At 43.8% G+C, this 70,649-nt stretch overlaps 5 protein-coding genes across 8 annotated transcripts; 2 read left to right on the top strand and 3 right to left on the bottom strand.

Moving 5' to 3' along the window:
• The first annotated feature begins 7,872 nt into the window (after positions 1-7,872).
• Positions 7,873-9,167, top strand: LOC137611910 (C-C motif chemokine 4-like). Its single transcript, XM_068340072.1, has 3 exons — positions 7,873-8,124; positions 8,238-8,352; positions 8,609-9,167. The coding sequence occupies exons 1-3, from the start codon at positions 8,064-8,066 to the stop codon at positions 8,865-8,867; spliced, it is 435 nt and encodes a 144-aa protein (XP_068196173.1). The 5' UTR covers positions 7,873-8,063; the 3' UTR covers positions 8,868-9,167.
• Positions 9,168-15,218: 6,051 nt separating this feature from the next.
• On the bottom strand, positions 15,219-17,122 carry LOC137612747 (C-C motif chemokine 20-like). The gene is made up of 4 exons (XM_068341426.1): positions 17,028-17,122; positions 16,707-16,827; positions 15,994-16,074; positions 15,219-15,901 (listed from the first exon to the last, which is right to left on the bottom strand). Exons 1-4 carry the CDS (start codon positions 17,113-17,115, stop codon positions 15,763-15,765), a joined length of 429 nt encoding a protein of 142 aa, XP_068197527.1. The 5' UTR covers positions 17,116-17,122; the 3' UTR covers positions 15,219-15,762.
• Positions 17,123-24,133: 7,011 nt separating this feature from the next.
• Positions 24,134-44,668, top strand: LOC137611985 (ephrin type-A receptor 4-A-like). Its single transcript, XM_068340248.1, has 19 exons — positions 24,134-24,277; positions 24,954-25,021; positions 27,898-28,095; positions 28,225-28,335; positions 28,737-29,091; positions 36,139-36,294; positions 36,852-37,379; positions 38,876-39,000; positions 39,128-39,287; positions 39,371-39,482; positions 40,261-40,319; positions 40,604-40,717; positions 40,797-40,982; positions 41,056-41,117; positions 41,249-41,458; positions 41,638-41,814; positions 42,206-42,393; positions 42,575-42,760; positions 43,667-44,668. Exons 1-19 carry the CDS (start codon positions 24,142-24,144, stop codon positions 43,782-43,784), a joined length of 3,249 nt encoding a protein of 1,082 aa, XP_068196349.1. The 5' UTR covers positions 24,134-24,141; the 3' UTR covers positions 43,785-44,668.
• A 7,515-nt stretch (positions 44,669-52,183) lies between these two features.
• On the bottom strand, positions 52,184-65,130 carry LOC137611998 (phosphatidylinositol 4-phosphate 5-kinase type-1 alpha-like). 4 transcript variants are annotated; one of them, XM_068340278.1, is made up of 18 exons: positions 64,866-65,130; positions 61,280-61,308; positions 61,045-61,134; positions 60,798-60,928; positions 59,732-59,849; positions 58,116-58,268; positions 57,548-57,847; positions 57,254-57,462; positions 57,091-57,174; positions 56,576-56,624; positions 56,391-56,475; positions 56,125-56,298; positions 55,888-56,044; positions 55,751-55,807; positions 55,191-55,671; positions 54,670-54,744; positions 53,554-53,628; positions 52,184-53,423 (listed from the first exon to the last, which is right to left on the bottom strand). In XM_068340278.1, exons 1-18 carry the CDS (start codon positions 64,936-64,938, stop codon positions 53,421-53,423), a joined length of 2,343 nt encoding a protein of 780 aa, XP_068196379.1. In that variant the 5' UTR covers positions 64,939-65,130; the 3' UTR covers positions 52,184-53,420. The 4 variants fall into 4 exon arrangements, 2 of the variants coding, with proteins under 2 accessions (XP_068196379.1, XP_068196380.1); XR_011038817.1 differs by lacking the exon at positions 52,184-53,423 and adding an exon at positions 54,876-55,075 and having other exon boundaries at positions 53,582-53,628; XM_068340279.1 differs by lacking the exon at positions 54,670-54,744.
• A 1,231-nt stretch (positions 65,131-66,361) lies between these two features.
• On the bottom strand, positions 66,362-69,259 carry LOC137611999 (phospholipid hydroperoxide glutathione peroxidase-like). The gene is made up of 7 exons (XM_068340280.1): positions 69,135-69,259; positions 68,293-68,387; positions 68,025-68,169; positions 67,624-67,775; positions 67,116-67,140; positions 66,943-67,002; positions 66,362-66,833 (listed from the first exon to the last, which is right to left on the bottom strand). The coding sequence occupies exons 1-7, from the start codon at positions 69,198-69,200 to the stop codon at positions 66,801-66,803; spliced, it is 576 nt and encodes a 191-aa protein (XP_068196381.1). The 5' UTR covers positions 69,201-69,259; the 3' UTR covers positions 66,362-66,800.
• Between the last annotated feature and the right edge of the window lie 1,390 nt (positions 69,260-70,649).

The raw sequence follows: 70,649 nt of genomic DNA, 5'->3' as shown, positions 1-70,649 counted from the left end.
CACTTACACGCCAAAGATTGCGTTTAGTTTATGTGCCGCATCGCCGCTGTGATCTTCTCTATTTTGTGTTATTGAAAGGAAATGGTGCTCACTAGTGGCCTGGCATACCAACTACAGCATCTATAGATGGTTTTGTGTCACTTTTAAAGTTTGAGTCCATGTAAAATTCGAGAAATATTTCCTTGACTTAAATAAACATTGGTCACACACCCATACACTAACACCATTATGCACACTGAGCAGATACGCATACTGGTGTGATTTGTCACTATCTCTCTTGGCCAGCGCAAATGGACAGACACTCTTTATGTGCTAAACAAATTAGTTCCATTACTAGGAGACAGACAGCGAGGGTGAGGGAGGCTGATGGAAAAAGAGAAAAGGTGCAAAATAAGTGATGCAGAGAGAGAGAGATAGAGGGAGAGAGAGAGAAATGTGGAAAACATTAAAATAAGGGACAGAGAGGAGATTTATGGTAAACAATCAGCAGGAGGGAGACGTTCTTATCAAACACTTCTCTACATGTCTTTACGTGCAAGCCAGGCTCCACATGGAGGCACGTCGGGCCCTCGTGAGTTTGAGTAAATGTGCATTATCACCCATCAATCACTCACTCATTAGCCACACACTTACTTACACACACAGAGGACACACATGAATGCTGATACTCTCTAATACGTGCACTTAACACCAGACTGGATGCGAGTGAGACGCATTTATCTCCATGCCGCTGTGTGGAAACAGTTGCTGAGTGCATCTGCAGACGCAGGAGCGAACGTGATCCACCAGGTTTCAGGTCGAAGCGGTTCTCTGTGCAATGATTGGTTCTTAACGCGGTTGACAGACTGACCGCCTCCTCCTTTCCGTCTTCTCCTCTTTCAATTATCGTTTATCATCCATCATCCTGGTCTGATTATCCATCCTTCCTGCTGCACCCCGTTCCTGTGTTTCCTTCACCCTCATCTCGTCTGCTGCTGCCTTCAATCCTCTTTAAGGTTATGTTTGTCCTCCTCTTTGGCTCTCTCATCCTTCCTCCATCCTGTCTCACTCCCGATGATATAAACACATCGTTCTGTCTGCGCCTTGATCACATTACCTGTGGTAAAGCCTCTCATAACCGCAGCACCTACGTTATGTGGAAGGGTGTGTGTGTGTGTGTGTGTGTGTGTGTGTGTTCAGATGAAATGGAATCGGAGGCACTGAGACTTTCCCCAGAGTGATGGAGGCTTCATAACGGCCTCTGATGCCTGTCTGAGCTAGCCTGCTGCATCAGTATGGAGACTGTCACCTTCACCCCCCACCACCACACACACACACACACACACACACACACACACACACACACACACACACACACACACACACACACACACACACACACACACACACACACACACACACACACACACACACACACACACACACACACACACACACACACACACACACACCTAACTCTAACCCTAGCCCCATCCTGGGAAAATGAAACTAAACATCGCTAAAGATGCTGACCTCTTTGCTCTTTTTACCCTTGACTTTCAAACGTCTGCACCTGTCGCCTAGCAACACTGATGAGTAGATGATCGATCATTGACGAAATCAGAGTAATAAAAGCTGTGTGGTTGTAATAGTAATAGTAATGATCTGTGATGAATGATTCACATTCCCACCTCAGCTCCTGAGAGGACTTCATGACAGTCGCTCTGTTTGGAGAAGAAAAATCTGTCACAAAGCGAAATGAATCCTGGGCCACAAAGGATCCATCGGCAAAAAAAAAACAAGTCTTCAAAAACAAGTTGTGAAATGATGCGTCCCTTGAACTGGAACACAGCTACAACTTGTAGTTTGTATGAGAAACTTAATAAGCTTCATCGTCAGAGCAGAGGAGCTCCGTTTCGCCCGTTTAAACGCTGTCTGTAGGGCAATCATCAGAAGATACGACTGTCATGTGGTTGTCATGTAAACGCCGCCTTAGATGACGCACCCATCTGAACCCTCACCCAGAAGAAGTGGAGTGATTTATTAAGGAAACTGTTTAATGGGAAAGCTTCTCTCAGAGGGAGAACTCTGAGTCTGATTGAGACTTTTTCTTGTTTATTTGTGCGAGGCTAGGGAACTGGTATGGAGTTCAAAGTGTGTGAACCTCTTAGGTCGAGGCCGCGGCACCTCAATCAGACAGAGGGCAATCGATCCGATGACCCTCCATTAAAGTGGAGGTTCCTTCCCTCTTGCTTTCCAAACCTTTTCCTCTAATCTCTGTATGTATCTATTTATAGGATAAGCATCGTGCGATGCAAAACACACAGACGTTCCTGGACGTTATCAAATAAGATGATTGGTGATAGGTCTTATTTACAGGCTGAGCAGCTGCTTGGTATCTCTTGTATAATGCCATGTCACTCAACAATCAATAGCTCTCACACACTCCTCTCTGAGGCTCGCCGGCACCTCGGGAGGAATCTCTCTAATCATCAACATCAGATCAAACCGATACACTTGAATGGCTATAGGGGCCAGATTGACTCGCGGTGAGGGATCAATGTTTGTGCTTGCAAGCCAAACGTGTGTGTGTGTGTGTGTGTGTGTGTGTGTCTGTCTGTCTGTCCAAAGAGTTTCTGCCACCAGCTGCCTACTTATTCAAAGCGTATTAATATTAAAATGTGTGAAGATCAGAGGCCCGACCTGCAGCCCCAAGAACAGGCCCACTGCATCCTGGGACTCGCCTGGTGATAGAGGCCCCCGATGGAGCTCTCCCGCTGGGCTCAAGAGGCCTGTGTTTCCAAACATGGGCCTCCCTCACCGCCCAGGGGTCAGGAACTTAGAATAATCTGGCTCAAACAGGAGGGACTGTGTTACAACACACACATGCACACACACACACACACACACACACACACACACACACACACACACACACACACACACACACACACACACACATACACACACACTGCACATTTAGGCATTAAGGCTTTGATATGACCCTGATTAACCTAACTGAAGAGCAAATGGGGTGTCATGGGGACGTCTGAAGAGGGGGGGTGGGGGAGGGCAGGAAGACAAAACCCGCTTCCATGGCGGCGATGAAAAGGGCAATCATGGGATGTGTGACAAACAGAGAGCCGTAATGCGTTCCTGCTAAAAGACAGAAGCGAGAGATGTGAAGCGAAGAGCCAATGATGATGAAAGCGGACAAATAAAGCGAGATGAAGAGCGAGAGGAGGAAGACCTCGCTGCAGTTGAGTCATGAATGAAACACATGCTCTTTGATCCTCCTGGTGTTTCTCAAGCACAGCACCATCCGGAGCCACCAAAGGCGGGGGGTATGTCAGACAAACACGCACAAAAGAACACAGACGGCGACACACACCAGGGTTTTTACACCTTCAACAATATGAAGCTCCATGTTTGCACCCAACACTGCTGTGCAGAAGGGGAAGTCGAACCCGGTCAAGGTCGACTGACTTGTTATCTCTTTAGCCTCGCCGCTCACTGTTTTGCCATGAAGCGCAGAATAATGCCAGCTGTAGCCTGGGGGTTGCTCTGTTTGTATTTTTGACACCCTAGACTTCTGGGATAAATTCGGATGACTCTTTTAGAGTCTGACAAGCTCTAAATTCCTCCCACTGCAGGGAAAGCGCGCCATCTAGTGTCCCAATTTGAATGTTCACCAGTGGAAACTGAACATGCAGCAGAATCCACTGATTTTGATTTAAGACCAGAGGGATTATCTGGATGCTGCGCCATAAGGTTGTTGCTATGGAGACAACACGGGGAGGAATAATCATGTGTTGGGAAAATAGTCTCCAACAATTCTAAAAAATTTGAACATGATGCTTAGAATAAACTTTTTTTTTAGTTGTTTTACCGTAATTTATAAGAGCGTATTGTATTAAATTGATCTGTTCACTGTGATGGCAGTGATAGTGATAAATAAAGATGTGTTTCACTCAAAATTCATTTCATATCAAGCAGAGCTGCTGCTTGAAGTCTCTGTTGGTGAAGATGAACAATTCGGTTTTAAGTTCATCTTTATCATCAGACTTTGATGATAGGTTTGCATTAGTAGACTTTTCTATGCAGTAAAAGAAAAAAGGAAAAAAAAGGTGACGGCCAGACAAGATATATAATCAGTTTATCATTCATCACTACCTGTTGATCAGCCAGCAAAATAAAAAGAATGCATTCTGTAATACAAGACCTAGAAAAAACTGAAGTTTCTAAACCGCAAAAAGCAGAAAGACAAAAAAAAACAAAAAAAACCCAGACAAAATTACTGAATCTGATGAGAGAAGTGGACAATTTGTTGCCTGTAATAGCACTGACCTAAAAAAAGAGATGGGTTACCGAGGCGTTTAAAGCCTACTCCGTCTGAGATGATCACACTGGACCAGGTGTGGCATCGCACGTCTCCCAACCGTGAAGAAGCGCGAGCCCTGAGATGCTATAATTAAAGTGCTTATTGATTAGACGTTACTCGCTCCTGCCCCCTGGACCGTGAGCCAGAGGTGCTGGGCGGGTCAGTCACACTGGCTATGCTAATGGCTATGGTAATATAGCCCGCCAGTTTAAGTCGATTATTGACGCTTTTCTAAATGGGCGGTTGATCCACGATTGAAGCTTCACATGGACGGGTCAATAGTTTAGAGATTGATACCGGGGCAGGAGGTCAGTGTCATTTCAACCCCAGTGGTTCCACAATGAATTGGGAATGACTCAGTTAATTGAAATATTAATTGGAAACCAAATGACATTTCTCAACCCTCAAGTGGGATTTCTGTTCATCCCCACATATCGAACTGAAATATATAAGATCCATCTGTAGCGGCCCCGGGGAATGAGTTGGAGACCCCCATTTGTTGAGGTTGTATATCTCACAGGCCTCATTTAGTCCTTTTTATGTTTCCATATGATGTGTGTTCTCGTGTGTGTGTGTGTGTGTGTGTGTGTGTGTGTGTGTGTGTGTGTGTGTGTGTGTGTGTGTATGTGTGTGAAAAGGCTGAGATAAAATGAAATAACACCAAAAAAAAAAAAAAAAGTCCTGAGGTGAAATAAAAGAGCAAGACCGAAGACGTGAACTCGCCCTACCTCTCCAGCTGAAACGGAGAATAACAATGCTTGATGGTTATAGACCTCTGGTGGGTGCTGGCCCTGGGGGTTTGGGGGGGGGCAAAGCATCGGATCATGCAATCAGTCTGAGAAAGGTCGTCGTATCGATCGGCGCACGCGGCTCCACTGTTACATATCAAAAACATCTCTGCTCATCCCAACACTTCTTCAGCTCCAAGACTGACCCGAGGTACGCTGCTCTTTCCAGAGGTTCTGTCCCCAGACGGCCGTCCAGCAGACACATAGCTCTTTGTTACCGCTATATCTGGCCTTTATAGAAGTTTTCTGACTTGCTTCTCTCACTGAGGTGAACTTATCAGGACGTGTGTGCAGACAGAAAGAAGACGGAGGGGAGTTAATCAGGTTGTCTGATCTGTCTGAACAAGACGAGGCGCAGCTTTATCTTCAAAAATGGAGATAAAGTGAAATCTTGATCGGTGTGGATTCTTTATTAAACAGACAGGCGAATGTAGCGCTCTGATGAGATACTGATTAGCCTCATTCACAATGCCCCACTCATGCACCTGTACCGGCCTTCATCCTCATCCTCAAACATGGAAGAGTGTTTCCGTACATGCACACATGTCTAAATTTGTTCTAAACGATACTTTAAGGACTCCTCAATGTTTTTCTCATTCCCATTCAAGTTCGATATCGGATGAGACGATGGGTCTGTATCGATCGTAACTTCCTGCGATGCTATGTTCCACTTCCTGGCTTTATATCAGGAGAGTAATTCCTCATCGCTGTGCTGTCAGAGGAGCGACAGCCCAGGCTGCTGCTGCTGGGACAGAAACTAATGAATATGAGAGGAAGGAATAATCTGACATTTCTCTGACAAACAAGTTGCCACAGGAGCGATAATGATGAGGCCGGGATGTTGTTGTTGGTGTGTGTGTGTGTGTTTGTGTGGTGTGACCGCCGAGCACTCCAGTGGGGGAAGGTCACAACGTGTGTGCTTGTTAATAAGTGTGTTTGCATGCCTTTTTTTGGGGGGGGGGGGGTTTGTTTGTTTGTATGTATGTGTTTCTTTTTTATTCTATGAAGGCACACAGCAGACAGTTTATCACTGATTTTAATGACTGGACACTTCAGACGACGGTCTTTTCTGTGCTTTGGGGTTTGCGGCTGTCAACTGGGGGAGCCAAGGAGGGGATGAAGCTTGCTTTCTGTCGTGACAGCTGGTCCACGGCCAATCAGTGGTTTATTCTTGCTGCCACAGAGCAGGTGTAATGGTACATGGTCCGGATATGTTTACATTTTTATTTATTTTCCTCTGATTTGTCTCTTCCATCCCTGTCGTCACTTCTAGTCATCCCTTTTATTCTCTCTCTTTCAGTTTCTCTTTAAATCCCTTCATCTCTTTCATTATTTTAAGACTGAACTCGGTATGAATTTACCATCAGTTTGCCTGATAGAGAAATTCTGACTTAGATCCCGAAGACAGACCCCTGAGATTTCTTCTGAAAGCATCGTAAATCTTCCTTTTAAAACTGTTTTCGAAACATTTATATTATTTCACCAACTCTCACTAGATATAGATAAACTGAGGGAGACATTTATCCAGATGCAAACTGCGAAACACATCTAAATTTCCTCAAGCAAATTTTTTTGCCATTTCTTTATTGCCATTTTAATTATTTATTGGCCAGCATATGTCATATCATAATTTAAATCACCATCCTCATTAATCCATCATAAAACTGATGGTGGAATTATGCAAATCAGTTGAAGCCGTGTGTCTGACAAATAATTTTATTGGCTAACACCAGACAAAATCTACATTCCAAGGATTTTAAAATGGACCTCAGTGTTGATTTGAAAGTGAATCAGCAGGTTGTTTTATGTGAAAATAGAACACCCCAATTTGCTCCTTAGTAACTTTTGATGATTGAATCTCAAAAACAAAGACACAGAACCACAAACACAACATTTTTCCAGCAATCAGAGTGTGTCTCATCAGTGCTGATTACAGCAGTAATGATCCCGGCTCACCCGCGACTCATTACATCCTAGTGTTCTCTTGTGTTCCCTCATTTCCCCCACTATTGAGTCCTTATATGGGCTGTGGGTGGGGCTCCACACACCTATATTCCAGCTCAGATCACTGAGGTGCAACAGAAAGATAAGTCCATCCAATTTCTGGGTGGTGAAAAATATATGTCCAGTGCCCAATCCTTATGAAGGAGATTATTCACCTACTACAAAATAATGACATCTTCTGGTCATATTGTCACAATGTGATGTCATTTTTTTGCCAGTCTTTATGTCTTTTTATCTAAGATAATTAGTTCAGTAAGGTAATGATTATTTCTCTTTATTTATATGAAGCCCTGATAAGTATTTAGGACAAGACCATGTGTAACCGAACCCTTTATATTTAGCTTGTGAGTCTAAAAGTACCTGTGGCTTTCAGAGTGTCATTTTGAGCACGCACACACACACACACACACACACACACACACACACACACACACACACACACACACACACACACACACACACACACACACACACACACACAGGTGTCGACTATAGGTCTGGACTATAGCTGTCTATCTATTGTTTGTGTTGCAGCAGACCTGTGTGGTGGACAGGAACATGATCAACACTGTTAGTCACCATAAAGATGCACTCATTCTTTCCAACCGCGCCCCCCCCCCCACTCCACCTCCACTCCCACCCCCTACCCCATTGCGCAGCCACACCGCTTATTCTGGGGGAGAGGAAGAGGGGCTTTCTTTTATAAGGGTCGGATTCAAACTATTAACAATCAGATAGAGAACTTCTCTGACGAATACGCCGCTCCTGCTGTGAGCGACTTGATGCCAAGGCTCAGGTTACTACTGATGGAAGCAGCCAACTATAATCTCTCAGCTACTCAGATCTTCTAAATTCTGTTCTTAGACATTTCATAGCACAGCATTACAGGACCAAGTCAGGGTTTAAGGAAGATGAGACTCATCCTGGTGTTTGCCACTCTCCTCTGCCTCACCAAATGGATGGTCGATGCAAGTGAGTATTGTAAAAACACGACAACTACTACTGCAGAAGTTTTGTTGAAGACTTTGTGGGAGTAAATGTAAACTGATGAATGCTTCAATGTTACTTTTTGTGATCTTATTTAGGTTATAGACCAGCAGCCAGCTGTTGTCCCCAATGGTCCAACACCGAAATCCCCTTGAGTTTGATTGTGGATTACACCATTCAGTCTGAAGGCATCTGTGCAATCAAAGCTGTAAAGTAAGTATTCATGCAAGTTCACACTGTAAAGAATTAAATCATATACCAGCGTGGAGCAAAGATACAGAAATACTTCCAAATAAATTATATTTTTAAAGCACAAATAGAAAAAAAAAGGTACAATTGAAAGTGGCTTTCAGTTAAAACAAGACATCCAGCCACTGATATTTTAATTTATTTGTCCACTTAACCAAGCGAGAAAATGCATTTTCATTTGGACATGGATGAGAATTTAAAAATGTCACATCTATCGCAGGCTCCACACAAGACGGGGAAAGACACTCTGCTCAGACCCGGACAGGCAGTGGGTTAGAGGAGCCATGGTGAAGGTGGACATGGAGAGACGCATGAAAGCATCGCAAGAGAAAGTACAAAATGAAAAGGGGACAACCAGCAACACAGCAACTCCTGCGTACACCACATCAAAAAAGGCACCACGGAAGGGAAGAAGGAAAGGATGGAGGCATAGGAAGAAGTCCCGTGGGAGGAAGAAGCTGAGAGGACGCATCAACTGAATTAAAAATGGGCCATGATATATCACTTCAGTGATGATTGAACATATTTAACTTGATATTCATCAGAACTTACGGAAAGAAAACAGAGTCAGTCAGTCAGTGTTATCTTTTAAGGGTAAATTGTCAATAAAATCTATTAACGTGTGTCTATTTCAGAGGATTAAACTTTTTACATCAAAAGCTCATGCATTGTATGTTCCACTATGACACATGCAAGACATTTGGCTGGTCCTCCGATGACGGATCGATAAAGACCAAATGTGAGGAGCCAATATTAACACACAGATACACAAAGGTGAGCCATCCAAACATGACTGTTATTTGTGGTTGTTGGCTTTACTGTGCAGGTTAGCCATGACAATGCAAATAAATGTATGACAGATAACATGCATAAGTGAGATTCTCTGTTCTTGTTGTTTGACACAAACATGCACTATGTACACTTAACTCTGACCTCGGTCGGAACAAGTTCTGTCCTTACAAATTGAAATCAAGATGAATTATTGAGGAATGTTACAGATTTAAAGCAATTTCTCTTTTTACGCCTTTGCTAATGGATTTTGCTAATGGAAACTCATAGATCATCGGCTATATAGCAAAAGTTACTCATCCATAGGCAACAGTCTTTTTTTTTCATAAACTTACCTTGAATTGAAAAATATAAGAAGAAAATACAGAATGACAGAAAAAGACCATAGGTGTGGATATTATGGCAAAACAAACACAATTCATTTTTGTCTGCTGTCACCAGGGCTAAGCAGATTAGGATTTCCTGTTAGAAAGAAAGTTACAGAAAGATCTCGATGTTATTTGGTTTATGGGTATAGTTTAGGCCATGGAATTGAGATGACAAAGAGACTTCTGAGACAAATTTGGATACTCAAGTGAATTCTGGATCACATTTTCACTGTTTTTTCAGCAGTGTAAAAATAGATGCCCTCACTGCCATCGTTTATAGGACCTATAATTTCCTGGACACTTCTGAGGAAGTGTGAATGATTTTCAGTCAGACGTGTCACATTAGTGTTTTTACTGTCATTCTGTTTAAGAGCTTTATTTGGTTTCACTTTAAACTACACAGTGACCATAAACCCACACCCATCACGTACTGCATGTATGATAGTCAAATACGTGCGTGTGTGTGTGTGTGTGTGTGTGTGTGTGTGTGTGTGTGTGTGTGTGTGTGTGTGTGTGTGTGTGTGTGTGTGTGTGTGTGTGTGTGTGTGTGTGTGTGTGTGCGTCCGTGCGTGCGTGTGTGTCTTTGTGGTCACTTAATTCAGCCGAAGAGGGTTCATGAAACTGATTCTTCTCTTCTAAGAAAGTTTAAGGCCAAAAAAACCCCATGATGTGACACTAATCATGTTTGGCAGACCCACAGTCACAGTAACACAGCTGTGAGTGGTGGGATGGAACTTACTTATACAGTACTGTTCTTATCATTTACTGATGTATATTACCTCAGTAGCTCCGCGGTGCTCTGGCATCACACCCGGAGTGTAGCCTGCCTCTCTGGGATTAGGCTCTGACAGCAGGAGATGTGGTATTGAAAATGAATGAATGAATGAATGAATATTACATCAGTACAGTTTTGATGAGCAGCTGCTACATACTTCTACTGTACTGTTTATACATTCTCTACTTATTTGATAGTTATTTTATTAGTTATTAATAGATTGATAGATCTGACATAAAGATTTGAGTACTGTACTTTATTTTATCAAGCTCCAGACAAATGATATATGTACATAATACTGATTTATCCCATAAAAGCACTTCACACAGTGTAAATATTCGTATCAGTGATCAAACTATTATCTCTGTGTGAAAGGTGTTGCTTGTAGACAGTAATTATTACCTGACTCAGCAGTTCTCTCCTTCAGCTCCTCTTCAGTTCCACAGTTTAGCCATTTTAGCCTCTTAAGCATAACGGTGCAAGCATAGCATGCAGATCTAGCAGAAGTTAAATCTGCCTGGATGTGGTTTTCACCTGTGTTCAGCCCCCACCTTTGCCATTTTGTCTGTGTTCTCTCCCCTCATGTGGTTCTCCCTTTTACCCCAGTTCTGATATTAAAGCTCTGAACTGCACTTTGTTCACTGTGTTGTCAAAGTCCTGCATTCAACCCATAACACACCAGTGGAAAGTTCCCCACTGTGGGAGTAATAAAGGAATATCTTATCGTGAATATTTTAATACCACTTGAACAGAATTATTTCTAATAACTGAAGGTGGTGCAGCATGTAAGCTGATCTGAGGACATCCTGGACAGATAACCCAGGCTGTGCTCGCTACTCAGATGTGTAGATCTGCAGACGCAATAGTTTACCACCACATGTATGCACTGGAGACATGTTTGTGGCTAACCAGTGGAGGAAAGTGTGAAAAACAACAAGTCTCTGCTGCAAGATAATGTCTGTCTCAATGTAACCCAACCTACTGGCTAAATATTGTCATCTTCCAACCACATCTACATGGAGACACACACAGACACACACAGACACACACACACACACACACACACACACACACACACACACACACGCTGCTGCATAATGTATATACATTCCCACCTCAAACGTTCCATGTGTGAACATAAATTATAATCCATAAATTGTGGTTGAAGATGGTGGCAAACGCTGCTCAGAGCAGAGCCATCTAAAACACACAACCCCTTTCAAGCAGAAGTTACAGATATACAGTAATGAACATTATAATAGGATACTTATTTAGAATGCTGCGTAACAGAATGACACATTAATTCCCTACAGTGACACTAAACACCACAGCACACGCCTGAGGACGCTTCATGATCCATCCATAGATTTATGACACACTTAGAGGACATTAATACTGGTGTTTACGCTTAGTGAAGTTGAACTCTACTTTAGTATTCACGTCTTTGACAGTTCAGTCACAAAAGTACGACAATGGTGTACCACAAAAGTGGGAGGGGGGGGATCTATCACACGGTTTAAGTTATTTCTGCACCTCAAAGTTCCCCGTCTGTAGCTCCCTTACACAGAGCTGTACTTCCACACCCACTCACAGTGAACCACAGTTTCTTTAGCAGCACATCATTGTGTTGGTTCAACTAAACTGTGGAAACATGATGAATGAAAGCCCCCCCCCCAAAGGTTTCACAGAGTCGGCTTGAAGCCCACCATGTCAGCCAATCACAATGCGAGGGCAGATGGAAGATAAATGCCAACAAAAAATGAAAAAGAAAACTGAGAATCACAAAACATATTAATTACACTCACATGTCCATCAGTATTTCCTCTCTATTCTCTAACTGTTTATATTAAATGCAGTGGAGTTGACAAAAAAAAACATGAACGTCTTGCATCTCCACTTCTGAAAAATGCCTTCAGTTGTTCAGCAGAGAAATTCTGAATGCAAATTATGTGTTTTAATATTTGATATTTAGAATCTATGTCATAGCACTACCGCCGCAGGTGATAATGTTATAATAACCAACTACTGTACTTAATTGCTCTTATTATCAGTTCCTGCCACTGTACAATTTTATTAAACTGGATTTCAGACTAATAAAATGTGTTTTTTCTTCTTCTAAATTAACAGGCTTTAATGTTATTAAACTTCCAAGCAGGGGGCCTTTATTAAATATTTGACAATATCTTAATGACAGTGCATTATCAATTATTCATCATGAGTGATGATCTAATAATTAAAATGCAATAGGAGACATTAATCTGGGCTGGGTTTTTAACATTTGCTGAGAATCCTATTTGTATTTTCAAGCATTCTTACGGACTATTTCACAAAGGATTTGAATTTATCCGCTCTATTCTCTTTCTTATAATCCTACCAGAATTTTCCGGGCACTTTTAAACTCCAACATCTCTCATATTTGACGGCAGAGTCTTTTTTTAAGAAATGTAACACAAAGAGTTGAGATAAGGAGCGATCAGACCAGAGGACATTGTTAGATGCTGAGCTGCTGATTGCAGCTTTTCTTCTTCTTCTTATACTCTTATGTTGCAATCACACACACACAAAAAACAGAGCCATTGCAGTATAATCATATATTTTATCACTTGGTATCAAAAGAAGGATACAGAATGTTTGATTGAACAGAATGTCAAATGAACATTTTATAAGAGGAACATAAACATAACAATGGAATGGTAATAGATTCACAATGCGGACAAAGTGTTGGGACAAGTGGCCTTTACACATACAGGAATTTTACTCATATCTAAAACCATGAACAACTCCCTCTCGTCTTTCTGCAGGACTTTGGAGATTTCTTTGACCATTTATCCAGAAGAGCATCTGTCAGGTCAGACATTGCTGTTGGGTTAGAAGGTCTGGCTCATTCTCTGGAGATGAGATCAGGACTCACCAGGGGGAACATGCAGACAATTTGAAGACAGAATATGAAAAAGATGAGATTGTGAGCATTTGACTTAAGATTCAATGCTGCTGTCTGTACGTGCGCTGATGAACGTGTAGGTCAGTATGTCGGATGAATTTCTTCGATCTAGGTTTGGGTATAGAGCAGATTCTCTTGTATTTCACGGTAATGAATCTAGTGAAAACAGAAAATGTGAAGATATCAGATCACAGCTTAGTTATTGAGAAATTATTATTGTAACTCTAGCAATGAACAGATTGGATCATTTACACCACCGAGTGTTCTGGTCGATGCCATTTGTAGTAACTTTTCAGAAGTCCTAAAGGGAGCTACTGATTATCCCATCTTTAAATAAATACAAAAGACTTTATTATTTCATCACCAATAACTTTTTACAATTCAACATACGTATATCATGAGATACATCAATGATCAAATACTAGGAACTAGAAAGCTGTCTCCTACCTTGAGACGAGGCTTTACACACAAAGCTGTTGCACCCACAAGCATGCACATTGGAAAGTAGAGTGCATCTTTCCTTCTGTGGCTGCCTACAATTGTACACAAGTCATAACTGGTGGCCTGGGGGTGTAGGAATTTGTTCCTCTGCAGAGAGACGTGGTCTTCACACGTGATGTCAAAATAATTCAAATAAAATTACAGGTCTGCCTGTGATAACCAGCCTTGTCATGTCAAACTTTTTACTGTTATGGTTAGTAAAAATGAGAGGAAAGCTCCATCAGAGAAGCCATATTGCAACCATTTTAAACAGATGACATCTTAGCCTGTAGGAGAAGTCATCACCTGGCCCTCGTGGAGCGTTCTGTTGGTCCTCACACTGAATGAGTGGCCTCTGGCTTTCCTTGACAAACCAAATGTCTTCCAGCAATGGCTTTTGTTCTTAATCGATGTTTCTTTGTCCCTTCCTGCTTTAGTTTGTCTGCTAACGTAAATAACACCTTATCATAACTCAACTGTTAACATGCGACCTTAAGAAATGGCAATGTGCTGGTGAAATAGCTGAAGCCCCAGCCATACATCCATACATCCATTTATATTTAATATAATAAAAAGATGGATAACAAAAATAAATAACACACAATAACACATGTACAGGTTTTTTTTAAATAGATATTTATATTAAAGCCTTTGTTAATAGGTTTTTAATTATTTAGTGTCAGTTTTCCGAACAGTTTTGACAAAATGAATGTCAGCTGTAACTCAGGTCAGGTTTCAAAGAGACAGTTATTTAATGTGTTTTTCATTAATTCAGGACAATGTAAAGATAATTAACAAGCAACAAATAATTGGTAAAATATTGATAAAATTGCAGACAAAAATGTCACTTTTAGTCAAATTGTATTTGTGGCCTGCATGAGGTGTCACGTGATTAATTAGTTATTATGTCACGTGATTGGGTGTCGACCGTACCACAGCTTGGACGGACAACCTCTACGTAACCCTTTCCTCACGTGGTCGACGTGGCACACGGTAAACACGTACTTTCCTTTTTTTGCTTGTGTATTATTAGTTTATATGTTTTCTTTTTGGACGTCATAATACGTTTACGTTAATTGTGTGACGTCAGCACGTATCTGCTACGCTCACGTGTCCGGACCTCCTCCGCTAGCTTGACAGACGAAGGATAGATGTATGTTGTTGTTGTTTTTCCTGTAGTTTCACGTAGTCTGATCAGGAAGTTTTTGTTTGTTTGTTTGTTTGTTTTATTATAATTTGCGTAATACTTTCCAAACTCATGATTATCATTTAACACCGTTTACAGACTGACCTGTAGAGCATAAAGTACATTTACATCTGCCCAAACAAACCCCTCCATCACATGTCAACACTTTGAAGCTTTTGTCTTATGTTAGTTTATAATAGTAAAATATTTTACAATTTTTATAACCTTTCTATCCCAGATAATATTTATTGTTAGCGCTGTAATTCACCTTTCAGTTTCAAGTTGTTTTTTTTATTTTACCAGTGGAGCTGATGGGTACAGTTTACAGATCAATTGCGCCATCTAGTGGATTTTGAATGAAGCGTCTGGATGTTGTGGGAAGAGACGTCTGTATGGTCAGATTAAATGTAAAATTTTAATATGAAAAACTTCTATTTAGATACTGTCAGGTATTTATTCCACTATCCCCACACCACCTTTAATGAACTGGACATGGAAAGCACCTTTGAAGCATCAAGAAATGAATTTATTTAATGATTTGATTGATAGCAGAGAATAAGACAATTAAAGCAGATTTAAAAACAACAGAAATGTTCATGTAAACGTGATGATGGCCATCATATAATCTGTATCTACATTCTCAAAACTCCTATTCTCAAGTTCTCCTTAATGCTTATAATAGCTGAGGCTGCATATGTCAGGCAGTAATAAGTAATGCTGTAGCCATAACAGATAATATCCCCAACATGATGGGATTAAAGCAAGTTAGATTCCTCTCAGATGTGCCCTCAGTTTAGAAATTAAATCACTGAATGTCATGTTATTTGGTTTTATACTAGTAGAAGCTGTCGGTGGTGTTTGGGAGGGTCTCCATGCTGCTGACCAGAACTCCACCTCCATGATTAAACGGGGTCACGGTTTCTGTCTTCTGGGTTTCACCTGCAGCAGAGCTGGACATCTTCTTCAGTTTTGAACTAAAAGTGAGGAGATTCAAAGAAACGCCACACACACTAAGACCTTCACGTCTAAACTGAGTGTGTTGGGAATTTTAAAGAGAGTCTCATACCTGAGTGATGCCAGGATTCTCCTCACCCATCCATCCTTGCGCGTCGCACATATTTGCACGTCTTTCTTCATCGTGTAGAAACTAGAATAGTGAAGCGCAAAGAAAACTAGGTGTAGTAATTCAGTATATGAGTATATAGTGTAGGTACAGTTTTTTTAAGGATGTTTGCCTATTTGTTTGTTTTTGATACTCAGTGTTTATTTGAAATTCATTTAGGTGGACCCCAGTAACAGTTGTCCTACAGTAACAAAGTTGTCATACAGTAACAAAATGTACTTATGCAAAAGCTTTAATAAAATAAAACATAAATTTATGTTTGTATTAACATCCTACATTCACTATATTAAGTTTCTGTCATATAATATCTAAACATCTTTGATGGGTGCTTACAAAGTACATTTGAGGTTTGATACTCTGTTCTATTGAGAAATACAATGAGCATCAGAGTAGAGGATTTGCATACAAAAAAATATATAAAATAAATTTATGGAGCAGATTAAACAAATGAATCTTTTCAAATTTAGACACTTTTTGCAACAAAAGATATTTGTGAATAATCCTGTGAACTGACTGATTTAGTGTCCGAGAGTTATAGTCATAAACGCTGAGCATGTTCTAACGATACTAAAGCATCATCATTATCATCATCATCATAATCTTCATCATCATCATTATCATCATCATCGTCATTTAACAGCAGGAGAAAGTCTTACATGATGGCCTCGATGCGACAGTGTTCCCTGCTGGTTTGTTCTCTGTAGCCCTTTATAAGGTGGAAGGGTACCGGCCTCCTCGTGTAACTGGTGCAACAGGCTCTTCTCATATGATATCCCACTGCGCCCGCACACACACACACACACACACACACACACACACACACACACACACACACACACACACACACACACACACACACACACACACACAGTTAATGTTAAAGTATGTTAATCACACTGTATTAACATACTTTATATGTATGTTTTAATAATAATAATGTTAAAAATATTTAAGGAGTAGTCGAACAAAAGACATACGAGCAGCTGGAGCTGGACAGAGGAGGCCCAGCATGAAGAGGAGAACGGTCAAGGTCATCAAACCTCTGGGAGTCATGTTGGTGGTCATCTGTCTATCTATCTATCCATCTATCTGTATATCTGTCTATATATATACTATGGTGCCGCCTTTTTTTCTAACCTCTGGCTCCTAAATCGAGGACAGGAAACACCGTGTTGCATCACAACAACCAAAGTTGCAGAGATTGGACTTGATGCAGCATCCGGTGAAATGCAATGTGACAACCAGATTGTTTACTGTTGGCATGTGACAGAATCACTTGGTGCATCGATTCTTCATGTTTATACCGACTCTTTGGGTGTGAAAATGTATTGGACCCACTCCAGGTTTGTTCTGTTTGTGTGCACATCACATACCAGCTTCACCTAGATTCTCCTTCGGGATTCTCTGGTAGAGCATGAAACCGAATTTTTTGCAAAGTCGGCCACTTCTTAGAAGGTTCACGACTGATCCAGGTCATCTCAAGTTGAAGATCATTTCATTGATTAATGTATGATTGGTAGTGATCAGAACTGCTTGTGTCTGGTCCAGCTGTAACTAGTTCTTCATGAAGGTTGGTAGTTGTGTAGATTTCGTTTCTAAATATGTTGAGCTGGTAATTGAGATGCTGGTTTCCTTGTGATCTGACACAATTTTAAAATAGTATATATAAAAAAAATAAAGCAACCAGGACTTCTCTAAGCAGAACTGCATATACAGGCTTTCTGGGTTCGTAATCATTCTCTGGAGTTCATCATTCACACACAGGAGATTGTAATCATCACACATTATTCAGTTAATGTATGCTCCTATGTTGCTGTGCATGTAGCTCTGGGTGCATATGCATGCATTATTGTGTTTATATTGAATTTCTCTCATGAAATATTGCCTTTCGCTTCCTTCACATACTTTCTGCTGTTGACTGTAATATTTTTTGTCATAATCTCACATGCGAGACTCGGGGTGTTTCACATAATCAGCAAAAGAGGTTTTTGTGGTGAGAACCGATGGAATACGAGTGGCTTATCAAAACCCCCTCCTCGTTAAAATGACCTATTTAGTCTGCAGAAAGCTGACGATTCCAGATCTCACTCATCTGACCTCAAAAGACGTTGTCAAGTTTGAAAACACTCTCTGGCACGTGTGTGTGTCTTACATAATAGAAGCCATAAATGAAGCGCGAGAAGAAACGACACCTCCGTTGTATTTGAATTCTGTGAAAACACAGATCATGAATGAATGCTATGTGTCCTCTTCATGTTACCTCATTTACACACAAGTGATCTTACATCTCAATATTTTGCCAGGAATTAAATAAATATCAAGAATTAATGGGTGAATAATTCTAAGCTACTTTTGATTTTTGTGAGCTACCCCCTCTTGCATCAGAGATTATGAATCATTATGTTTTTACCTCTTTGAAAACTCTTTCTGTCTTCCCACCCCCCCCCCTGTATCTCCATCTAGCACAGCTTTCTAGCTGTCAGATTGGTTGTTGTGAAGTAGCTGCGTTTGGCCACTGGAGGGCAGCGTTGCTGTTCTTTCAGATGGGAAAGGGAATGTGAAAACCTAAATTTATATCATAACAACACAACATTTCTTGACATCCATGAAGTAAAAAATTTCTTTCTTTTGCTATCTTTGAAATGAAAAATAATTAAAACTAGTATATGAGAAGTCACCTAAACATTCTTCTCCATGATAACAGCTGTCAAGTCATGATTTAAACACGGCGTGTGATGAAGCTGTGGGGCGGTTTGTATCCTGGCTTCTCATTCATCCCCTCTGACTGATAGAGTGATTGTGTGTGTGTGTGTGTGTGTGTGTGTGTGTGTGTGTGTGTGTGTGTGTGTGTGTGTGTGTGTGTGTGTGTGTGTGTGTGTGTGTGTGTGTGTGTGTGTGTGTGTGTGTGTGTGATTGTGTGACCAGCTGGAGCTGCTGATGAAAGGTAACGTGATAAACGGGGGCGATCGTCTGCACGACAGGCTGATCTCTGATAATCCTCCATGGAACACAGTCACTTATTCTTCTCACAGTTTATCCCAGCTGACAATGGGTGAGAGGCGGGGCACAATCTGGATAAGCCACCAATCATCAGAGGAACAGTTAAGGACAAACAACCAATCACACACTTATTTTCAAGCTCACCTGACTATATAGAGTCACAATTCACCTCTCCTGCTTGTTTTTGGTGGCAGGAGGTAGCCGTAGAACCCGGATGGAACCCATATAGAGACATGGCAAACATGCAAACCCCATGCAGGAACATCGCCAGGGCCTCAGGAGGATTCAAACCAGGACCTTCTGGCTGTGAGATGTTATTTTTGACATTACCAGCTGGAAAAAGCAAGATAAAACACAATTCAAGATTAATCAGTGATGAATCCAAACAAAGCAGCCTTGTATCTAAAAAAAAATGTGTAGGAATAATTAGTCGCCAAAGAAAGAGTTGGATTTTAGTTTAAAGGGTTCTGAAAAGCAGCACATAATGACATCTGAGATGCCATATGTGGAAAATTACACAGCACATGAATTTTGGCCACTCAGCCTCACAGGCAGTGTAACAAGCTGTAAACACAGCATTGATAAATTATCACCCTATCAACTTGATTGGCTAACTTGTTAGCCAACACCGTCGTGTTAGGGATCCGGCAGACGTGGAGCTTCATTAGCATTCATGTGAAATGCTGGGCTGGGGGGAAATGCACAGTTGGTGATAATTCTCCTTCAGCTCATCACAGGGAGTGACTCCTCTCGCATCACACAACTGATCCATTGTTCATGAACAGTATTGATCGTTGCAGCTTTAACAGCTAATCCCTTATGGAAGCAGTTCTTGCTTAATGTTCTGTTTACTAATTAATCCATTAATCATCTACTTTTCTCTGCTTTACTTCACAGGAAACTCCATCCTTACTCATGCTTTCTTTCCCCCCACACACCGATCTCCTCTTCATCAAAGCAAACATGCATCCCTAAGCATTTTCTTAATATGCTCTTATTTTGGTAAAACTTTTGGAGAGAGTGTGTTTGCTGGAGGGAGGGCATGAAACACAATTCACCCCCCCTGTTTTTTTTTTTTTTAGTATTTGGTCTCACACTGGTTGAAGGAGGGCAAGAAAAGATGGAAGGGGAGGGGAGAGGGGGTCACCATTGAGTTTCCCACCCACACATGGACCCCTCTGGTCACCTGCGTGGGTTGGCCTCAAAAGAAAGGCAAGGATGCACACACACACACACACACACACACACACACACACACACACACACACACACACACACACACACACACACACACACACACAAAAGAAGTAAGAAAACGACAGCTTCATAACCCCGAACATCAAATGTGACGATGGAGCTCGGAATAAAAAGATTTTAAATTGGCAAGAAACTTCCTCTGAACTAAGGACAGGGTCATTGTCAGTCAACTAGAAGGAGAGTTTACGCAGCGGAAAGATGAAACAGTTGTTCAAGCATTTGGTTGTGGCACAAGTTTTTAAAAAAAACAAAAAACAGCCTGGTTTATCATAATTAGCGTTTGTTCCAGACTGTCAAACCCACGAGGCAGAGATGGAAACACACTGTTCGGTATTTTATTGAGTTGTTGTAGATTACTTGATCTATAAGTATGTGAGCTTGGCTGATTGTGTCCTCTCCATCTCCTCCTACATCCCATCTGCCCTTCGTGTCCAGAATGTGGGTGACTGTAGTAGCCGAAGGGAGGTAGGAATTATTGTGGAAAATGTGCAAAAACTCAAGATTTAACAGTTGCTGTTCAAGTACACGCCGTAACATCCAGGACCTCTGACAAAACGAGTGGTATGAGACAAAAAAGAGGGGAAAATATAGAAGTGAAGGACCTCTGTGGCACCAGGAAGTGCTCGGAGGCACTCCAGTTTGGCAGAGCCTTCCTCCTGGCTGGGGAGACTCCCGAGGATACCGGGAGCTAGCAGAGGTGAGGAAGAACAGAAGAGTAGAGTGGTAGAGAAAGAGTGTGGGGGTATTTTTAGGGTGGGCTGTTATCTGCAGAGATGAAGGTCGCTTTGCTGGGGGTGGGGGGAGGGGACGGCTCTCCACTGAGGAGGAAGATGAGGAGGAACGGGAACAATGAGAGCTCCTTCTGCATCTCAAACGCAACCTGTGATCACAACTATGCTCCAGGCACACACTCAGACATCCTCTGCTCAGACATGTTGAAGGGCACGTCAGACTGGCCCCTGGGTAACCCGAGGGCGTTGGTTCTGCTCCGACCCGACAAAACCAGCCTCACCTTAGAGGCTCTTCACTCCATTGTTTGTCTCCATCCTCCCCATTCCATCTCTCCTCCACCGTCGCCCATTGAAGACGTCATTGCCAGCAGAGCAGATGGATGGAGAGAACATCTCGTCGCCCGTGACACCATGTTTATGCACGCGTTTGCACCGAAAGCAACATGTAGCACGATGATGCCGATGGAGATTTCCATACACGCGCACACACACACACACACACACACATTTGGTGAAACCTTCTGTTCGCTTCTTTGTTTACACTGAACACACGCGTGCGTAAACACGGACACGCATCCGCACGGAGATGCAAACACTCCAGTGATCCGTAAGACTGGCAGCTGCCACGGAAGGAAAAACCGCCGCAAAAAACATGCCTTGGATACGCTGATGACGCTTTGTCAACCAGAGGAGTTCAACCACTACACATGCCCCCCCAGTACAGATTTAGAACGTGTGATTGTTATTAGTGGTGGAACCCAGAGAGCACCAGTATGGTCCTATGAATGTTAGTGGTTTTATCTCCCAGTTCCACGCAAACACCGTGTGAGACCACCAGCCAAAACGAAACCTTTACTCGCTCCAGGAATATCTTTGCAAGGCTTTGAGGGAAGCTCCTTTTTTCCCAACACCCAACACTCCACCCCCCCCCCTCGTTCTCCTCACCAACGCCACCCACCCACCCAATCAGATCCTCGCTGGCAGTGTGCTGCTCCTCGTCTCTCTTCTCTGGTTCCTTTGTTCATTTCTCTCAGCCACCCACACACCTACCATCCCTCGGGCCTTTCTCTTTAGACCGTCGCAGACTTGCACACATTTACATTTGGCTACTTCCTATGTACTCTTTTCCATTTCCTGTTCTCGTCGTCGTTATTAGATGCATGAAGGTACAGTATGTGCACGATGACGGTCTCATGTGCGTCCACACAAACACAAACAGAGCCATGTCCTATATTTAGTCCATAGCTTTACAGATGTGTGGGCAGCAGCCATCTGGGACCCCCCGATGGAACAAACAGTGTTCCTGTCTGTATAGATGTGTGTTCGTGGGCCGAAAGAGCAAACTTAATGGGGTTTGAAGCCAAGGGCCCGTTGAGGAAACCCCCTTCACAAAGCCTCGGAGTCTCGAGAGAGTGGGAAAAACATCCCGACGGTCATCAATCAAAACTTTGGTGACACAAATGACCAGAAACAACAGAGGGTTCTCCATCCGTGCCATTGTGTCACCTTCGCCCCACAGCCACGTCCCACCCATCTGCGCCGCTGCCCCATAGGCCCTCGCCGCACGCCGCCCGACGCGATTGGCCCGTCGGTCCCCAGGCGAAAGTGCAATCCCCCCACTTCGCTAATTGGGCCTTTGTGATTGCGCGTTCTGTTGTGGCGATGGAGAGAATGAAACGTGAAAACGGTATTATGGTGGATCGGGGAAGAGTGGCAGGTCGAAGCGGGGAAATCGTTTTGGGCTTTCCAAAGAGCCAGATGCTCTTCCTGGGTCCATTATGGTGCCTTACAGGGGATCGAGATGGTTTCGACTTAGCAACTGCAAGGACACAAAGCGAGATGGAGACCGGCCCCAGATGGGAACTTACATGAGCACATACATGCAAATGCAGGTGCACACACATACAGTTCCCCGTTTGCAACCAGAGAAACACTCGCCAGTCGATGTTCTCTGTCGGCCCAGTCCTGGTCTGTCTTTTTTGTTAAGCAAGGACCAAAAATGGAACCCATTTTGGTTTCACCTTTTGTGCTCCAAGTGTACCAAAAGCAAGAAATGGATCAACATGAAACGTGACTATTTACTTTCTCAAGCTGCGCCTCCATCCAGATTGTTCGCCGGAGCCTTTGAGGCAAGGAGAGCGTAGGAGGACGGGTCATGAACCTGCTCTTTGTTTGCTCCAACACAATCCTGCACGAGGCCACGGTCGTGTTGTCTTTAAAACTGCCTCCCTATTCAAGAAGAAATCTGCTCCTATTTCTTTCTAATGTTCACACTCGCCAGGATTTATAGATTAAAACAATAAAACTGCCTTTGACAATCGGGGTGGGGTGATGGGGGTGGTGGTGGTGATTGAAGCCCCTTATCTTATTAGCCCTAAAATACACAACAGTCTTAAAGATTCATTCCTTGAGCGCTAAATGGGTTGCTTCTCCTTCCTTCCGTCAGTAGCCGTCAACAGGTGGCGCTGTAGTCAAACTGTTTGGTGACTCAAAGCAAGTCAATCCAAGCGTTTAAGCCCCTTATCTGGAGACAGGGACACGGTCGTGATTTAATATTCATCTTAAAAGATGCTCAGATAAAAACCGCGTGAATATGTGACGTTGGCGGCCCCGCGGCTATACCGGAATACCGGAACCCTTCAGGGTTATCACTTGTAAATGTCAGGTCTGACGTGCAGCTCCAGGGAGTTGCGCTTTTTTTGTTAGGATTGACTTTATCCTGTATTATTTATCCCAGATTGTCAGAAAGGGGCTCAGCCGAACCTTGATATGTGTCCCTGGATAAAATCAGGAGGGTTTAAATCTTTTTTTTTTTTAAATTTACTTAAATGTCTTCCAGTCAACTCGGTAACAGCGGATTTCGCTGTAATTCAGCAGTCCTCGAATTTAATCCCTTTAGGTTCAAATAAATGAACAAATGGCGTCCAGTAGAGCGTGGAGTGTGTATTTAAGGTGGATGTACCATATTGACTGGCCTTCACAGTGCTGTCTGTCGTTGGATTCATGCCATTTGAATTAGCATCTGAGAGTTAGAGACCGCCCCAGTGTCCGCCGCTCCGTCCAACTCGCTTCCACTTCATTCACACACACTTTCCCCACCGGGATGGAGCCGCATCGGTCAGTGCGCAGAGCGAACGCGGCACACATGGCTGGGGTTTTACGGCGAACGTTCTCCACGTTGATATGGATAATATCTTTAGTTTCCAGCTCCAGGACGAGGAGCTACCCACCTAATGAAGGTGAGTACGGGGGGGGGGGGGGTCGTCGGAGCCGCAGGACCCGTTCGTTTCGTCCGCGTATCCGCGCCCCGGGAAACATTGATGCGTGCGCTCCGTGCGCTCCCGAGGAGGAGGAGGAGGAGGAGGAGGAGGTTGAAGAGCAGGTTCGAATGCGGATGAAAGTTGAGCATCCAGTTGAAGTTGAAATTGGGGGGGAAAAAATTTAACAGCTTTTTTTAAAATTGGTTTTATTGGCCGTTGTGCGTCTCAGGAGTTCAACGTGGACCCCTTTCGAAAAGCGTTTTGTTTCTTGGATGTTTCCACATCATGTGGCCCCTGCTGACAAATCCTGATCAAAGTGCGAATCGAGAATCTATTTTAAAAAAAATATTTAAAGTTAATGTCTATTTATTGATTTATTTTTATTTATAAATATAGTGACATCGGATCCATTCTATAAACTGACGTTGTCTGAGCGTTTCATTTGCTTTTACGTCATGGAGATGTGGTGCGGGTCGAATGAAATAAATATCCTGTTTTTTTATTTATTTAATCTGCCTTGAAAAAAATTCACTTTTGTTGGCAGCATATATTTTATTGAAACCTCGCAGGTGATATGTTCACAAACCACCTCCATGTTTGTGTGTGTGTGTGTGTGTGTGTGTGTGTGTGTGTCTGTGTACGCGCACTCGTTCAGTGACCCTGCTGGATACCAGGACCGTGCCAGGAGAGCTGAAATGGGCAGCCAGTCCTCCAGAGGGAGGGGTGAGTGGGAGCTCTTCTTCCTTAATATTTTTTTTTTGTCTTTCTTCAGAAACACTGTTTACAACGTGTTCTCTCTTTGGAAAACACTCGTTCCATCTCTCTCTTTCTGTCTCTCTCTCTCTCTAACACACACACACACACACACACTAACACACACTCACACACAGTTGGTCTGGAAACTGTAAAGAACCATCCCACAGATTCTGAAATGTGCTGTTGTTCACCAAGCCTAAGTGCTAATATGAGATTGCTGGCGGCGTATTTGGCACACATGGAGGCATCAGCCAGCTTGGTGGTGGGTGTCATTTTTAAGGAATCTTTACTACCACTCACATGCCAGAAAGAATCCTGGAAATATCTATTTTATATCCTAACCTCTCGTCTTTTTGTACTTTTGGTTAGTACGGTGTGATCTGCCATTTACACACCGTTGCTCTTCCCCACTTCATCCACCTTCCTCTCTCTCTTTTTCTCTTGCTCAGTCTCTCTGTCTCTGTTTCTGTGTCTCTCTTTCTGTCTTTCAAATCTTTCTTGTTTTAAAAGTTATCGATGACCATGCTTCATTTGTTAAAAATTCTGTCATATGCTGTTTGACACACACACGCACACACACACACACACACACAAACACACATGCGCAACATGGGCTGTATAATACAGCAACAGACAAGACAAAGACGTGGCTACGTGTTCATGTTCTCATGTATACACTCTTACTGTGTACCACACACACTCCAGAGTCACACTGATGTTCGAGAAAGCATCAAATATTAAACATAAGAACAAACAATTTCATCAGTAAATCTCCCTGGAAATAAATCACCATGAAACATAAATAATTCCGACAACTTGATATCAAATGTCATGAGGTTCCTGATTCTCGTTTCCTTTTCCTCGTTCACCGACACACATCAGATATTCCTTTACGTATTTCTGTGGAAGGGATAACAACAGTAGGGCTTCATGACATATCGATCAGGCTGAGACTCACAAATGCAGCGCCATCACTCACACACACACACACACACACACACACACACACACACACACACACACACACACACACACACACACACACACACACACACACACACATCAACACATTCTCTGACTCTCCCTTCCCTTTTCTCTCTCTTTCGACACGCCGCATTTAGTGTGTATACAGCTCTCACTTGAGCAGATTATTATTCAGTGGCAATAAAAAGCCAATTTGGAGTTGGGAGGCTCAGCGGTCATTTGAAGGGTCACAGTACAAGGCGAGCAGTCGGAGCTATTGAGATGGATGTGCCGCTGAAGGTTGAACCCGCTTCACTTGTGTGAAAATGCGGCTGTAAAAACCTTGGAGTCGCAACAAATCTGAACCGCTGTCCGCCGCAGAATATTGATGCAAGAACGAATGTTAGCAATGAATTACAGGAAAGGCATCCTGGCGTCTCCAATCTGTTTGTTTTTAATTTTTTCTGCCTTTCTGTTCAGAGAAACTTCCTCAAGTGGAAAAAAAAAACCCCTCACAGATGAGCTCCTCAGTCTGCTGCAGGATTAAACTCATGCTGCGTTTGGAATTTACTTATCATTATGTAGCTGCAGAGTGCGACGTCACACCCCTATCGTCATCACATTGAACACCTGATTTTTTTTCATCTCAAAGTTACACCTTTGCATCTACAGTTAGGGACTGGTTGGTTTTTTTTTACACATGGGTGCTTTCAAGTACTCAGCAGAAATGTCAGATTCTTGAACCATCTCAACATCGACAGTCAGCATATGTTTTATTCACATTCTCGACATGTGCTTAATGTTTGTGTCTCTGGTTGCAAAGCAGAAGTTACTTTGATATTTTAAACATGAAAGTTGACTAAATATGGGAAAAAGATGGCTGTGGCGCTGCGGTAGAGCGGTCGCCCTATGATCAGAGATCGGCGGTTCGGTTCCCGCTCCCGCCAAGTCATCCTAAGAGTGTGAGCTGACAGTGGGAGGTGTCAGCTTACCTCACAGCCACTGCTGAGGCCCCCTTGAGCAAGGCGCTGTCCCCCTTACAAGTTGCTCATTTTGGGCGCACCCCGAAGTCGCGACCCCTCACTCTGCCTCCCCCTGTCCTAATTGTTATTAATTGTATGCCTACAGGCGCCTAGTGTGTTGTGTTTGTTTCAGGGGCCTGTTTACAGGCCCTTGTGTGCTCTGACTGACAAATATACAGTGCACATTTGCGCATCAACGCTCGCAACTTCACCTCATCGCAGATTTTTGGTATGTAGTCACATGATACCGTATGTGTATTCTATTGGATGATGGCATCCGAACGTGCGCTATGTTCCGTGAGTCTCAGACTTACGTGAGACACAAAAGTGCTTTAAACAGTCGATAAGAATGTGGGAAAAGGTAATACAGATAAAAGTAAAGTAAAGGTGGTTTAATACCAGTATGGGGAGGGTTCATAAACGTTTAAATTACCAAAATAATAAGATAAATAGTTTGTCGTTCTATCGCGGAATTCATTAATCACGTGTGGTTCCTGGAACACATTAACCGTGAGGAACGAGGGCACTATATATACATACGTATATATGCATGAACAAAGTGGAATGTAATTTTTCCACTGGTGATAAATAAAGGTGATTTAATCTTAATCTTTAATTTAATTTAATTTAATTTAATTCATTCATTCTTTTTCCCAACAACTGTGTCTATATTTTCATGTCCTTGTCTCTTTCTGTCGTGTATTAAAGTCACTATACACCAGGAAGTGTTGAATTATAATACCTTTTTATCTAATGTGTGACATAGAAGTGACTTTTAACACTTAGCAGTGTCAAATTTATTGTTGAGTTGATATGAGTGAATTTATACTAATTTAACCTCATGTCTGTGTTGCGCAGTGGGAAGAGGTGAGCATCATGGACGAGAAGAATATCCCCATCAGGACCTACCAAGTGTGCAATGTCTTAGAACCCAATCAGAACAACTGGTTGAGGACAGACTGGATCCCTCGATCCGGCGCTCAGCGGGTCTACGTTGAAGTCAAGTTCACCCTGAGGGACTGTAACAGCCTGCCGGGGGTCACCGGCACCTGCAAGGTACAAAACACACCTAAATAAATTGATTGTGTCGTACAGCTGCTACTTGTTTGAGCCCAAACCACTCCGATCCATTATTATATTAACAGAAGATTCCGATGACGTTCTTCTTTATCTCCTGCCTTGTAGGAGACGTTCAATCTGTACTACCACGAATCAAACGAGGACAGAGAGAGCTACATCAAGGAGAGCAGCTTCATTAAGGTGGACACCGTGGCAGCAGACGAGAGCTTCACTCAGGTAACACTAAAAACAACTCAGCCTCTTCCATCCTCGCCTCCTCCTCCTCCTTTTCACTTCGGCTTGATCTTATCTGGAAAATAAATCCCCCTGCGGCACTTAGCTGTAATTTTTTTTATTTGTTCTACAAGCACTTTTATCTTGGATGCTCATTCCGTCTTCCCACGACTGTTGGCAGGTTGGTTTTGCTTAGTCTTTACTAAAATCGCTTCTGATGCGAGTGTTGTAGGCATTGCTGCCTTTTTTGCAATCAATAGACGTCAATCTGGATGCGAGCCAATAAGCTGAAAATGTGAAGATCAGCCACGGTTCAATAGTGACCTCCGGTTGAGGTGTAACAAATGAATTGAGTTCTCCAGGTACAGTCTTTATTCATGTAGCTGGATTGTCTCTCTGTCCAGGTGGACGTCGGCGACCGCATCATGAAGCTGAACACAGAGATTCGAGATGTGAAAGTCATGACCCGGAAGGGCTTCTACCTAGCCTTCCAGGACGTCGGTGCCTGTATCGCTTTGGTTTCCGTCAGAGTTTTCTACAAAACCTGCCCACTCACCGTCCACAACCTGGCAACCTTTCCCGACACCGTCACCGGAGCCGACACGTCTTCCCTGGTGGAGGTCCGCGGGTCCTGTGTCGACCAATCGCAAGAGAGAGAGGAGCCAAAAATGTACTGCGGTGCTGATGGAGAGTGGTTGGTTCCTATTGGTGGATGTCGCTGTAACCCAGGATACCAAGAGAAGAGTGGAGTGTGTAAAGGTAGGTGATGCTGGGATACTCTACCATCATTTGTTGGGATGGTTGATCCTTGAATCCGTGTCACATGTTGCTGGAAGTAGTTTCTATTAGAGTCTAATGGCCAAACACAGTACAGTATTTTCCACACTATAAGGCGCACCTAAAAGCCTTTAATTTTCTCAAAAACCGACAGTGCATCTTATAATCCAGTGTGCCTTATGTACAAAAAGGCTTTAAAATAGGCCATTTGTTGAAGGTGCTCCTTCTAGTCCAGTGCACCTTATAGTGCAGAAAATACTGTAATTAGCTTTGTGCTGTAATAAACAGCAGCTGTCTTAAAACATACACGTTTTACATGTCAGTGAACTTCACAAAACATGGATTACAAATAAACTGTGTTGAATTTGCAGTAAAAATTCACAGTTTTTTATTCTAATGACGATAATAATAAGTTGAATTTCTGCAGCACCTTAAAGGAGCCAAGAAACTAAGAAGTTGGCTGCAGAGAAGGGAAATGTAAACTCTAAAATTAGCTGTTTTTTTTTTTTTTTCTGTTTCAGCGATGAATATTTTTAACACCACAAAGTCAGCACTTATTTGTTTCCCTGTCACGATTCTGGTGAGAAAATTGATCCACTTGATACCTACTCAATGTAAAACTTGCAGCCAGTGATGGGAGAGAGAGAGGCTGTAAAGCCAATAGTGTGTCGTTTTCACCGAGTTTTTGTGTGTTCCTTTCAGAGTCACTTACAAATAATCACAACATATGACTGACTGTGGATATAAAGCCATACATTTTCAATATTCTCCCTCCGATCACTTCGTTTACTCAATGTCTTTTCATATATTCAACGCTCACAATCGTTTTTCTGAGTTGTGCAGCGTCAGCGAAGGCTCACAGGTTCTGGGCGTCTCGGTGTGAGGTGTGCTGACATGGCAACGGGCTATCCGGACCAAGATGTCCTTCCATCGCTTACAAATACGAACTGACCTTTCATGTTACAAACACGCAAGTTGTTGGCGCGCCACAGCGGCGTGCCTTTGGCATGGATGACCGGCAATTGTTGCCTTGTAGCTGCTGTGATGGCGAGAACCGCTGGGTTTACGTGTTTGTGTGAGAAATTGTTGTGAACATGGAGGGGGGGGGGGGTGACAGAACTGACGGAGACATATTTACAACATGGCTTCACTCCCCCTATTCATTCACTTCTACAGCAGACACACAGCAGGTTCACAAACACACACAACAACAACACACACACACACACACAGATGGGCAGAGACCAATAGAGAAAAAGGGGAGAGCGACTCACTGATGTGTTCTCTCGGTTTTATTTATGAAGCCTATCCCAGCCGGCTAATTGTATAACAAACAGACCCATAATTCAAAGAGAAAAGAAGAAATGAGAGGGAGAGCGACGGACATAAAGGGAGGCATGCAGTTGGTGCCAGTTGGCAATAAACAGGGAATAAAAATGACTTTTTTTTTTTGCTTTTTGCTAAAAAACGGGAGCAGTGGCCACAGTTCTCCATGTGACGGATGTTCTCTAAAAACATCCACTCTTGCTCGGTTCGTTTGTTCTCCTGAAAAGAGGAGGGAGGTTCACAGGGTGGTCCCTGAGGCCTGAAAGATGTTGCTCTTCAACTAGATTTAGGGGCGACTCTTGACTCCGTTGAACTTCAGCAGATGTGAAGTGCCATCTATCTGTCTGCCGTTCCCTTCCTCATCTCTCTGCTCTCCGGTCGGTGGGCCTGGGCTCAGCTGCCTCGATGGAAATCCATCAAAGTCTGGATGAATAGCCAACGCTGCTCATCGAAAACTCTGACCCTGCAGTATTGGATGGACGCCTTACCGCTTCTCCCATTTTAGGTTGGAGATTCGAAGGGGGGAGGGGGTGGAGGCGGGTAGTGGGTAGATAGGTCTGAGAGGAGATTTAGATGACCTGTCTGTCAGAGGATCCTCTATCCTCAGGTGCCGTCACTCCTTCAGCAGAATAAAGACCGACAGAAGCCGAGTGCAGCCGGGATGCCGGTGATTACTTTCAGGTTCATACAGAAAAAAGGAACTGCATGTCCTAATTTTACGCTGCAAAAAGCATTCAGGTTGTCTTTTGTGATGTAAGATGAAAACAAGTTAGCACTTCCCACCAGTTTCAAGTCTTTTTTTAATTTTTTTTATTTGCTAAGCTAAACTTCTCAAGCTGGTGTACAAGAAACAGATAAAACAGTTTCCTGAAACTCATCCAGTTCTGTTTTTAATTTCATGGAAATAAAAGAGGATCAGGAGAAAAAACCAAAATAAGCATATCAGCCTTTGAAAAGGGGGCACCAGACGTATAAAAATATAATTTCCTTCCTGTTTTTTTTTTTACATTGTTATTATAACAGACTCAAAAAGTTCATTTTCAGTCAGAGTAGTGAGGATGGAGAGGAGGAGACGAGGAGTTCAGGGGAGGAAGAAGGGATTAGGTGTTGAATGGAGCGAGAGAGGGCCTGAAAGGAGACTGCTGACGGCAGAAGGCGTCAATGCCGGGCCGCCCCCCTCCCTCTTTGGAGGGGGGGGTCTCCATCGGGGTGCAAAGGGTACAAGTGTAGAAGGGAACTCCCCCTCTTTTGTAAAGCCGCGGTTAAAACCGAGGTCACGACTGAACCCGATGAAGACGTCAAAAACTCTGAGTGACAGCCAAACACACACACACACACACACACGGGGAGGGGGTGAAGGTGGGGGTAGGGGGTTAGGCTGCAGAGTGCGAGGTCGTGACCGAGAAGATGGAGACGTCAAAAGTTTGACAGCTGTGATTCGTCTGGGAGGATCGGAAACGAGGGAGAGGAGACGAGATTGAGGAAGAGCAGGAACAACAGAGAGAATGTGAAATGTGAGCAGGCGGAGAGGCAGAATGAAAGAGGAGCCTTCTGCTGTTTTGTTTCACTGTCTCCTCTGGCCTCCCTTTTTTATGTGTGTGTGTGTGTGTGTGTGTGTCTGCGGGTGTGATTCTCCAGCTCCTGGGGGAGTGGGGGGGGGGGTGCGGTTTGAGCATCTCTGTGTGTGTTTTCCTCCCGATCCCCCGGCGTTCGGAGGGATTTCATGCTCCTCCTTCCAAACACACCTGCAGAGCGTCGTCACCGGCAGAAAGCGTTTCAGACGTGATGAAAAGAGCGAGAAAAAGACGACCACGCTGAAAGAGAGAGAGATGACAGGGAGAGAGAGAGAGAGAAGAGAGAGATGGAGGGAGCAGATGAGCGAACGAGTGCGTAATGGCTGTATTCAGTCCCTCTAATTATTGCATGGCGTTTCTGGACCGGGGACATGTTGGATTGCTGATGTAGTTTGGAGAAGTGCCTGAGAATGCCTGGAGGAGTGGAGTGAGGCAAACAGAGTGTGTGTGTGTGTGTGTGTGTGTGTGTGTGTGTGTGTGTGTGTGTGTGTGTGTGTGTGTGTGTGTGTGTGTGTGTGTGTGTGTGTGTGTGTGTGTGTGTGTGTGTGTGTGTGTGTGTGTGTGTGTGTGCCGCAGGTGACAATGCATGAATGGCACAAGTAGTATTACAAAGGAAGGCCAACCCAGGTGGGGGTGAATGGTTTGCATTCCTCCATCACAATCATCACAATCAAAGTGTGTGTGTGTTTTTCGTGTGTGTGTGTGTGTGTGTGTGTGTGTGTGTGTGTGTGTGTGACAGGTTGTCCCTAACGTAGACCAGCTTTGCCAACTCCACCAGTTTGTCTGCAGCTTTCTGGCACCGGCTCCTCTCTTCCTCTCATTATTCTTTCCTTCTCTTCTCCAGCTCTTCTCCGTGATCCACAGTTAGGGGTGGGGGTGGGTGGGGGGGTGGGTGGGGGCTGGTGACAGTGGAGGGGCATGGTGGTGGTGGTGGGAGGGGGTGATCTGAGTGTGATGGGGAGGAGGGTTATTGTTGTGGAGCTCCTTTCACATGCTAATGTTTGGGCAGACATGCAAACGCACACACACACAAGCGCACACACGCACACACACACACACACACACACACACACACACACGCAGTGGGGAGTGTTCTTCACACATTTCTCTTTGGGTATTTAAAATCAGACAAATTTAAAGCTGCAGCTTCTGCGGATCACATTCCAGAGTGATGCCAGACCCCCAGTGGTCCAATCAGATAAAGAGTTCATTTCATTGCACATGTGGGCGTGACCGTCCTCTCAATGGGGGAGTCAAGGGGAGGGAGGGGGGCATACAGTAGGAAGAAGTGAAGAATCACATCTCCAGCATTTCCTTGGGTTTTAATGACCAGGTCCACGACACCCCCCCACCCCCCGCCCCCGTGATGAACAACGTCCCGCCTTCTCGTGTGGCGGCCTATCAATCCGTCTGTCAATCTGTCAATCTGTCCCTCCCTCCATCCATTACACAGACAGGTGTCATGGCGGGGGGTACTTCCTCCTTTGCTGGGAAGAAACAAGAGATGATGACAGATAACACACACGGGGGTCAAGGAGAACACACACACAAACAAAAACAGTCTGCCAACCAGGCTCTCAGTCGGATTCACGGGGATCCGCATTTGCATGTCGGGCAGCGGTAGAACGCGTATGCAAATGAGGACGGTGCTGATAGTGATCAGAGGGCACCTTCGGCTCCTTCTCCCTCCTCTTCAGCCGTTCTCCTCACCTCTGGTCTCTCTCTCTCTCCCAGTTAGCCTTCAACATCCTGCCCACTCCATCGCCTCCTATCAAACAGCTGATTGCAGCTGCTGAGTTCGTGCTGGCCGAGGCGCACCTGAACGCACCTTCACCTCATCCGATTGGGGCGTTTTGTGCACATCAGTTGCCGTCGTCTCCTCCTCTTTTGGAGGCTCAGGCGTCCCCATCTGTAGCGTCGGGTTAATGTCGGGTTAATAACACCCTCATGAGCTCTCACTCCAGGTCGCCCCCCTCCCATCCCCTCCACACCCGCCCCCACCTCATTGAAGCTAGTGCTATAAATGATACAAAGGCCTGCAAACAACAGAGAGAATGGAGACTGGAGAGGGTGTTGGGCTAAGTTTATGTCTCCAGCTACTTGTTCCTTTCTTTCCCTTCCTCCTTCGCTCTGCTCTCTTGCTTTTGGAGAGGGATCTGTTGGGATGGAGGAGACAAAGCATCCTGGATGAATCCTGTTTAACCCTTAAATCCTCAGCGGGTGGGATATCTACTTCTGAACCTGTCTTTTTTATTCCCTTCTTCGCCCTCCCAGTGATTAAAAAGCAAAGGCCTGTGCACAGCAGCAGGCGGGTGATAATGCTCTATTTTATCTCGCATTGGAATCCATCAGCTGACACATTCAGATGAATCATTCACCGGTTTAACTGCTCTAAAGGTGTTTATGGATTTACAGGTTTGGAACACGTCGTGACTTATCGATACCAGGCCGCAAGCGCTGCTTCAAAGCGTTCTGCCGGTTTTGATGCTCGGAGTGAAAAAAAAAGGGGGGACGCTGGGGAGATGAAGGAGTCATCAGTGACATAAAGGCCAGATAAGTAGAGGTTGAGGAGGAAGTGCACAGAAAGCGAATGAGGAAGGTTGTGAAAAATGTGAAAGGGAGGGCGAACGAGTGTCTGAAAGAGCGGCTCCACGGAAGGCTCATGCAGATGAGGCAGGATGGTCGGCGTGAGCAGATTACAGGGGAGACTTCCTCCCGCTCATCTGCTGATGAGAGCGTTATGAAGCATCCTGACAGCCTGGAACACACACACACACACACACACGCTTACACATCATTTCCCACATTCCCAACCACTCCCACCGGGATGCCTTCATCTTCACTGGAAATTTGAAAGCTTGGAGAAAGGGAGGGAATCAGTAAAGGATGGTGAGATGGAGGAAGGGGGATGAATAGGGTGTGATGATGAAAAAGAAGGTGTTTAAAAAAAAAAAAGAGTGCTCCAGAAACAAACAGAGGATTTCCTTCTGAATTTAAAAAGAGGGAGGGAGGAGGAAAAAAAATGGCAGCAACCGGCGCACTCGGCCATCTTTTTTTTCTGCACCATTGGTTGTCAAGCAGTATAATTATGCACTCATTTAGTGTATTGTTGCTCTGTCAATGCATCCTTTGGTATAGCGAGAGAAGATTTCTCTCCTTCCACCCCCTCTCTGTCTTTCTCTCACCCTCTCTCTTTCTCTGTTTCTCCTTTTTCAAATATGTAAATGTCAATTATATTTGTGTGGGCCGTATAGCTCTGGAGTTTTGATCTAGTCAGTTTAGTGTGTGTGTGTGTGTGTGTGTGTGTGTGTGTGTGTGTGTGTGTGTGTGTGTGTGTGTGTGTGTGTGGGAGATCATCAGTGTTGTTTTAGGTGTTTCTTTTGTTTGATCATCAAAATCAAAAGATGAGTGAAGTCACAGCGTTCCTCCACTTCACTTCCTGTACGGTCGTTTAATCCTGTAATGGTTAACTTGTTATTGAGCTGTCGGACTCGGAAGCAACAAAAACTGAACCAGGTCAGAAGGTCAAGTGGTCAAAGGTCAGTTGCCACATAAGGGTGGATTTTAATTGCCCTAACTGGCAGGGATTTCCTTAATGTGGTGTCATAAAGGATTTATGAAAAAATTATTTTCAAACCATCGTTCAATTCAAGGAAAAACGAACAAAAAAAGGTCTGCCATGCCACCTTTAGGACAGCACACATTAATGCTGCATCTGAGGATTAATTTAATTTTTATTTAATGTATCAACAGGTAATATTTTCACATGCTGACATGTTTAAGTTCCTTATTTGGGTTGGTCAAGAGCCAAAAGTCAGTTTCCTGTCATAAAAACCCCCCCAAAAAAGCCCAGACATTTGATGTTTAGTTACTGATAGTCCTCATTTGGAACATTTTAAAACAATTAAGAAAAATATCCAGTTCATTGATCAAAAAGATATACTGTATGTCTGTCCTTGCTATATAACCCCTCTAGTGGCCAAAATCCAAATCACTTAAACTACAGGCTATAATTTCAAATATTGGTGTTTGGCACCAACTTATTGAGACGTGTTTTTTTTTTACATTTACAGCCCGCTAAAGTTTTTGCTTTAATCTTATCTTTCTCTTGGTTTCTGTATTTTTACAGCCTGCGCTGCTGGTTTTTACAAAACCAAGATTTCAGAAGGAGGCTGCTCCAAGTGTCCACCACACAGCCACTCTCTCAGAGACGGGGCGACTGTCTGCGATTGCCACACTGGATTCTTCCGGGCTGACAGCGACCCCCCCTCTGTGGCCTGCACCCGTAAGGACACACACATTCACACAAACACACCTTGTAAAACAATACACCAGTCTAAGCTCTGATAGAAATAAAAGAAGTGCTCCCATTGTTTCCCCAACTTGTATTTCTCTTACAGAATAGATAGAGGCACTATTTTGTCTGAATGCATCCCTGTTTCTTGATCCCATTACTGATGACTAAGACACCAACGACATCCCATCAGGAACTGAAACACTGAATAAATGTCTTTTCCCTCGCTCTGACTCTGAGTGGGTTATGTGTGAAAGAGTTGAACTCTTGGTCTGTTTGTCCAAACTTAATTATACCTATAGAGAGCACATGGTTTTCTTGGCTAGGGAAAAATGAAAACATACACACACGCACACACACACACACACACACACACACGCACACGCACACACAAATGCATACACACATACCAGAGAAGAAAACATCCAACTCATCAGAACTTCTCTGAAATGGATTTCAGCCTCATTGTGAGAGAACTCAGATATCCTTCCACTTCCAATATGTGACTTTTGAATTTTAAACCCGTTTACCCTGTTTACCCCCCCCAGAGCCCCCGTCAGCCCCGCAGCAGCTCATCTCCGTTGTCAACGAGACGTCGGTGGTCTTGGAGTGGGCTCCTCCTCGTCGTCTGGGAGGAAGAAGCGACACCAGCTACGCCCTGGAGTGTCTCATCTGCCAAACGGGGGTCCAGAGTCCACCCGGCGGCAGAACCCTCCCCAGGAATCGCAGCGCCTCCCAACCTGAGCCTCAGCACCGCGGCCTGGGAATGCAGTCGGACCAGGGGATCGTGGGATCCGAAGCCCAGTCGGGGAGAAGCGTCTTCCAGAGTCGTCCGGCGCCAGGCGATTACCCCCGACCCGACTCGGCCCCCAGCTCCCAGCTGTGCCTCCCCTGCGGCGCCGACGTGCTCTTCTCTCCCAGCCAGACCGGCCTGAGGACCACCAGGGTGGTCGTGAGCGACCTCCGAGCCCACTCCCACTACACCTTCATCGTCCACGCGCGCAACGGGGTCTCCCAGGCCAGCGGGGCAGGGGCGGCGCAGAGCGTGTCCGTCGCCGTCACCACCAACCAAGCGGGTGAGAGGAGGAGTCGGAGCGTGATGAAGGCGGAGGTCAGATTAGTCACCGTAGCAGCAGCACAAAAATCTTCTGGTAGATGTCGTCCATAAGTGGGTCAGCAAAATGCAAAATGCTGCTCACAGCAGGGGGGGCCCAGGGGGAGGAAGGTCCCACGAGTCGTTCTCAACGCTGGGGCGGCATCAGATGAACATCCTCCACCTCTGATGTTAGATTTATGCGTTTAAAATCAGGAATACAGTAATCCCTTATTCCTCGTGGTTAATGCGTTCCAGGAACCACACGCGATTAACAAATTCCGCGATAGAGCAACAAACTATTTATCTTATTATTTACGGTAATTTAAATGTTTATGAACCCTCCCCATACTGATATTAAATCACCTTCTATCTGTATTACCTTTTCCCACACTCTGATCAACTGTTTTAAGCACTTTTGTGTCTCATGGAAGTCCAAGACTCACAGAACGTAGCGCACTTCCGGATGACGTCAGCCAATAGAATGCGTAATGCGAATGCGCGAGGGCGCACTGTATTTGTTCTATGTATCCCATTATTTTAGTTTGCTTTTTTTTTTTTTTTTTTGATCAATGTGAAAATCAGCGTAGATCACGGATTCGTTCCGCCTTTGAACGGATTTACTCTACATCCGCCTTAAAGATGACACATAATGACTTTTTTTTTTCTCATTCATCTTGTTATTATTGTTTACATAATGTCATAAAACAGATGTCGAGCAATTACGCAGCCACACATCCATCACGCCAGGCAGAGATGCCCCGGCTTCCGTTTCTTCTCCTAAGATCGGCTTCGGCGCGATGAAACGTAACTTCGAGACGCTTTTCCTTGCCTTCTCTCAGCTGCTTACTATGACTGTCACAGTCATTAGTCTGTCCTCCTACACCTAACAACAGCTGAATTAATTACAGGGGTGTTCTCCAGAGGATGTTAGAAAGCATTCTGGGGGAAATGCAAATCACCAACTTATATATAAATAGACCGGTTGAGAGGAAAATAGATATGATTGAGTAAACGTACGTAACCAAGCTGTTATTTCTAGGCTCAGAAGAGTCTCAACGTTCCCTCCTGAGGTTTGAGAGCGTGTTGTGAAGGTGTCGACCGCCGTGTGACATTCTTCACACTTTTTAGGTCTTTTTTTTTTTTTTGCACGCTGTTACATTTCCGTCGCTTCAAGTCTTCGACGGTGGCATTTTGAAAACGGTACACCTGCTTAGTTTCCCAGCGCCCCTGGGGGGGGGGGGGAATATTGTTGCTGCGTCTGGCTTGTGTCAAACCTAACCTGCCATCGCCATATGTCCCGGCATCGTCTGAATAGGCACAAAAAGAGAAGAAACGGCTTAGAGGAGTGAAAAACGAGGAGAGAGAGAGAGGGTGGAGAACGAGTGGAATTTCGGTTTCAGATATTTTGAGTTGTATGATTATTAGAAATGTCACTTTTTTTTTAAGTTATATTTTGTTTTTCCTCCTCTTCCTCAGCTCCATCTCCGGTATCCACCATCCAAGCCACCGACGTCACCAGGCACAGTCTGCTGTTGGCGTGGCAACAACCGGATCGGCCCAATGGGGTCATCCTGGAGTACGAGGTCAAATTTTACGAAAAGGTGAGCAGAGAATGTCAACGTGTCGTGATGTTTGCTGGTATCTCAGCGCGAGCGGCGATGGATTCACAGTCAGGAAGGCTGAAAAGAAGTCCCTCTCCCTCCCCTCCCCCCATCATCATCTAATCAGGATCAGAAGGAGAGGTCGTACCGGATAATGAGGACCTTCGCCCGCAGCGTGGACGTCACGGGCCTCAGCCCCCTCACCGTCTACGTGTTCCACGTGCGCGCTCGCACCGCGGCGGGGTACGGGGAGTTCAGCGCCCCGTTTGAATTCTCCACTAACTCAGGTACGGAGATGATCTGATGGCGGTTTGTGAGGGTTCCTCGTCGGGACGCAGCTGACAGCCGACATTTTTTGCATCCTTGTTAGATCCCTTCCCTCTGATTGGAGAGGGAGTAAACTCCGCCTTCCTCCTGCTGTCCATCAGCGGGGTGGGAATCTTACTGCTCATATCTGCAGCTGTCTTCATCATTAGCCACAGGTATACACACACACACACACACACACACACACACACACACACACACACAGACACACTCTGTAACCATACATACAGTCGTGAACACCTCACTTAGGCTTGTGAGCCAGGTAAAAGTTTCCCATCAGTGTGCTGGTGTGTGTGTGTGTGTGTGTGTGTGTGTGTGTGTGTCTGTGTGTCTGTGTGTGTGTGCGCGTGCATGTGTGTGTGTGTGCGTGTGTGTGTTACCTGGAGCTTTTAAAGGGGATTAGAGTGGAGACAGTGATAATCCCTTTGTCCCTCACTTGTCATTACTGTCTCTTCAGCTGCACAGCTTGTGTGTCAGCTTCCCCTGGCGCACACACACGTACACACACACCTGTTCATACACAAAAAGGTCTTTTTGACAGTTTCTTTGTTTAATGAAAAACACCTTTTATCTTGCGCTACCTGCAGCACCGCCCCGCCTCCTCCCCCCTCCCTCAGTACTATAATGCTTTCATCTGCTCGCTGTGTGTGTTTTCTGCAGCCCGTTGCGCTCTTTTCTCATCGTCATCACTTTTTGTTTTTTGCAGAGAAGTGTAAAAAAAAACAAAAAAACAAAAAAAAAACCCCAACCCCGATAATGAATAAATAAAGCGACGTTAAACACAATGGCTCACACGCCCCTTTGTCAGTCAGCTGGACAGGAAAAAGAATGCAGACGTGTGACAAGTGACAGGAAATGGTTACAAGCATGTTTTCAACTCCATGTCTGTTCAGTTTCTGTGTTCAATGTCAGTCGCTGCTTTTGTCTCTTCAGGAGGAGCAAGTACAGCAAAACAAAGCAGGACTCAGAGGAGGAGAAACATCTTAACCCAGGTACCGCACACACACACACACACACACACACACACACACACACACACACACGCACACACACACACACACACACACACACTAAAACAAAGACAGAGAAACCCATGGATGCACAGAGGCTTCTCTTTAATCCACCTGCACTCATCCTACACACTTCCTGTCAAACACATTTACATAATGTACACAACAGTTACACAACTCAAGCTTCTTTACCACCACCACCACCACCACCCCCCCTGCTCTCCTCCCTCATTTCCTGTCATCTCCCGCCTCTCTCTTTATGGCAGGAGTCAAAATCTATGTGGATCCGTTTACCTACGAAGACCCCGATCAGGCCATCCATGAGTTTGCCAAGGAAATTGATGTCAGCAGTATTCACATTGAGAGGGTTATAGGCATGGGTAAGTCTGCCACACACACAAACACACACACACACTCATGCTAACGGTGCTGACGCTACTATCTGCTCTACGTCTGCAGGGGAGTTTGGGGAGGTGTGCAGCGGTCGGCTTCGCGTTCAAGGAAAGAGAGAGATCTACGTGGCCATCAAGAGCCTGAAGGCGGGATACTCTGACAAACAGAGGCGGGACTTCCTGTCCGAGGCCTCCATCATGGGACAGTTCGACCATCCCAACATCATCAGGCTGGAGGGCGTCGTCACCAGATGTGAGCGTCCGACAGAGAAATGAGGAGAAGTGTTCAGGTTTGCAGTCGTGTTCTAATCTTTCGACTTGTTCAGGTAAACCACTGATGATCATCACCGAATACATGGAAAATGGATCGCTGGATGCTTTTCTCCGGGTAATTTGTTTCTATTTTTTTAATCAGTTCTGAGTGAAATTTGGAAATCCTCACATCCTTCCTGGCGCCAGCTGATGGATGGTGAGTTGCGTTGACTTTCTTTTCTCCCTCCGGTGATTCCAACTTTCCAGAAACACGACGGCCAGTTCACGGTCATCCAGCTGGTGGGGATGCTGCGCGGCATCGCCTCGGGGATGAAGTTCCTGTCAGACATGAGCTACGTTCACAGAGACCTGGCGGCTCGGAACATCCTGGTGAACAGCAACCTGGTCTGCAAGGTGTCCGACTTCGGCCTGAGCCGAGTGCTGGAGGACGATCCGGAGGCCGCCTACACCACCAGGGTAGGACGCACAACCTGGACGTCAACATTCACAAATACTCTGCTGTTTGCTTATTCCACTGCTTTTTAAGAAAACATGTTTATTTTTGACTTTTCAATGACATAAATTTTAAAAAAAAATCTTTGGAAATGCAAAAAAAGTCTGGTTGCTTAATATAGTCGGTTTTTGAAATGTTTCAGGAGGCCACTGGGACTTATCTGTCGCCCGGTGGGAAAATCCCCATCCGATGGACGGCGCCAGAAGCCATCGCCTACAGGAAGTTCACCACGGCCAGCGACGTGTGGAGTTACGGCATCGTCATGTGGGAGGTGGTTTCATACGGAGAGAGACCCTACTGGGACATGAACAACCAGGATGTGAGTCATTTTTATATCATCTAACCTATGAGTTGCCTCAAAGACAAAAAGCACATTCCCAAACCTGTGTGCAGATTGAGAAGTAAATGTCAAACCAAAGAACTGGATCGCCGTCGTTGTTATTCAGTAAATTCAAGAGATGAATAATTGAGATTATAATCATCAGGATTAGCGTTACGGCTAACTCTAACTTAATCACATCCTCACCCTGTTGCATTTATACTGTTTTGTGAACCTTTTCTTACTTTTGAACAAGTTTATTTTTAAAGCTAAGTTGGGCTGGCACTAAGGAAACAGGAAGTGATGGAGACAGGTTCCTTTTTGGGTGTGTGTTCCCAAATGCCGTAGTGAGCTGTTAAAAAAATTGAATCCTCCTCCGTCCTTCTTGAAGGTGATCAAAGCGATGGAGGAGGGCTACCGCCTGCCGGCGCCCATGGACTGCCCCGTGGTGCTGCACCAGTTGATGCTGGATTGCTGGGAGAGAGAGAGAGCGGAGCGGCCCACCTTCAGCCAGATCCTCAACATGCTGGATAAACTCATCCGTAATCCTGGGACCCTGCGGCGCACGGGGGGTGACAGGTAAAATACAGGCTTCCGGACGAATCCACGCTATCACATTCAACACTCAACACCCACGCCGCCATTGTTTCAACCGGATCGTTAAGCTGACGCGCTCGCTGCTCGATTGTGATTTCACACTCCTATTTCAGTATTTCCCACCTCCGACCTGCGCGCTCTGACTGACTGTCTGCTTTCACAGACCTGCAGGGACGGTGCTGGAGTCCGGGGTGGGCTCTGAGGTGTGTGTGTCCGTCATACCGGAGGCGTGTGTTCCGGAGTGGTCGGTGTGTGCGTGGCTGCAGTCCGTCGGGTTGGAGAGGTACAGGGAAACCCTGATAGCTGCGGGATACAGCAGCCTAGACAGCCTCCTGGCCCTCACACACCAGTAAGAGAAACTTCTCAAAAAAAGTTTTGTTCTGCATCTCCATTAGATTCACATCCAGACTCCGAAATATTCCTGTTTTTCGATGCAGATGAGAGATTCTCAGTTCTTTAGATGTTCTTTCAGCGTTACCTTAGAGGAATTTTGGAAGGTTGGCCATTGTTGTAGTCCAAATATTGCAATTTTGTAGTTTTATGGATTTAGTTTGTGTTTGTTTGCAGTAGATGCAGTGCTGCAAATACAAATGCAACTTAAAACTGAATTTTCCTTCAGGTAAAGTTTAACATATTTTAGATTCTTCGACCGCGGTACACTGGCGTCGTGCCCGGAGTGTCCCCCGCCTCACGCCCTGAGACTGCGGGGATAGGCACCGGCTCCCCCGCGACCTGCGTTAGCGGATTAAGCGGGTTAGAAGATGACTGACTGACTAGATTCTTTGACATTTCCCTTGAACATATCGACGGATATGTGAACGACATGTACCTTCATTTAAATTTTTCATTTCTTGGGTTCTGGGACTGTGTTTTCCTTCCTCTGAGCTCCTTCTATGATGGGCTTTTAAGCGTCGCTTTGCTTTGTTACTTTTATTTTTCAGTGTTTTAGTAATTCTGATTGACAATGCAGCTCTATAGCACAAAAGGGACAAATCTATAACAGGCTTTGACTACACTGAGAACTGGATGACAATGGTCGTAGCTCCACTGCTTGACAGGGCTCGCTGTTAATTGTCAGGTCTGTGTTTAAACGCTTGTTCACGACTCCACGAATAACTGTGTGTTGGCGGAAAAACATAAATCTACTGGGACAAAAGAGTCTACCAGTTATGGTGAAAATTAGTGGAAATAAAAAAGAAAATTTCCTGCCTATCCACATTGTGTGTTTGAACACTTTTTGTCTGTGCGCTCACAGGGAAATGGACAGACTGGGAATAATCACGCCATCACACCAGGACATACTAATGGCAAGCTTGCAGCAAGAAATGCTGTCTCAGATGCAGCACATGCAACACACGATGGTTCCGGTCTGATTCATGGGATGGATACGAACCTGTGTTAAGAAGAATGTCCATTTACCTCATCCATGCACTTTAGAGGGACTTTCGGGAATATAAGGAGTGGAATGAAGGAAATGTACGTACGCGACGAAAAGAGGAGAGCAAGTGGAAGCAAGAAAAGCAGCACTTTTCTGAACTTCCATCCTGTGGGGTTTTTCTAAAAAACGACATCTGGACGTTACCACGGAGAGCGTCAAGCCAGTGGCTGAAGCCCCGCCCCTACATCCGGCTCCAGTTTTCAGTATTTCTCCAGTTTTGTGAAGGCTCACATGTAAAGCTGTGCATAAACAGAATGGCTTTCAAACCTTTCTTTCGCTGCTTAGGGCTTGACTTGAACAAAATGTGTTTTGTGTTTGCTCGTATGAATGTCTGTGCATCTGTGTGTGTATGTGTGTATGTGTGTGTATGTGTGTGTATGTGTGTGCGTTTGTATGGGTGCATGCATTTGCAGGTGTGTGTGCTTCGTGTGAACGCCCACTACAAGAACTCCTCCCTCTCCTGACGTCTCTTATCTTTGAGTATTTTCAATATGCAAAGTTTACCCGACGGGAGCCAGACAGAACGAGCCGATTCCAGCTCTTAACCAATTCACACTAGAAGATCAGACGTATTAACCGAATGATTTACTCGTGTTTTACAAGTGTTAGTTTTTTTTAGTTTTTTTTATTGTGCAAATGACTGTCGATTTAGACTAGAATGTCATCCGTGTGAGTGAATTGTATGTCTCTTGTTTGACGCTAAGAATTAGCTACATGAACAATTTTGTTTATTTATGGTCTTTTTATCTAGTTTGTACATTGTAAAATAGAAACATTGAGAAAATATTGTAATGACTGCCATATTGGATTGTAATAAATGCTCTGATCAGATTTGGTAATCTTAATGTGACTTGTATCATGTGTCAAACTGACGGCGTCTGCATGACATTTAGCTCTGGAGGATGGGGAACACAATCAGTGTTTTGTTGTCATCTATCCTCTGTTTTTGTGCTGGACGATAACAACGACACTCATTAAGCACAAAAGGCCAAGTGAATTGTGATCTTAGCATTCTAATGGTTACAAATCAGATCCTCATGTGATGAAGGATGGCGTACGGAAGTAATTAAATCAGATTTAGCTGGTTAGACAACACCCAAAAACAAACCAAAAATAAAAATCTGACTTGAGTAAAACAATCCAGAAGAATTGAAAGATGCAGCTGGTAATCACACAAGGTGTTGGTTTTATGGACGTGAAAGAGTGAGGCAGAGTAATGGAGGCGGAGAACCTGAATTAAAAGGAGAGAAAATTAAGAGTGAGCTGTCACCATGAGCGTCTGTGTGGCATCTTGTTTTTTGTCGGCTAAATTAGGATGAGAAACTTGTCAAATCAGCAAACATCTGTCTCCCTCTACGCTACCATAGACACATATGCAGCGCACACACAAACACACACAAACACACACCGGGGAGTTGACTAGAGGAACCTTTTGATTCATAGGAAAAGAAGAGAAGAGAAGATATGGATTCTGGCAAACATGTCAATGTTTTTCAAGCCTAATGAGAGTTTCCTGCGTGCACACACACACACACACACATACACGCACACATGAATGCTACCCCCTGCCTCACTCCCAAAAACATCCAAACCACACATAGCAAACAACATGCTGATGGTGGTTAATGAGGCAGATGCCTCTGAGTGGAGAGATGAAGACAGACAGAGGAAGAGTCAGCTTGGCCCAGGGCAATGGAACCGGCAGCTTCTGTCTAATAATGAGACTCTGACAGCACATTTAGCAGGTAGCCTTCTGTGGTGATGCATCTCACTGCAGGGCGCTACTCTCAAAGGGATGGAAGTCTGTGTGTTCACACAGGAAATGCTATTTGAGCACAAAGAAGAGCTGCGTTCCATGGATGACAGTTGGGGCGTCCACCATTCAGGTCCAGTCTGACAATCTAGAGAATTGATTGGTTGGAAAACTGAGACCGACTGTAATGGTTTCCAGTTGGTGAATCCTAAAACAGTCAGACAAGTTGAGATGGTTTTGTATCCAGACTTTTCATCACTCCCATCAGATCTGTTACAATACAGACATCATCAGTCCCTTCTGATATGTTCCCATGGAGACATCACTCCCTTCAGACATGTTTCCATAGAAACATCATCACTCCCTTCAGATATGTTCCCATGGAGACATCACTCCCCTTCAGATATGTTTCCAGAGAAACATCACCACTCCCTTCAGATATGTTTCCATGGAGACATCATCACTCCCTTCAGATTTGTTTCCATAGAGACATCATCACTCCCTTCAAATGTTACTTCGAGACATCATTAGTACCTCTATATACAGTATGTTTCTATGGAGACATCATCAGTCCCTTCAGATACTGTATGTATCCATAGACATCACCACTCTTATGATATGTGACTTTCACTATCATGAGATCATAATGTGTGTATGTATATGTATGTATATATGTGTGTGTGTGTGTGTGTGTGTGTGTGTGTGTGTGTGTGTGTGTGTGTGTGTGTGTGTGTGTGTGTGTGTGTGTGTGTGTGTGTGTGTGTGTGTGTGTGTGTGTGTGTGTGTGTGTGTGTGTGTGTGTGTGTGTGTGTGTATATATATATATATGTACATACAAATATATATACCGGGATGGAAGTGGCTCAGTAGTAGAGTGCGCTGTAGAGCGGGTCGTTCAATGTTTCAAGATCGGTGGTTTGATTCCCACTCTTGCCGAAAAAAACACCCGGGAGTGATCTGACAGTGGGAGGTGTCAGCTCACCTCCAGAGCGCCCCTGAGCAAGATGCCGTCCCCCTACAAGTTGCTCATTTGGGCGCACCATGAAGGAGCTGCCCGCCACTCTGCCTCCCCTGCATGCGCACAGGCCCCTTGTGTGTGTGTTTGTGTGTTCAGGGCCTGTACACACATATATATGCATGAAAAACATTTTTTTTAAAACTAACTAGAGTGTGCCACCAATCTGCCTGCGGGGATCATAATCAGTATATAAAACAAAAATTAAAAATTAAATATATATATACACACACACACGCACGCATATATATATATATATATATATATATATATATATATATATATATATATATATATATATACACACACACACATACAGTATGTAGCATGGCTACAGCTTCACAGAGCTGCTAGCATGGCTGCACTGCTAAAAGGCTTCTCTTTGCATTAGCTACCATGGAGCCTGCGGGTGATCCAGACTGCGATAAAAGCATCGATTGCAGCAGAACAAGGACACCGTTTAGGGCTGAATCCACTGATGCTAGACTGAGCAGTAGTAATTTTAACCTTAAGAGACACTTGTTATTTTGAGGAGGGCAGGTCAAGCTGAATCTTTCTGTCTCCAAGTCTCAGTGGGAGGTGACTATGGGTTTTTGTTCACAGATTAGGGCGGGTATAGAGTTGGTTAATCCTGCCCGTTCTTCCATGTGGGAGTGGCAGTGGGGTGTCTTTGCAGCGCGGTCAGCCGTAAAGTAATGGGTGTGAGATTGGACTTTATACACGGCACACTCACTCACACACTAACCCAGAGACACAAAACACAAAGTCCAGATTTGTTTCAGGATTAAAGACATCACCTCAATGACTGACATAATGCCACAGGCATTCCCACGGTAACCCTGATGAAGCTGTCTGCGTGTGTGTGAGGATTGTGTGTGTGTGTGTGTGTGTGTGTGTGCGTGCGTGCGTGCGTGCGTGTGTGTGTGTGTGTGTGTGTGAGTATTCTTGTGTAGCTGTGTTTTCTGGATGCAGCCAGAGAGACAGAAAGAGGAACTGTAAAGAAAAGCACACCCTCTCTACTTAGTGCCACTAGAGAAGCAGATGCCCGGCCTGGCAGGCCGCGTCCCACTCATTATGCTGGCCAGTCACTCGTGTCCTGGATCTCCCTCCCCAGCTGCTGCTGCTGGACAGGTACCATCTGATACACATTAACCCGCTATTAATGACTTCTGCTGCAGCCATTAATACACGCATATGGAGAAACATCTCCAGGGTGCCTGTTTTTCATCTACATCTCTTATGTGTCTGAATCTCCAAAGTTCCACAGGCAAAAGTTCTGTACAAAAATTCTGGCGTGTTTCTTGTTGTTTGCATTTGTGACTGACCCCAAATTAAGTCCAAGAGTTTAAATCCTAGAGTCCATCCGAGAGATACAGGGTGTGGCTAACTGACCTCACTGGTCAGGTCCACTGTGATTAACAGAATCCTACAATGTGCACAAACAACACAAATACTGGCTGTGAATATAAAAGGGTTCTTTAATTTAGTAACCCATAAATTAGCACATTAGAATGAGAATATAGTCACGAATATCCATAAAAATAAGTCTGGAAGAAAGGTAAAAAAAAATTAAACACAAAAATTAGAGACTTTTTTTTCCTAACATGTTGCCCTTCAGATTTGAATAAAAATGTCCTATTCTGCCAGCTGCAGCAGAAATGGTGTCCTTGAAGTCACTGAATCCCATGCTGATAATTAGCAGCACAAATTCTAATACATAAATGCAAAGTAGCGTGTGCGAAGAACGCATACAGCACAAAAATAACAATGCAATGACTGTCAGTGAGAGTGAGGAGCAATATTAATAGAACGCCTATCTCAAGACAGCATCAGTTAAAAGTAAGTTTGTGTTACCAAAATTAGGTTAAAACAGTATTATGGTTCTCTATTGTTACATAAACCTTACATGAGTAAAATCAATTTTATTTTAGCGTTCTGCAGCGGTTGGAAGAAAAGATATGACAGAAATTAATCCAATTGTGGCTTAAAGAACCAAAATAATGGCTTAAAGACACTAAATCACAGCTGAGCGTGAACTGTAGGGGGACCATTCTCTGTAGGTGTGTCACCAGGGGAACACATTTTAACTTGGAAGCACTCAGGGGCCGTTTGCATGACAACCATTTCAGCCAGAAACAGTCCGTTTATTTGTTGTGTTTGCTCAATTAAACCACAATCCTGCATTTCGAGGCACCAAAAAATAGCAAAATATGATCTCTAAAATGACACCCCACCAATGAAAGTGACCCAGACACATTATGTTACTGTAAGCAGAAAGTGGACCATCGTGTTTGGACTGAAACCCAATCTGATCTCTGTGTGTTTGCATGTATTCATCTATGTCATCCAATATCAATATTTAGGCAAACCTCTGCAGCCCTGCTGGCATCCAGGTTTGATCAAGCTCCACAAAGTCACCAGGCTGCGTTTATTCTCCACCCCGCATTAAAAAAAAAAAAAAATCACCTTAATGAAAGTGAGAGAGACACACTGGCAGGGAAAGTTTTGTCCTTCATCAGCCCTCCATCCTTCTATCCCTCCATCTCATTAGGGATAGATAGATGATCAATAGGAGAGAGGCAGTAGAAGGGGATTAGGATTAGAAATCAATGTCTTTGTTTTCTTCAGCCTGCCATAGATAAACACTGCCTTAAGACACTGACAACGCAGCCGGGAGACTTTCAGGGCTTTCTGTCCATGTTTGGACGGCCTCTCACTCATCCTCTCAGTTCAGAGATGGGGGGTGGGTTGTTGTAATCTTCTGCTAGGGACACACAACCAGCACTCTGTTGGTGTTCTGTAGATGTTTTTAAAGTTGTGCCGTGCTCATCGCCAGCGGGTTTGACGTATAGATGTGCATCAGTGTGTGGGAGGCCAATATAAAACGCCACAGATCAGAACTTGGCGGCTGCTATTGTTGCATTTCCAGCATGTCTGAAGACCACTAATGAAGACGAAGCAGTATTAAACAACACACTCAAGGTCAACAGAAGTGATGCTCTCGAAAACAAGTGTGGGCTACAGGGAGAAAAGCAAGGTATTCTGGGTAGGCGAGGCTTCACCTTCTACTCAGGGATTGAAAACTTGAAAACTCTCTCTCTCTCTCTCTCTCTCTCTCTCTCTCTCTCTCTCTCTCTCCTCTCTCTCTCTCTCCCTCTCTCTCCCTCTCTCTCTCTCTCTCTCTCTCTCTCCCTCTGTCTCTCTCTCTCTCTCTCTCCTTCTCTTTTTCTGTCTATCTCTTGTTTATATTTGCACACACTCTCAAACACACTGTTGTTATCATAGGTTTCAGCCAATGTAGGACAAACACATTTGTTTATGGCTCAGCTGTGCAATGACCCGTTTTGCCCCAGGTGCCAGTGGTGGTCCTAGACTTCCAGGGGCTCTGGGCCCATCTTTGCCCGCTTGAAAAGCTTTACTTACCAGTTAAGATTAAATTTTTTACTCCCCTATCAGTTTAAAATGTTTTGCTTGCTAGCTGGACTGTTAAGGGAAAAGCCGAAAGGAAAAGAAGAAGATCTTGTTAGCTATCAATACTATACATTTCTCATAGTTTAGCAGCTGTGTCAAACCAGTTGTTAGCCACTCTAGTGGGGTACTTCCTGTCTAGACCTTTACGCTCCCAGCTCCTCTCCTGTGAACACAACTTCCTGTTTGGGTTCAGCGGGCAGATACCCTCTCAAATAGGCTTAAAAACATTGATATTAGTTGAAAGTTATGAACAATGCTAGCTTAGACTAGCGCTTAGGTCTGAGTCTGGGTCTTCCTGTGGCTCCACTGACATTATCTTTATTATTATCATTCCCGTTATTATTATTATTATTATTATTATTATTATTATTATTATTATTATTATTATTATTATTACTACTATTATTATTATTATTATTATTATTGTTAGTAGTAGTAGTAGTAGTAGTAGTAGTAGTAGTAGTAGTAGTAGTAGTAGTAGTAGTAGTAGTAGTAGTAATCACAAATGCTATGAATCTTCCTCCTCTAATAGCTGATGTATGTCTGTCTCTTCCTGAAACCCCCCATCCCTCTCTCCCATCTCTTCCACTCTGTTAAAGTCAGATTTTTCTCACCACTGTCTCCTTGTTCTTGCTTGTACAGAATTGCCCTCTCTGTAAAATAATGAGTCAGTCCAGACCTGCATTTTTTTGAAAAATGCCTGGAGCTAACATGTTGTAATTTGACACTAGACAAATAAAACTGACATATCTTCTAACTGTGTGCTGTTTTTCCCAATAGCACACAACACTTTTCAACTGATTAAAAAGTTATTGATACAAGATGTGACTCAATAGAACAAAATGCTTCATGGGACGACCTGGTCAGCTAACTCACCTAGCCGCTAGCTAAAATGAGAACATCTGTCAGAAACAGAGCGTAAAGAGTCAAATCAGTCTAATCGTGTGTTTCTAAAAAAATTATATTTGTAGTCTGAAAAATAAAGAAACATATGTTGGGGACTATTTTGAACCGTGGATTAATACACATGGTGCACTGCTAGTATGACGCAATGAAAAAACTTGCAAATATTTGAACATTGTGTCTCATTGAGGTTTTTAATACATTTTCATAACAAGAGATGTAAGAATGTCATTATCCGGTTCCTTTAGCAATTCTTTTCCTTAATCAATCCGTCGTATTGTTGCTGAATGTCAGGTGGAACGAATTGAGGAGGCACAATAAAGAGCAAAGGGATTATGGTGTGTGTGTCTGTGTGTGTGTGTGTGTGTGTATGTGCTTCAGTGTGTGTGTGTGTGTGTGTGTGTGTGTGTGTATGTGTATGTGTGAGTGAGAGAGAGACCAGAGGCAGGAGAAAGGACAAATAAAAAATAAGGGGCGAACCAAGAGAGAGGGACAATTTCATTCCAGGACAATTGAGAAGGTGGCTGATGATCCTTGTCCATCACACATTCCATCACGGCCTCGACATGGCTGACTTGTCACCCTGAGTGACATTCACAACTTCGGCCTACAGATAAATCACTCATACACACACACACACACAAATGCACGCACATGCAGCAATGCAGTACAGTGAACACACCCCAATCTCTCTGTAATGTCTTATTGTGGTGTTTTTTGTCTGCTTTCTGTCACTGCTACACTTTTCCTTTGTGTGTTTAGAGACAGTTTTTGTTATAATAGACGAGCAGAAAAGATCCCAACAGGCTCTTCTCTGCTCGTTTGGATGACAAGCTGACCATTTGTTTATTTTATTTCATTGTATTTTTTAAGCGGCGAAGCCTCAGTAGATAAGAAATTATGTTTTCGTTTAGTAGTCAGCATAATGCAACTAACTTTAAGATTGAAATTAATGTCGGCCTACAGACAGTTCGTATAATAGTGTGTGTGTGTGTGTGTGTGTGTTCGTTTCATAACGCAGTCATACTTGTATTCATACTTATGAACATTCCATTCAAAATGCAGACAACCGGACTGAACTTTGAGACATTCTGGCGCCATCTAGTGGGTAAATTATGAAAATTACGTTTTATCTGGATAGTAAATAGGGTTATTTTAAAGAAGTATTAAAAAATAGACAATATTACACAATATAATCTTTATTTTATTTAACACAGTGATCAGCTACAAACACTGCTGCCTGCAAAGAAGCAGGTTAGCTTTAGCAGACTCACAGTAATAAGTTACAGAAGCTCTTATCAACACAGGAAGTGTCATTCTGGTCCGAGAAAGGAATGTAATGTCTTTCTTAGTAAACAGTATTCAAAATTATTTTATGCAGCTGGACTTCACTATGTATATTTTCATTTATGAGTGATCGGGTGTCGTCATAGACTGGAGTCTCTGTATTTCTTTTCTCACACAGCCAGCATGCTCATAGCTGGTTCACACTTTCATAGCTTCAACAACAGCAACTGCAAATCCTAGCTTTGGACTTTTTGACAAACGGACCAGACATAAATATCTTATACAGCTCTCTCTAACGCACATCAATATGCATGCAAACACATGCACAGACAGACATGAGGGCACAGACAGACTGACATGCATGTGTTTAAACACACATACACAGTTTAATCGTCATTTTAAAAAAAAAATTTTTTCTTTTGACGCACAGCTGCTATTTGTTTTAACTCCAAACATTTAGTACTGAACTCAATAAAATTCTCTGCAGGTTAATTTTTTTTTTCTTTTTTAAATGTTGTCCAAAATATGAAAAAACAATAATGAAAATCAGTTGATGGATAAGGCATTTTTCAACACGACTGTTCATCATCAGATTAAAGTTTCAAAGTGTGTTTGAGTTTTCAAGCAACAGGTGAAGGACAAAATCACAAACGGTGTATAATTTGATAAAACCGCAGCCGCGGAGAAGCTGATAAAGTGCCAAAAAAAAAAAACGCTACACAGCTGCAACATGTCCCTAGTGAGAAATAAAAGCATGAATAAACTCTGACGCGGTTACAGCATGAGTCAAAAAGAGAAATCAACATGTGTATTCATATTGCATAGCCTCCACTGGCCTGGTGCCGTGTGACTCACAAACACTTAAAACAGCAGGACTGAAATTACACAGCAGCAAAATCCTTCAGCTTTTTGTGGGTTAAGCTCCTTCCTGTGTCAGTCAGTCAGATCGCCAAAGAACTGAAAGCATATTCATGTTTTTTTTGCATATTTTCATATTTGTAGGTCTGTAGGAATACAGGTGTGAGTGTGTTTTTATATGCGTGTTGTTCATTCCTTTAGTCTCTCGCAATGAAGCTACCAGTGTTCATTCTCATGGTAGTTGTATTACGAATGCGTGGCGACGGCCTCTGCTCCGCCGTGATTCACTGAAAAAGACACAGAAGAGAAAAGATGAACAGGAGAAACTCCAACAGGAGAAAAGCACAAACAGAAATGATGTACATATATCCCTGTCCTGTTGATCAATGATTAATAATGAATGGCAGCTTCGCTCACCGTCTCGCTCTCTGCATCTGAGGCCCTTCTAGAGCCGTACAGAGGAGAGGTCACCCAGCTCTGGTCCTCCTGGTTCTGCAGTTACAACATTCGGCCGTTAGAGGGCAGCAGCAGGCGTGGAGGCGACCGTGACGAGAGGACAGTGTAAGTGGGAAGAGATGCAGAAAATTAAGGATGTTAAAATATTCCCGATGCTTTTTTTTTTTAGCAGAGGTGCCAAGGAAAGTCATCTCAACAAATTTTGCATAGAGGTGGTCTTTAAGAAGTTAGAATCATGTACTGTACATAGGTACATGTGGATGTCACATGTACTCTTATGTAGATATACAGGGCCCTTAGGCCTTGTTGTGTTTAATGCATGCTTCTAGTTTATTAATACTGCTTAATGAGTAAGAATAGAATAAGAATAACTCAGTTGAAGAGAGGAGGATATATGACCAATATAAGGGATGACATAATCTGGATATGCCGGCTGACATCAGCATCATTTACCCTGAAGTCCTGTTTTATCCATCAGATTCTTCTTGACAGATTAAATATGATTAAATTCTTATTAAATATGATTTCCTGTCAAAGTCAGAAAACGTTTGGTTGTGTTTTAAAGCGGGAGGCATTATCTTGGATGTAAGTGTACTAAATTCTGCACACTGATCAGTCTGAAGGATTAAAATCCAAACGTGATTATGGATTATTTAATTGTCAAAAGCCTCATTTTCAGAGGTTGAAAGATTGTTGATTGAGTAAAAAGTGGATTTCTAACTTCAGAAAGATTTTTTCCTAGTCAAGCAGGAATTAGCCCTTTAGCGCTCTATGTGCTACCTGAGTGCTACAGAGGGATCACTAAAAGCACAAACGTACCTCTAGCTACAGTGGGCAATGATTGCAGCGCTCATTTAAAGATTTAGATCTGCTTTAACATCTTAAATAAAGCCGTACGCTCCATGTAAATGCACATGATGGCCCTTCAGAAGCTGCAGTCATAAATATACCATGCCTTTTATGCAGACTTTAACACTGAATAAGTCATGTGCTATGCACTCTGACTTTATGTTGCATTACTTCTGAAGCTCCATAAGCAGCAGCGCTCGTCTAACTGGAACTACTTCGGTGACTTACGTTGTAACTGGAGCTAGAGTTTAGCTTACGACGACCAAGAACCGGCGAGTACACCCAATATCTTCCATCTGCGTACTGATGGAGGCGAACGCAGGAGGGCCAACAGGCAGATGCATCAAAAGGTGAGCACAGGGAGATGGAAGGATTATCAATTAGAGGAAATGGATGTGGGGAGATGCAGGATGAGAGGAGACAGACGGACATACGTCATGCTGGGCGAGACAGACAACCTGCTGATGTTTGCGAGAGCGTGAACCGTGACCCGCTGGCAGCCTTTGGAGAGAAGCATTTCAGAAGAGCGAGAATGACCCCACAAAGGCATGCACGCCGCACCACGAACGCACGCAAGCCCCTTCCCTCCCTCCCCTCACCATCATAACTCTATCACGCTGTCTTGACTGGGCCACTACAAGAAAAAAAACCCAGTAGGTTTGAGGGAAAGCAGAAGAGAAAACACATCTTTACTCTGTGGAAGAAGAAGGACAACAAGTACAAGTTGGAAACTCTCACGGGGGACTTACGAAGTAGATGTCAGACACCGCCACCTCTCCGTCCAGCGAGTTGTGGCTGCTGGACACGGACAGCTGATTGTACGACGCGTGAGTCGCCTGGGGGCTCGGGGGCCGACAGGATGGAGGTGTCGTCGGGAGACGGCGAGGAGATGCGGGGCAGATGGGAGAGAAGGCTGAGACAGTGGGGAGAGCGGCGTGGGCTGAAGCCAGCACCGGGGATTGTGTGGTTGGAGAAAAGAAGGTGGGATCCTGAGCGGCGGGGGGGGCGAGGGGTTTGGGAGAGGGACGGATGGGGGAGGCGAGCGTGGCCGACGACTGGCCGGTGGTGGTGGAGGAGAAGGGAGGCGTGAAGGAAGGAGGGAGGGTGGTGGAGGAATGTGCCGATGATGGATCGGTGGAGGTGAGGACGCCGGGCTGAGGGTCAGGTGACAGCTGGCAGGGGGCGGAGCTTTCTGTCAGCTGGGTGAGCTCCGTGGTCTTGGGGATTTTACTGCATGATGGAGACAAACACACAGTTACACCTAATCCTGAACACGTGATGTCATCGTGGTTCGGTAAACAGGAAGTACCTGAGCTCCACCTCCACCGTTATGATGTCCGGCCTCTCGCCTTGAATCCTCTGCGACCTGGAAACCCACAGGAAGTGACATCATCAGGGAAACGACAACACGAGGATGGATCACCATGACGGTTGATCTATTTTCACCTGACCAAACCGGGGGAGTGCATTTGTCTCCTGTATCGGGGGTGCTCCGGCGTGTCGAAGGGGGTGGTGGGCAGGGAGTTGTTGGAGGACAGAGTGGTGGCGATGGAAGCTGTGGTGGCGTCTTCAAATGAGGGAGGGGTGCAGGGGGGGTCCTTCGCTGGTACGATATGAATAAAGAATAATGAAAACGACAAGTCAAATCACATGAAAATGAAGCTGATTTGTTGGTTTGGCTACCATTCTCCTCCAGCAGGTGGGGGCCCCCGGCTCCTCTCAGGTTCTCCAGATGGTCGGGGTTCTCCTGCCTCTCGTCACTCAGCGAGTTGCGCCGCCCCATGGAACCGGTTCCGGCGCTGCCCTTAGACATGGAAAAAGCCCCTCGGCCTCTCTTGGAAGGAGATGATCTCAGTGCTGGGGGGGAAGGCGGGATTGGGGTAACGTTAATGACCCCCCTACATGTAACTATAGGCGTGACAATGTGGCTTGTCTGTGCACAAACTCACAGCAGCTCTTCTTGAAGACGATGCTGCTACAGAATTTATAGAACCTCTCGGCGTAGAACCCGGGTCTGTGGACCGACACGGTGTCCTATGGGGGAGGGGGTGGGGGTGGGGGGCAGTAACATGTGGTGAACTTTCCCTTACTGGAACACAGGCTGTTGCATATCAGCTATGTGAGCGATACTCACCCCGTCATGGATGAGGGACTTCCAAGAGTGCTCCAACTTCTTGATCAGCCTGTCCGACGGGATAAACGTTTAGTTAGACATGTTTCATGTTTGCTTAGCAACACAGATTGTACCGGTAGCTACAGTCCTACCTAAAATATGATTCTGATGTAGAATGTCGGTAGAATTTCTGACATTTTCTACAGATCGATGTGACTCCTGACAAGGGCGGTTTTGCTTCCAGGAGATTATAAGAGGATGCTCGACAGCAGCACACATTCTGTCTGATCCCAACAATAGCTGCGTCTCTGTCTTTTGTGTTTATTTATAGAGAGTATGACTGGGGACGCTGTTTGTGACGATACATCGCTCCAGGTTTTAGCATTGATGACTATAAGCCTCAATCTAATAACAGAAAAATCCAACTTTGTCAAATACAATCGTGTCTTGAAACGCCAGGACTGATGTGATGAGGACCTTCGTAGGAGGTTAAATAACGGAAGCAGGTGAAAGTGTAGTTCAACTGTTTCCCCCACCTGTAGGACTGCAGGATGTCAATGATTCCAATGAACAGTAGGAGGCGCTCTCCTTTTACGCCCACAGCTGGAATGCCACCCATCCTACAGACAGACAGGATAACGTTACTATCAGCTAATGTGATGACTATGACGACACCGACCCAACAGAACGTAGACCTACGTGTCGTCGTGGTCCAGCGTCTCCCTGCATGTGGACCCCCCCTGTATGGACTCCATAGCGGTGGAATACAAAGCTCGCTGAGCGGCGCGCCTCTTCTCATCCACGCCCCCTGCTGGAGAGCCCTGGGACTGACGCTCCCGCTCTGCTTGGGTCTTGTTGTGGACCCCCAGCAGCAAACTGTAGTCCATAATCTTAAAGCTTTCCAGAACCTGGTGTGAAGATAACGAAGATTTAAATAACTTATCTCGGTGTGTTCTTTATAACACTTTATAATCTTTACGTTCTCTTTCTCACCAGACAGTCTCTCTGGAGGGTTTTTACCAGAGCGCCGTACGTGTCCTGGTCCAGAGTGAGGCCTTCTGGGACATCGCTCAGAAAGTCCAGGTCTTTAAATGTAGGCTTGGTCTTCTCTCGTTCCTTCTTGGAAGCACGCCTCTTGTAAGTAGAGCCCTTCAGATCAAACTTGAGGTGCATGCTCACCGATCGGGGCAGGATGTTGTTCATGACGACCACCCTGATGTTCTTACCCCCACACTGGACGCAGTACAGGCCGAAAAACTTCGGAAGCAACGTCCGTGGGTTCTGGTTTAAGTTCTGGGTGGGAGAGAAGGATAGGGGGTGTGTGATGAGCATGTGTGTGAGCACCTGCCCGACAGCGTGAGCATCCACATTAACCTTTTAATGAGACTAACCCGGGCGTCGCTGAGGCGCGACCTTTGTTCAGATCTATTACAGAGTCACCTGTTGGCGTCACAGCCGCCCAGGGCCGACGCTGGGGCGTAACTTAAGAAGATGGAGATGTCTCCAAGTCTTAACACTGGTGAACACACACCGATTGTACCCCAGGAGGAACTTAACTCACCATGTAGTATCCAGGGAGGAGTTTCTGCAGGAACTCGGCCTCTTTGTGCTGGACAGTTTTGATGATAAACTCGTCGTCTCGGGTCACGTAGAAGATGGAGCCGCTGGCTCCGGGATTGGTCAACTCGATCAGCGGCTCGTTGCACAAGGAATACTAGAAAGAGAGGTTAGCATTGCGACAAATGTGTTACTAGTTTTTTAATTCCATGCTACATTTAACGCTTCCCGGTTCTCGCAGGCTGCCTGGCTGTGTCGGATTCAATAGAGCTTTCAAATAAGCAGCCAAAAAGACTAATGCATCGACCCACTCACACGCATCGCTAATTAGCAGCGAAAAGGAAACTTCATTTTAAAGTGCAAATGTGGATTCACTGCTGAGTGCAGGGAGGGAAGTGTGGGCGGGAATAATTACACATCTCGAGGAGTTTAAATTGTACGTTCTGACATTTAGACCCCGGCACCTGCAATCAGTTGAACGTGTTATTTTCACCACCCCCCCCCCCTCGGGTTGATTGTGACGAATACTCCGTGTCATATCTGGACTTTGTTCAACTCAAACTTTATTAATCTGCATGCAGCACAGAAGCATCAGTGTGAATAAACACACTTTAAGGCTTTCTAAATAATGGAGTCTGTTCTGAAAGACTTGTTTCTAAAAGCAGGGAGAGGGAGCGGGGAAACTGTTTGCTTTAATTTAATTAGTCTAACAAAGTACTGTTATTTTGTTTTAGTGCTCATCCCCTAAATCCACCTGAGACGCAAACACATGCAGACACACACACCAACCCCTACCTGACTGCCTGCTACACCGCTAGAGTTTAAAAAAGAAAGCTTTAGTCTGATAATCTCCCTCTGGCACGGGTGTAAAGTGAGCTTAAGCATGCAGCATGTGTGTGTGTGTGTGTGTCTGTGTGTGTTTACCCTCACATGGATTTTGTATCTCTTCATGTGTTACAGTGGGTGTGTTTTTTCTCATGTGTGTGATCATCAGTGGCGGTTCTGTTCCAGCAGAGACGTGATGTCATCGCTAACGCCGTCGGTCGTTGGTCAAATCTTATACGGTATTTGGAAAATATTAGTTAATCAACTGCAATGTTGTGAAGTTAGACGTACCATGGACAACAAGAAAAAATACACTTCTGAGATGTCTGATCCGAAAAATTTGTGTGAGTTATGAATTTGACTTTATCACAGTTTTGTTGTGATTAGTAAATCAAAAAGTAGAAGTATATTTACTTCTATCAATGAATGTGGGATTAAAGTCATGTGATCAGTGCTGTTTGAATTACGGCTGACTCTACATTTGAAGCAGATTAAACTAAACTTTTTGTTAATTTGCATACAGGTGTTTTCTTGGGAGGGAACCGCTGATCAGAATTTCTAGGCTTTTCCTGAGGTAAATGAATCTTACTATGGCAATGCAAGAGCCCTCCCTACTCCGCATCTGATTGGCCTGACATAATGATGATGTTTGTCATGTGGTCGAGGGTCGTGTTCAGTTCAGTGGGTAGATCTAAGGTTTCTTTTTGTATTGATGGATAAATTTCTGTAGCCCATAGTTGTAATAAGTGTCAGAAAACACACACACACACACACACACACACACAGATATCTAACCAGGTAGTCGTCTGGCCGTATCCCAAACAGCTCCCTGAAGTAGCGGAAGGCCACAGGGGCGTAGGTCTTGAACCTGAAGTCTGGGTAGTGGTGGGCTGGGGTCAGGTTGCTGCCTTCACTATACACAATGGACCCACAGGGGAAAAAAACATAAGAGATGATGTTAGACCAGTGGTTCTTAACCTGGGTTCAATCCAACCCTAGGGGTTCGTTGAGTCAGTCTCAGGGGTTCAGCGGAGATGGAGGTCGAGATGGAGGTCAAGACAAAAACACCCGACACATTGTGTCAGGTGTTTTTGCCGAACATACACGGATCACTGTGTACATTTGACACATCGTGTCAATTTGTGATGACACGCCCCCCCTTAGCCATCACTGGCTGCAGGTGATCACGCTACACCGATTAGCCTACCTGTGCTACATGGGATTTTGCGCACTAAGTAGTCGATTAGTGGCTGTCATGATGGTATGTCATCTGATTGCTTTCTTAATATTTTAATTCATAGTAACTATGTTGAGCAAAAAAAGAAAGTGGTCGGACGAATATGTGCAACGTGAATTTACATGTACTGTATAACGGAAGGTGATGAGAGTCAGAGTTCCGCATGATTTGCAATGTCAAGTTGAGCAACTCTAGTCTTGCACTGGCAAAAATAAAGAAGCACTTCCTTAAGCTGCATGGAAAACAACAGAAACAGAATTTGCTGTGAAAATGACGTAACAGGAGCACTTGCCAAGGTGAAACCACGCATATCTGAACTGGTCTCTCAATAACAACAGCAGAAGTCACACTGATTTGCAGGTAGGTCATTTCATGTGAGTTCATGAACTGTCTTGATTTTGTTCTTTGAAAAAGGTGACATTAATGCCTAATTCATTAAATACACCAGTAAAACATATACTTATGTCTTAATTTTGAAAAAAAATATTTTTTTACTAAAGAAGGGTTTGGTGAGTGAGCATATGAAACCGACAGGGTTGGGTACCTCCAACAAGGTTAAGAACCACTGTGTTAGACACTTCTAATAGATGTTTTGCACAAACACACGTGTTCACACGAGCACACCTGGGGAAGAAGATGCTCTCCACCACATAGAAATCCTGCATCAGCACATCCCTCTCAGGCTTGGAGCTCAGGTTGCCAACAGTGTAACCGATGCCCAGCTGGATGGACCCTTGCAAGGCGGAGGAGGTGGTCTGGAGGGGGAGACAGGTCAGGAGATTTTAAGGTGTGGGTGGAAAGAAAATGAGCATGAAGCAAACTACAAATAGTATTTAAGACAAAAAAAAGTCAGAGATGTGGAGAAAATCACCTTTTTGTATGTCGTCTCTCCAGAGGCATCGACTCTCCTGTGGCCGATCTTTTTCTCATGAGCTGGGCCCATGCCGAAAGGGGACGGCATCTGTTAGAAGGACATGAGAAACAATAATAATAGATGCATACGTATTGTAAATCGTCCCATCAGAGGTTATACTGAATGGAATCACGCAGGAAACAAACACTGATGACAATCAGAGAGGAGAACTCGAAAGGAAACAGCCACTCACCTCTGTTATCTGAGCCTTCTTGGTCAAATCTGTGGAGAGAGAGAGAAGATTAAAAAAAACATTTGAGAAGAGTCTAAATCAGTTACTTCGGGTGATGTCCTAATCAATAATTAACTTTAGAGTCAGGCTCAAATTGGAGTCAAGGGATCCACTATAATCAACCTTCCTTCATTTAACCAATTTAAACCACAGATTTTTCACAATGAAATCATCCTTAAAGGGAAACGAACAGTGGAAATTTCAAAATAAAGAATTCCATGACACCTGGAAAAAAACTTCCAGACAAATAAACCCTGTGATGAAATGATCTCAGAATCAATGCATCAAATCTCAGATATATCCTCCATGAATAAATGGGATGTACACTCACCAGCAGAAAAGTTTAGAGTCTACAGATTTCTCTCCACAAACCCTGACATTCAGTTCAGACCACTTCACACTGGAGTCCTGCCTTCTAATCCTGGGGGAGTGAGATTTGCATCAAGAATGTAAAAACTCTATTGGATTGACTTCCTCCCTAATCTGACTGCTGCCATTGGTTGAGGTCCCCAGATCACATCCACCAACCAATCACAGGCGAGGATTAGGGAGCGTCTTTTCCCCCCAACATAAGGGACACAACTAGACTGATTCTTTGTGTGTCTGTATATTAAAGAGGACGAGGGATCAGGAAGGAAGAGTGCATTATGGTAGCATAGTCCTGTAATTCGTAACTAGTTTAGGGGCTAAAAACAACAGCGGCTCAGTGTTGCTTCTAGCTAAAAGCTAATATCATCATGCAAAAATAACATTATACATTTAAAGTTTCCCCTCATTATAATCTAGATTTAGAACTTTAGCATGCTTACATTTGATGTGCAGCAGTAAAAAAACAAATACATTAATAACTATCTTACAGGCTACAGACACTGATAACTCAGTGCTGCTTTAGCTAAATGCTAATAACAAGCACAACTATCATTACTTGTAAGTTTCACAATCTCAGTTTAAAATGTTAGCATGGTATGAAAACAGTAACTAGCTTAGAAGCTACAGACAGATATCTGCTAAAAGCTGATATCTGCATGTGAAAGTAATACTAGATGATTTTTGATAGAGAAGTACAGAGAAAGCCAGAGGGAATTGGATTGTGTTTTTGTAGATCTGGAGAAAGCTGATGACAGGGTGCCCAGAGAGGAACTGTGGTATTGTATGAGGAAGTCTGGAGTGTCAGAGAAGTATGTTAGAGCAGTGCAGGACATGTATGAGGACTGTAAGACAGTGGTGAGGTGTGCTGTAGGTGTGACAGAGGAGTTCAAGGTGGAGGTGGGACTGCATCAGGGATCAGCTCTGAGACCCTTCTTGTTCGCTATGGTGATGGACAGGCTGACAGATGAGGTTAGACAGGAATCACCATGGACTATGATGTTTGCAGATGACATTGTGATCTGTAGTGAGAGCAGGGAACAGGTGGAGGAGAAGCTAGAGAAGTGGAGGTTTGTCCTGGAAAGGAGAGGAATGAAGGTTAGCCGCAGTAAGACAGAGTACATGTGTGTGAATGAGAGGGACCCAAGTGGAAGAGTGAGGTTAGAGGGAGAAGAGATCAAGAAGGTGGAGGATTTTAAGTCAACAGTCCAGAACAATGGAGAGTGTGGAAAAGAGGTGAAGAAGCGTGTACAGGCAGGATGGAACGGGTGAAGAAAAGTGTCAGGTGTGTTGTGTGATAGAAGAGTTTCAGCTAAAATGAAAGGAAAGGTGTACAAAACTGTGGTGAGACCAGCGATGTTGTTTGGTCTAGAGACAGTGTCACTGAGGAAAAGACAGGAGACAGAGCTGGAGGTAGCAGAGATGAAGATGCTGAGGTTCTCTCTGGGAGTGACCAGGATGGATAGGATCAGGAATGAGTACATCAGAGGGACAGCACATGTTAGAGGTTTTGGAGATAAAGTCAGAGAGGCCAGACTGAGATGGTTTGGACATGTCCAGAGGAGAGATAGTGAATATATTGGTAGAAGGATGCTGAGTTTTGAACTGCCAGGCAGGAGGTCTAGAGGAAGACCAAAGAGGAGGTTTATGGATGTAGTGAAAGAGGACATGAAGGTAGTTGGTGTGAGAGAAGAGGATGCAGAAGACAGGGTTAGATGGAGGCAACTGATTCGCTGTGGCGACCCCTGAAGGGAAAAGCTGAAAGGAGAAGAAAGTAATACAAGATTGAAACATGTTCACATCTTAGTTTAGCACGTTAGTAAGCTAACATTTGCCTTTGAGAAGAAGAAAGAAGAAAGAAATACACTTTAATAAATCCCATGGGGGAATTATTTTTCCACTCATGTTCTATATTTTTACATGTGTGTATATATGTATACAACTGAAACAAACACACAGGGTTAGATGGAGGCAATTGATTCGCTGTGGCGACCCCTGAAGGGAAAAGCTGAAAGGAGGATCCTCATCATTTCACTGATTCATCTTTCTTCTTTCCTTGTGGCCTTAAATACACTGATAGGACACGTTGTAACCTGGCTGATCACACCTGTAACCTGCAGATTAACTCTGCATCATCGCGCAACAATGAGAGGCTCCATCCCTACACAAAGAGTCTCTGTGGGATTAGGGTCAAACCGGAATAATATGTCAATGAGCCGCAAGAACAGGGAGGAAGAACACACTGAATGTCTGATTACTATATGAGAAACATTCAACCTGAGACGCGTCAGCAACAACACACTCTTGTAATATTCCAACATTTGTGTTGTTTGAAGGGCTTTAAGAGAGTGTGTGTGTGTGTGCGTGTGCGTGTGTGTGTGTGTGTGTGTGTGTGTGTGTGTGTGTGTGTGTGTGTGTGTGTTTGTTGTATCAGTGGGATTAGATCTCTGCCTCTGCAGAGGAAGTGGCGGCCTACTGCTGGGACATTAATGTGACGCTCAGCAGAGATTTTTATGCCACAAGGCTGTCTGAACACAACAATAATCTAGAGGAATTAATCACCTGCGCCCAAGCGTTCATGCAACTGCACATACATGTGCATGCACATGCAACACATCTGATTAGGGCCACATGTGTTTGTCTGTACTTAACATTTGTACATTAACATCGCACGCACACACACGCACACACTCACACACACACACACACGCACACACACACACACACACAGAACCATGCATGGAATTGATACAGTGAAGGATTAGCATGCGGGTTATGCTATGATTCCCTATCAGATTATGTAAAGCACTCTTCAGATTTAGAGGAAGTGAGCCACAGTAAGACCACTGGTGTAAACATCTACCCCCTAACCCACGGCAGCTCCTCTCCACCAGGTCTGGTGGGGCCCCACATCCCCCCATGCGCATCTTGAGGTTGTGCCAGCCTGCAGTGAAGCACCAGCAGAGGCTTGAATCTTGACAGTTATCGTTCATGACCACTTACTGTTTCTTCCCCCAACCATAATTCTACATTTCCAATCATCCATAATCAGATTCCTCCTGTTTCAGTTTTGCCTTCTAGGTCTATGCGCGCTCACACTGGACGCTGCGCACTCCAGTCACTAACTTCGTTACCCAGCGTTCAACCGATCTAACTAGGGATGGATGATGGATATACGCACCGGTGTCCCCCAGGTCAAGCTGGAGGCAGCGGCTGGCCGTCTCATCCTCGGTGTCCACGGTCCTCATGTCCATCGCGGTTTCTGACGGATCCTCGGAGAGAACGAGATTATATTTTACGCGATCCGGAACGATCTGCAGTCTCACCCGCGTCGCCGCTCAATTCTTCAGCTACAGACTCCATGACTCCATGGATGGATGCGTAAATGTCGTCGAACGCGGAGATGCGCTCAAAGGCAGCAGCGCCGATCGTCCTTCGTGCGTCACCGTTTGCACGCAACGGATGCAGCGCGCGCCGCTCCAGCATCACGTTACCGATCATCAGTAACCTGAACGCCCCGGCGTGTGTGTGTGTGTGTGTGTGTGTGTGTGTGTGTGTGTGTGTGTGTGTGTGTGTGTGTGTGTGTTTAGAATATTTTTTTGCATAAAATTTTGAAAATTATTATTTGCTTGGGAATTGGTGGTCAGTCCAAGACCCGGAAGAACCACAGCATGGAATGTGGACTTGCCACTGCCGACGTGCCTTTGGGCATAGCGTTGGTTGTTGAAGTTAGAATGTGTTGTTAACTAGACCTTCTAGAAAAATAACTTTCCACAGAAAATAGAAAAATAGAAAAAAAAGTGGAAGATTTAAAATATTAAAAAGCAAAAATTCTTAGTGTGGTTCCCAACATACTCGACAAAAATTGTTCTGAATGAACAGATGAATATCGACTACATATATACCGTACATCTTACTGTTAACTTCTAAAAAGATTTATTAAAGCTTTTATGTACATTCTGAACAAGTTAAAATTAAAGATGTCTAACATGAGTTAAAATACAAATAAAGCTTGAATACAAGGAAAGTTAAATTTTATATTTGCCAGTAATTTTAATTGAAAATAACTTAATGTTAATCCATTTCCATACTGCTTCCCCCACTTTCTAGGGTCACGAGGGTTGCTGGAGTCTATCTCAGCAGACTAGTCATGAGGTGGGGAGACACTCCGGGCAGGTTTCCAGCATCGCCCTACCACATGAAAGACAAACAACCACTCCTGCACACACTGATACCTATGGAGAATTTAGAACTGACCGATCCACTTTAAGTGCATGTTTTTGGAGGCGGGAGGAAGCCGAAGAACCGGGAGAATCTCAGACAAGAGGAGAACATACAAACTCCACACAGCACATGACTCAAACCCGGAACCTTCTTGCTGTCTTGGGGCAGCAGTAGCCAAGTTCACCAAGTCTTGGACTGGGAAGCAGAAGTTGCCGGTTCAAGACTCATGTCAGCCAGAACATCTGGAGCGTGAGCTGGCAGTGGGAGGTGTGACCTCACCTCTTGAGCACCGCTGAGGCTCCCCCAAGCAAGACAAGGCACCCCCCACCCCCCAAGAATCATGAACAAAATATTTAGGATAAACATGTAAAATGTCCTGTTTAATGACAAAATATTAAAGATTAAATCTGTCAAGTCTCACAATTTAACATTATTATTTATCTTTTAAGCTAATAACTCAGTGAATGAAACACAATGAAGTTTAAAATGACTTCAGTCACACCTGGTAGATCATTTATTTTAGTTTACAACACAATCCATCTCACAAGTTTAACACTTTTTTGGTTCATGATCCACCCATTCACAAAATTTCACTGGATTCTATCAACTGTGACACTTCAGATGGAGACAAAGAAACTGCAAAGTCATGGAGTTCAGTCAGTTCAGTTTAATACGTTTACCTAAATATACAAAGAAGAGCTGTAGACGTCCTCTCACGTGGTCTTATGCATTTGGTGTTAGCGGTTCTGGAGCTTTGCTGCACGCTGGGGGTCATCAGACCTGCCCTTCCCATTGGAGGGTTTACAGACAGGTCATCACTGGTCCAGACTCACACACATCAAAGCAATGAAGACCATGTGAGAGGTCAGGGGTCAAACACAACACAGCAGCATCACAGGTACGATGGCAGATCCTTCTTTACAGCCTGAAGGGATAAATGAAGCAGCAGTTATAAGTTAGAGAGAGATGTACCGTAGTATATTTTGCGCTGCATTTCATAGCATGAACATGAAACATTAATAGCAGCAGCTTACAGTTGGATCTTCATTTGGCCCATATCTCTTCACCACAAGTCCCTCACGATTAATTAGGAACTATCAAAGGAGTCAAAATGTTAGGCCGACTCATCTCACGGAGGAAAATCAAACAAACGTTTACTGAAGAAACTTTTGATTCAGTCAAGTCTAAACGGTATTTAGAAAATTACCTTAGTGAAGTTCCATTTGATGTTACTGTGAAGAGAAGGACAAATGTAAACACGGTCAGATTTTTCCATACTCCATGCTACACAGATGTGTAGTCAGTTCAGCTTCAACAATGAACAATTACTCAAAATACAGAACTTGTAAACCCACAATCTCCTCTATTTTTCATTTTAAAGTTTAATCTGGTCCTATTTCTACCTAAACACCACGTTAAGCTGCTGCTAAATAACCACAATTGTCTCTTTCAAGAAGGGTTTCCACACAAAGCTAAAAAAACAAAAACAGCATCAGAATGATGTAATAGATACTGAAAAGAAGGTAGGATGCAATGTCACAACCCCAGAGCTTACTAAACCAAAATAGTTCCTGTTATTGTAGTTTTGTCTCCTGTCGCTTATGATTGATAGATCTATGTATTCTATTCCTGTTCTCCTGTTCTCAAGACTCAATTTTCGCACACAGTTTATTCAAACCTTTTTAATGACTGAACAGAAAACAGCAAGGACTCACTTTCCCAGGGTTCCTTTGCCTTTGGGCTGTGCTTTCATCCACTTCCACAGAGGGTGAGCGTTGTCTCCATTCACCTCGATTTTACTGAAGAGGTCAAACTCAACATTGTAACCTTTGGCAAACTCTTTGATCTCTGCTTCAGTACCTGGCTCCTGTATTATGCAAAAACAGAACACTTGGATAAGAAACACAAATTTGGAACTTAGCTAATAAAGATGTAAATAACATAAATGAACATGGTAATGCATTTAAAATATACAAATGTTAACTGGTGAAAGAAGATGAACAATCACGTGCCAATTCAAAGCTTATAAAGACTGTATCATTACCAAGGCTCAGAACATTCTTTGGAATTGAATAAAGAAACAAAAGCTGTGATTTTATCATTTTAATCTTGTTACCTGTCCTCCAAACTGGTTGCATGGAAAGCCCAGGATGCGTAAACCCTTCTCAACATAGGAAGCGTGCATTTCCTCTAGCTGAGTGTAGTTTACCTTGGTCTTTCCTCATTTAGAGGCCACATTCACAATGATGCACACATATCCTCTGGTACAGAAAAACAGAACAAACAGGAGGTTAAACTTAGAAAACATGAGTTATATCTAATTCTGTGTTCTTCCTTCAAACTCTACATATGATTCATTCTGTAGCCTTGAACATAAAACCTACTTGTATTTCTCTAGAGACACATCATCGCCATCAATATCCTTGGCAGAGAACTCGTATATTGATTTAGCGCTCTGCCAGTCTGCCGCTTGAGCACACTGTGTGGGGTTGAACAATAAAAATTGTGTAAGAATCTGTGACTGAGTAAGTCAAGGTAGAGGCTTGGCAAATGCTGAAGTCCAAAACAACAAGACAGGTGGTCAAAGGTAAGATCAAGCCCAAGACATAAAATAAAAAATACGAGTTAATGTTTTATTTCATGCCTGCACTGGCTCCCATCTACATGCTACGCGTAATAAATGAATGCGCCATTTGAGAACAAAAAGGGAAGTGGTTAGATTAATACGCAATGAATGACTAGATTGTCTAAAATTGTCTTAAAATGTCTAAAAACGACGCAATTATATGAAATAAATCGCTGAGCGTCTCATGATTGACGGCATCTTATTTGCGAATTGTCACCGATTATTAGCAACTTAATTAGCATCTATATCCCTTCTACGGATACCAAGTCTTAACGCTACATCACAGAGAGCTAATATGAATCCCGTTTACGTAATAAAGACAGATACCACTGCATTTTATTATCACAGTAAAAGAATATGAATTTTTCTAATCTGCCGTGAACGTTTTGAAGCTTCTGTTACACAAAGCTAGCTTTAGTAGCCGCATCAACATCGGACCCGTTTCATGGTTGCACTGCACTTCAAGCTACAATCCCCTACATATGACCTAAATGTTGTTGACCGTAGATACAGCAGCGCATACAAACTGTTTATAGCCAGGCTTTAAAAGATTGTGTTAAAAATGAATAAATCAATCGATAAACAAATGAGTTAACTCACCATACTTGTCACTACTCCTCTGCTGCCGACCAAACCGAGCAGTAGCGTCGGTCTCAAAAACCACATAACGGCTATTCGGAGATAGTGTTGTACGTGATCTGTTGGTCCCGCCCACTTAGACTGAGATATAATCACGCAGTGGTGCGTCAGCTATATTGGTCCGGAGAAGCCCCCCTTTTAGGCATTACAGTACAGTACTTTTTCGTAATACTGTACTGTAAAGACTTTTCTCTGATAAATGTCTTAGTACAGATAAATATATTTATCAAAACTCTAAATAAAGCTAGCGTTTCTATTTTTCTCGGACAGTCTTACTTTGTCTAATTTCATGAAGAACGTCTCATCCTTAAGACAGAAAAATAAATGGAGTCTGCCATGAATATGCAAAAAGGAAAAGATGTTTTCTCAAAGGAGAGTTTAAGAACTGATAAGTCTGCCTATAAGAAAAGTTAATCATTAAGGATAATCTGAAGCCTCATACAAAACTATAAAATACAAATCTTTATACTACCTGCAATAATTTTTACCAGAAATTTGAAATACTTTCAAACTCAGACATTTGCATTAAAAAAAATGTGGCTGCTAAAAGAAAAATTATGATTTGCATATTGTTCTGCAATATTTGAATGGACTTCACATAATCAAGTATTTAACAATAAGTACACAATTATAGAATCTATTTAAATGTTTTTAAAGTGGTTGCTGTCCGAAATGATAAACTATACTTTCTGAATTCAGACAAGTGTTCATTCTACAGTATTCTACTTAATATTATGTAAAGAGATTATTCAGGTGAAAAAGGGTCTCAATTTAGTTTATTGCTCTGTGTGCTACATGTCCAATATCTTCTTGACAAAGGAAGGGTGCACTTCGATGTAAGATTTTATATTTACCATATCTGTTTGTCTGTCTGTTTTATCCAAGTTTCTACCAAGTCTCTACTGGGAACTTCCTCAAGAACCCATACCTCAACAGATTGGGGTTTTTTTTAGGCCTTGCATTACAAACACCAATAAAATATTTAATATCCAAACAAGCCTTTTTTTTCCAGTTTTATGTCTTGCTGAGTCATGACTTGTGTGCAACACTGATGTGATATGGGTGACTCTATTTGGTTGAGATCATGATTCTGGGAAGGGTCAGCCTGGTGACATCATGGTGCACTTCAGCACTAACACCACGCATCACAGTTTATTTCACCCTCTATATAAATTTGTGGACTCTGTGATAGAACCTCTTGGGAAACGTGACACTAGGTTTCTTGCCTAGACATGTTTGTGATGTGGAAAACAGCTGCCATGGAAACACTGGAAAGCTCAGCTCACTTATACTCACTTATATATAATAAAAGACTAATGATGCACACATACCTACTCTGGAGGTTGTGTTTTCACCCGTGTTCATTTTGTTTGCTGGTTTGGCAGCAGGATCTATCAGGACAGAACCTGATCATTCATCATTATGCCTTCCTTAGGTGAATCCAGGTCGTGTGATCAGCTCAGTCCAGGGTCGGCG

Source organism: Antennarius striatus, chromosome 18, assembly GCF_040054535.1.
Source record: "Antennarius striatus isolate MH-2024 chromosome 18, ASM4005453v1, whole genome shotgun sequence".
Classification (NCBI taxonomy): domain Eukaryota; kingdom Metazoa; phylum Chordata; class Actinopteri; order Lophiiformes; family Antennariidae; genus Antennarius; species Antennarius striatus.
The sequence above is the reverse complement of the archived record's forward strand: the minus strand, read 5'-3'. Positions and strand labels throughout refer to the sequence as shown.

Bases quoted from the DNA above. Each gene is read 5' to 3' on its own strand.
- LOC137611910 (XM_068340072.1), top strand. From the start codon at position 8,064: ATGAGACTCATCCTGGTGTTTGCCACTCTCCTCTGCCTCACCAAATGG. The intron at 8,125-8,237 runs GTGAGTATTGTA...GATCTTATTTAG, and splicing joins CAAATGGATGGTCGATGCAA to GTTATAGACCAGCAGCCAGC. The intron at 8,353-8,608 runs GTAAGTATTCAT...CATCTATCGCAG, and splicing joins TGTGCAATCAAAGCTGTAAA to GCTCCACACAAGACGGGGAA.
- LOC137612747 (XM_068341426.1), bottom strand. From the start codon at position 17,115: ATGACCACCAACATGACTCCCAGAGGTTTGATGACCTTGACCGTTCTC. The intron at 16,828-17,027 runs GTATGTCTTTTG...GTGCGGGCGCAG, and splicing joins CTGTCCAGCTCCAGCTGCTC to TGGGATATCATATGAGAAGA. The intron at 15,902-15,993 runs GTATGAGACTCT...CCTCACTTTTAG, and splicing joins AGAATCCTGGCATCACTCAG to TTCAAAACTGAAGAAGATGT.
- LOC137611985 (XM_068340248.1), top strand. From the start codon at position 24,142: ATGGAGCCGCATCGGTCAGTGCGCAGAGCGAACGCGGCACACATGGCT. The intron at 29,092-36,138 runs GTAGGTGATGCT...GTATTTTTACAG, and splicing joins GAAGAGTGGAGTGTGTAAAG to CCTGCGCTGCTGGTTTTTAC. The intron at 42,394-42,574 runs GTAAAATACAGG...CTGCTTTCACAG, and splicing joins CGGCGCACGGGGGGTGACAG to ACCTGCAGGGACGGTGCTGG.
- LOC137611998 (XM_068340278.1), bottom strand. From the start codon at position 64,938: ATGGACATGAGGACCGTGGACACCGAGGATGAGACGGCCAGCCGCTGC. The intron at 60,929-61,044 runs GTGATTTTCTCC...CTCCCCCTCCAG, and splicing joins GAGAGACGACATACAAAAAG to ACCACCTCCTCCGCCTTGCA. The intron at 56,045-56,124 runs GTAGCCAAACCA...ATATCGTACCAG, and splicing joins CCACCTGCTGGAGGAGAATG to CGAAGGACCCCCCCTGCACC.